This window comes from Talpa europaea, assembly GCF_964194135.1.
Source record: "Talpa europaea genome assembly, chromosome: 5".
In the NCBI taxonomy this organism is placed as follows: domain Eukaryota; kingdom Metazoa; phylum Chordata; class Mammalia; order Eulipotyphla; family Talpidae; genus Talpa; species Talpa europaea.
The window spans coordinates 89810581-89882669 of NC_140071.1; the positions used below are offsets into that span (position 1 = coordinate 89810581).

A 72089-nucleotide genomic window follows, 5' to 3' on the forward strand; every position below is an offset into this window, starting at 1 on the left:
TAGATGCTTGGAGATTGGTTAATTGTTCTCTAGCCCTTCACCTGAGTCAGGGGCTCTCAAGCCCCATAGAATGCCTAAGTAGGAGAAGTTACAGATGGACTTCAGGAACTTGCCCACATTTTCATCAGAGTCTCAGAGGGAATCCCAAACTAAAAGATTTTTAAAAATACTTCCACTTTGATGTTGGCTTTTGTTAGACCCTTCTAACCAGTACTTGTGGGTCAATTCATGCGTAGTAACGAAATAGCCTCTTTATTTGCCAAAGTGCTCCCATCACACTTAAACTTTGGATTCTTTTTTTAATTTGATCTACAGCTCCATCTGTTACATGTTTTTTGTATGTTTATTGTCCTCAGCTTCATAAGTATAAACCATTTTTAAAATGACAGTTTCAGAAACAATGAGTTTGGATGTTTGCCAATGAACAGTCTCAGAATAAAGCCATACGTTAAAATATTTTAGATTCCTTTTAACTTGAAACACTTTTTTCCCCTTTGATCTAGTATAAGAAATATAAATGATCTTTTTAATAATGCCATAGATTAAAAAGACCTAGAGAAAATATCCAGTATAACTGAGTGTCAAAATTCTCAAGCTTTGCCATCTACAGATGAAGTAAGTGTTCACATGTAAGTGCTGAATTCAGTTTACTCTAATTTTTGTTTACTCCATTCTAATTCAGTTTACTCCATTTTTTGAATATCAGCATAGGTTTCTATAATAAATTTTATTTTAGTCAAATGTAGAAACATAAAATGTTAAATGTTAATTTCAGTATTAGGACGTAAAATGTTAATTTCAGTATTAGAAAAAATATTTTGTTGGTCAAATCACTTTTCCTCTAGCTAAAACTTTGTCAACATACTCATTAAATTGACAAAATATCTGAAGTCAGTCTTATAAAGCTAACTCAAATGAAAAAGGAATGCTTGTTAGAACACATTAACATTTTGGGTTTCCAAGAAAATCTTTTTTTACTAACCCTGATAAAAACTTTAGAAATTCTTGCCCTATTTATCCTGCAGTGGTCTACCGAGCCCAAAGATCTCAGGAGCTGTTAGAGAATCAGGACGTGTGTCTCACACATCTCAGATAACCATGTGTCTTTGCACACAGAGACAGAGGCAAGGCAAAGTCAAAGATAGCACACGCCTTTGATCGTGCATCTCAGGAGACTGCTCACACTTTAGACCTTGGCTAAGGAAAACATCTCATTGTCTGGGGCAAAGGATGTCACGTCATCTCATCCTGTGCCTGGAAAGGCGATTTGGAACAAGTACTCCTGATTCTAGAGATGTGAGACAGCTCCCAGCTGCACCGTGACTTGTTTTCGGTTCCCAGGCAAAGTGCCCAGTTTCCTCTGCTCCCAAATTTCCCCAACTGCAAAATAGAGATAATTCTCATTACCTTTCTCTTGGTATTCTAAAGAATAAATAGGGAAAATGCTTTTAACATGTTTGGAGAAAATAGTCTAAGGGCATATTTCCCTAGAACTGTAGGTGGGCTTTTTGTTCATTTTTGTGATTGTTGATTTTGTGGCTCACTTGCTTTGGACCTGCTTTGGCATAAATGTAGAAATGTGAATTAAATTATATCAAAACCATTCCTCTAATGTTAATGGAGTATTTCCAGCACACAAAGAATTGTGCCAGGCACATGGATAATATGGGTGGGGAGAGTATCTCCCTACCCTCTAGGAGTTGACAGCTTGTCAGAACCAGGTATTAGAGCCTAGAGGTGGAGAATCAGAAGCAATACTGTTTGCCAAGGTAGCTGGGTTGGAATCCTACTCTGCAAATTTCAAGCTAGAGACTCCAGAAGAATCCCTCAGCTTTACTGAGCTTTCATCTCCTCATTTGCCACCACAGTAACTAACATTTCTTGAGTATATGCTGCGTGGCTGACAGTGTTCTAGCATTTGCATTGACTTACTGAAAACTCAGAACAACTCTAAAACTCAGAACAAATACCTGAGATGGGCACCATCATCAAACCCGTATTTAGATCCTCAGTAGAGTAGGTCCTTGGTGCTTTGACGGGTTATATAACCTGCACCAGGTCAGAGAGTTAGGGAGGGGTGAAGCCAGGCTGCAAACGCAAGCTGTGCAGCAGACAACTGCTACATTATGCCACTTTCAAATGAGAAATGCTAATACTTACCTCATCTAGACTTGCGAAGATCAACTGAAATAATGCATAGAAACTGTGAACACAGCGTCTGGCACATAATAAATGTGCAATAAATGCAGAAGTAGCAGTAGAAGAGATTAGACACTTATATAAATAATCAGGATGCCAAGACAAATATAAATACCTACCTCCAGTCTACTTCACTGGAAAATACAATCCTTGTTGTAGACCAATCATTGTATGGGGGTTCCAGAGGGGAATTGCGTGGGGGCTACAACAGTCTATGAACCACTACCTGTCTTAATCTGCGTACAAATGATCTCATATAAAAGGATAATACTTCCCATATCTGTAAATTTTTGAAGGTCATTCAAAGAACGACTAAAGTACCCTGCTCTTATTAACATTCAGACTGTATTCATGAGAACAGTTCCCAGTTAAGCAATGTAAAAGTGCATCTGCGGCAATGCATCTTCTCCCTTGCCTTAACACGCACCCCCACCAGCAATTTCCTTAAGGAACAAACAGCAGCATGAAATTTCTTTTCAACATCTTAAAATTAAAAAAAAAAAAAAAGGATCCTGCTTGTAAAACCTTTTAGAGTTGTTTGAAAAAGAAAAAAAAAAAATGCATGAAGAGCCAAGTGCTTATATTCAGGCCAAGTTATGAGGCTCCGAGAACAAGAGCTTGAGGGAAGGATTGTTAACCCCATCTGATCCAGCAGCATCAGCTCCCTCCCAGTGGGTTAGCGCTGCCTGTAAGCTTCTAGAGCCCTCGGAGGATAGGGACGGTGGGAGGGACGGAGGGAGGGACGGAGGGAGGGACGGAGAAGCCTGCCTGCTGGGGAGCTGCAGGAATCTGCGACAAAAAAAAAAAAAAAAAAACGATGACAATCTAAAATCCTCCCCTGCGCCAACCTCTAAATTCGTCTGTCACTTCAGACCCCAAAGAGTTGACAGAGAAGCAGAATTTCAACTCCAGATTACTTAAATGTGTTTTGGGGCAAAGAAGCAAGCTAACGAGGAAAGAGATTTAAAGAGTTTCTCTCGGTATTTGTCAAACTTTTATTTCCTGGCTGTGTGTGAAGAGGGGATTCAACTTGAATTTTCTACCAAGGACCTGTGTACAGCCACCCACCCAAAGGTAAGTTTTAATTAATTTAATGTGTTATCTAATTTCCTTTGTTAAACTTATTTGCATGATCTGATAAAGCTAATATTTTGCCTAGATAATAGAAAGTCACTTATTTACCAAAAAAAAAAAAAAAGCCTTTTGTATGCTATATAGAAAAATTCACTAATAGGGGATTTTAACCTTTGTATTTATGTTTCCTTTTCTTGGGCAAGATTAAATTATAAAGATTAATAAAAGAAGGTTTTAGGAGAAACCAAGAGCACATGTAGAACTGTTGTTAGTCGGATTAGCATTCATATCCTGGTGAAATCTGGATCCTGAAATGTGTTTTGTAGAACTGTTCTACTAAATACATTAAAAATCATAAGGACAGTGGTTTTTGAAAATGCTTTCAAATCAAATAACTTGTGTTTTTTCGATGTTTAAATTATCTGAAGTTATTCAGTTATCACCATTTTGGTACCTAACAGCAATGCAAAAATGGAACATTTTGTTTTTACCAAAAGGTAGGACAATTCCAAGATATTATATTGTCCTTGATTATTTTTTTGGTTATTGTGACTATTATCACTTTTCTGGCTCCCTTGAATATTTTTATGACTCATTGTTTTTTTGTCTTCTATCATTTTTAAATGCACACCCACATACATAAATAACTATAATTCCTAATGACGCCTTAGTTAAGTAGGCAAAAAGGCAGGAGATGAATTGAAGAGCTAATGAGATTATGATAACTCACAAGATACTACCATATCTGGCTCTGTCTTCTAACATTAAACAATAATGCAATCCTCCTAGGTCTTTATTAGAGGTTACCCTGCAATGAAAACCTTGCTTGCCACTGCAGATCAATACCACTGATACATAACCAAGAGGTACTGCAGAAAGACTATCTCTTTTGCACTGCCTTTAATCTGCAAAGAGGTTAAATATGTCACCTTGGCATTGTAGCTTAGCCCTCTTCTGGCACAAAGCCTAAGTACCCTGAATAGAAACGTTCACTGAGTTCAACTCAGCAGAAATCTTTCTTTTAATTCTCTCCTTTCTCATGTATTACAGGCTGTTTTCACATCACAGGTTATTCAGCTAAATCTCGATGGTTATGATGATTGCAAGTTATTTTTTTTTAATACACCCATCTTAGGAAAGAATTAAGTTTATATTTCTGTTCATTCAAACAGATCTAGCAAAACAGAGCTATCTATTTCATCTACTTATCACCCAGTCAACGGAAGATGCTTTCTGCATTTTAGGAAAGAATATGTACATGTTATTAATGAATTTTTTTCTTACAGGGAATTTTTATATAGCCATTTAGCAGAGTTCTGGTCTTTTCTTCCCAGGAGGTCCTTTGGTATTTGACCCCCAATAGTCTCACATGAACAGTTTCACTTATCAATTAAATAAAAATAATAGTGATGATAGAAATGAATAATGATGTATCTAGACAACTGAAAAAAAAATTCATCGCATTTCCTCTTCACTATTTCTTATTTTTACTTAGTTGATATTTAACAGTACACAAACTGTTAAGGTTAGCACAATGTACAGGAGATATTGGGAATCCTTTTCCACCAAGAACATAAACAATTATTTTTAAAGACTCAGGTGCCCTCACATATCAACACTGGAACAACTGAGTGTAGAAAGGTATGGGACCCCATAATTCTAGGACAATTTCCATGGTAGGCCTGGGTATCCACAAGATGCCCAATTAGATTGATACCTACGTAACAGGGGGTACCTGGGGTATCTTCCACCATTGATGAGTCTGCAATGCTGGCACCACATGTAACAGGTAGCCCTGCTTTTGCTTTAGACATCAAAAGATGGATAGTGGACAGAAGCTCTTTAATTTGATGTAGTCCTAGCTATTTATCTTTGCCTTCACTATCACTGCTTTGGGTGATGAGTCTTTAAAGATGTTACCGCGGTGTATGTCATGTAGTGTTACGCCTATATTTCCTTCTATATATGTTATGGCTTCGGGTCTTATGTCTAGTTCTTTAATCCATTTTGAGTTGGTTTTTGTGTATGGTGTGAGGTATAGTCAAGCTTCATTCTTTTGCATGTAGCGACCCAGTTTTCCCAGCACCATTTATTGAACAAACTTTCTTTGTTCCATTGTATATTCTTTGCTCCTTTGTCAAAGATTAGTAGCCAGAAAGAAAAAGAAAAATACCGGATGGTCTCACTCATAGCAGGAATTTAGAAAACCTAAATAAGGGACCAGGAGAAAGTCTAGTCATAATAAAGTAAAATCAAAATCAACAAGCAACTATAAGCCAGAGACACACTAAGGGCGGAGGGGGTGGGCATGGGAGTAGAGATTATGGTCAAAATAAAGGCGGTGGGAATTGTATGGGGACTATAACCAAGATGAAAAAGCATACATTGTGCAAAAATGAAAAATAATATAAAAATATATATTATTTATATATATATATATATATATATATAAAGATGGACAGAACTCATAGAAACAGTGTGTGGTCTTGACTAGTTGTTGGGAGACAGTGTAATAAAGTGAGTAAGAGTGGATTCTGGACACAGTCCTAGTTTACATCTAGGCTTGAGCAACTTCCATGACTTTGGGCAAATGACTCTTTGACTGGCAGTCCCCTCACTTGTGAAAGTGTTGGTCATAAAATTAGTTGCTATCGCAGAGATTTGTTCTAAAAACTGAGTGAAGAAACAGCTAAGTCTGGTGCACAGGAAGCAATCAATGATCACAGCTCATTTTAAAGCATTAGTGACCTAAATGTCCCAATTGATACTCTGATACTCTGTTGAAAGGGAGTTGACTCTAGGTTACTCCTCATGGTATCCTTCCTTGTACTGACAAATTTTGCTGGGGTGTGTGTGTGTGTGTGTTTGTGTGTGTCTATGTCAGATCTATGCCTCAAATCAACACAGTAGTGTGAACAGAGTATGGATTTGAGAATCTAACACACCTGGCTTTGAATCCTAGTTCTGTCTCACAAACTGAGAACTTGGGCAGTCATGTCAAGCCTCCTAGACTCAGTTTACTCACCTATTATGGGAATAGTGATAAAAATACCCTCAAATGGGATTGATAGAGAATTAAATGAGATGTTGATTAAATGCCTTGCCTAATACCTTGCTTAATACCTGGAAATTTCCTGATTACTTACAAGAAGTCTCATGTATTACTGAGAAAGTGTTCAGTTATGCAATTGGAATGATCTTTCTGGTAGTAAAATTGGGGATCAAGAAGAAAATATTCTTTAAATTCCTTGTCCTTGTTTATCCAATGAAATGGAAAAATAAATCTGATACTACTGGGTTCCCCTAGAGGGTTTCAACATGATGTATAGTATTCTTTATGCTTCATCAATTAGTTGCTTCTTAATGGCCAAGTCAAATGAAACCAAAGGGAGTTTTCTGTTTCAGATTGCCATTAAGAAGAGAGACAAAATGCTGCTTCGCAGTCAATTCTGTTTAACTGGCCTACTTGGACCAGGGAGAGGGCCTCCAACATTTCTCTTTTCTTATCTTTTCTAAAAGCAAGAATAGGGGTTTTGACTTGCACTAGGGGGTATTTTTTACTCTCAACTGAAATTCGAATGAAAGGGCTCAGTTTTTGTTTTTTGTTTTTGTAAACCTCTACCCTGTGTTCCTAGCATTGAAATGTCAGCTGCTTTTTCTGGCCACATGTAGCAGGAGCAGCTTGTCGTCATGGCAATGAAAGGGTATAGAGAAGAGTTTCATGACCCACTCTGTGAAATAACTCTTAGTCTGCTTCAAAATCCTTCCTTAGAAATGGAGTCTCCACTCCTGGCTTGTTTCCTTTCTATTATGCAACCACTTTAATTACACCGATTGCAGTAGCTAAATGTTTCCTTTAAAGATTCAATGAATGGACATTTAAAAAATGAACAAGAAAGCAGCTAAAAGGGTGACTGGTTTACTGTGGCACCAGGAGGAAAATGAGTGTGAAGGCCCTTAAAAGAAGAGAAAGAGAAACGACCTTACACTATAGCACATACTGCACATCCCGCCATAAATTCATTTTCCTTTTGGTGGGTGTGGTGTGGTAATTACACTCGCAGGGTGTGATCCTATAGCTCTGAATCATATACAGTGTTGTAAATCAATGCTGCCTCATTAAAAAGAAAAGCCAAATAAATCCATTTTTCTGAGTGTTCCACTGCCTCCTCACAACTTCATAATGGACTGCAGAGAGTACAGTGGTTAATCCAGGGATGGGGCAAGCTGCCTGGACTCGAATCCTCATGCTCATGCTTTCTGTTTTATTTGTTTTTTAATCTTATCCACTTTTCACCTTCACCTTCTCATCTGTAAAACAGAAATAATCAAATCACAAAACTGTTGTGAGAACTGAATTGGACAGTGTGTGTAAGACTCTTATTACTCTTTCTGACCATGGTAAAGGTTGATTATGAAGTTTCCCCTGCTTGTTAAATACGGATTCATAAGATTGGTATAGGGTTAACTGAAATTAAGTGCTCGATAAGAAGAGGTTCTTTCAATAAATTTCATCACCAGGTCTAACTGTTAAGAATGACTTTTTGAACTTGGAATTGCTCATTGAATATTTATTGCAATAAATATACGCATCAGGATTAGCATCATAAAGGTAAACCATTGAGTTTCTAAACAGAAAAAAATAATTAATGAGAAGTTCTTACATTTATAAAGAGTAAGGAAGACTCTTCTTATCTTGATTAACACTAAGGCAAAAGGTATTAAAACATCTTAAGTTTCATTAAAATGCTTTTTATTAAAGTTTCTCTTTTGGTTTCTCCAGTGTTTTCCAGGTCATACAATTATGTAAGTAATATTTTCATCTAACATAACAAACAGCTAATGTATTCAGTGTTTTAGACCATGTCAAAAGATGATAGAGAAGCAAAAACAGAGAGGGCCTGTGCTCTTGTGAAGCTGCTATGGAGCCAGGAGACCATCATTAATCAAATCATCATATTAATTAAAAGTGCATGTGCTCAAGCTGAAATGACCTTGAACCAAACCCTTCTTCATTTTTCTGCTTAAAACCAAACCTTGGGAGCCTCCCTGGTGGCACAGCAGGTTGAGCGCAGCACTGTGAAGCTGTCCACAGCCTCTGCAGCTCAGGTTCGTCCTGGCCAGCCAGGGAGATAACCACATGGCATGGCAGACCTCTCCTGTCTCGACTGTTACTCCCCTCAGCTGTGTATTTCAGTCAGTCTGCGTGTTCTGTTCCCTACTCTGTTTCTGATGAATCCTCTCACCAACCCCACACCTCTGGCCTGTACCCCAGCTCTTGTATAAATATATAAAATCTTAAAAAAAAAAAAAAAAACCTTGAAAACTGACCATAGATCTGAAGCATCCAGGCAGGGAGAGGAGGGGATAATGAGGGAAGAGAAGAGCACAATGAACTCTGATGAAGGACTATGGGTGCAGTGGTATTGAGAGAACTAGAATAACCATGCCTGGGGCGGGGGGCGGGGGGAATCTTATGCTGTCAAAATAGTAACAAGGATATAAAACAATGATACGTCCTTAAAGTAAACCAATAAATATTAAAAAAGAAGAAAGATTCTCAGCCAAAATCTGTGGTCAATCTAAATGCATAAAGAGGTAATATCTTGGGCCTCCCCGGTGGCGCAGCGGTTGAGCGCTAGGTTGCGAAGCTGCCCGCGGCCTCTGCGGCGCCGGTTCGATCCCCTGCTGCTCCCCGGCCACCGGAGGAGGGTCCCACATGGCGTGCAGACCTCTCCTGCCGCCCGCTGCTCCCCTCAGCAGTGTACTTCGGTCCTTCTGCCTGCTCTGCTCCCTGCTCTGGCTCTGGTGAATTCTCTCACCCTCCCGCATTTCTGACTGTACCCAGTACATGTATAAACAAAACAAACAAACCAGCAAACAAATAAATAAAGCATGCCTCTATAAAAAAAAAAAAAAGAGGTAATATCTTGTGATAATATACACCTATTCACAATAGGACACTATTGTTATACTTAGAACTTTTTGTTTTCAATATTTTCTAGTGGTGGGCATGATGTATTTAGAGCATAATTGGGAAAGAGGAGTAAATGTTCTCATTATATTTGAATATACATTGCAAATAATTATATGGCAAAATAAGCATTGAGGGGGAAGCACCTTTGTTTTAAGAAAGAAGGTAAGGAGGCTGATCTCTGTTAAACATACATTTGAAGAGGTATGAACCTATACCCCTAATATATGTACAGTGTTGTAAACCTATGTCACCTCAGTAAACATACTTTTTTTAATTAATAAATAAGTAAATAGAAAGACAAAAGAAAAATTTTTTTAAAGATTTATTTTTATTTATACAAGACCTGGGGTACAGGCCAGAGGTGCGGGAGGATGAGAGAATTCACCAGAGACAGAGCGGGGAGCAGAACAGGCAGACAGACCAAAGGCACTGCTAAAGGGAGCAGTAGGCGCAGCAGGAGAGATCTGCCACGTCATGTGGGTATCTCCCCGGCTGGCAGGGAATAGAACCCACCATGCAGTGGCTGCGGACAGCTTCACAGCACTAAGCTCAACCCGCTGCATCACCAGGGAGGCCTAAGAAAATATTTAAATATACAAAATACCTAGAATAATAGTTCTGTCTACATTTTATTGTGTATCAATAAATTAATAAACAGTGAAATAGAATTGTTTAGAAAGTAATTTATAACCTTGATATTTGCATATTAATAATATGCATATTTACAAAAATATTGACATAAACATTTGACACCCAGTAATGATTTTATAGTGAGTTTTAAAAGAAATGTTTTTTCATTTCCATAATCAATTTGAAGGCAAAAGTTACAAAAAAATCTTGTGAAATATCACATTTATATGACCTCATTTTGGCTCTGTCATTTCTTCTCTCAGCATGGAATAACATGGCAGATGTGTGATTGAATAACATTTATCTTTTCATAAAGTATTAAGTTTGCTCTCTACTTTAACATTACCACCACAAAAGTGGAATTTTTTATTCTCATACTTTATAAAACAATTTGGATGAAACTCTATCTGTGACATTAGTGTCTTGTTTCCTAGATCCACTCTACAAGCTATCTAATACAGAGCATATCATCAATCCTTAACATTGTTTATAACACAGTTCTTAAATCCTGCAAACGCTGCAAATTTGATCCCCATGCATAAATTTTCATTCCATGGTGATTATCTCCACATCTTACTTACTCCACTGTATTGCTTTCTTCAGTGCTCTTTTAAGGGCTTATATAAAACCACTTGAGTCTAAATTTGTGTAATTCCAACACTTGCAATAATGAAGTCATACCTCAAGAATAATTCTTAACCAAAAATAAGCAAACAAAAATAAGCATTGCTTGTGATCCTTTCACACAGTTTTCCTGAAATGGTAAATTATTATTCAAGATGAAGTAACTGAGACAATGGCCTTTAATAAGAGAGACCTCAGAAGCACTAACACATAAGTCAAATCCCTTTTTTTAATAGCATGACTAGGGGAAGGTGGTAAAACTTCACATTATATTTGAGCGTAAATATGCCAAAATAAGTGTGGAGGGGGAAGCACCTTTGTTCTAAGAAAGAAAGTAAGGAGCCTGATCTCAGTGCGAGGTTAGAGATGGTATCCTTAATCTGAAAGCTGCATCAAGGTTAACTCCATTGTGTGTGTGTGTGTGTGAGAGAGAGAGAGAGAGAGAGAGAGAGAGAGAGAGAGAGAGAGATATGTATGGGGCAATGATGGTTATGGTGAGAGAATGCTGACAAGGAAATCCTGAGAGTGTGAATTCTCTGTGCAAAGACCATGGAGCAGAAGGGATTGTGGCCTATTTGAGACACAGAAAGAAGGCCAGCAACTCTGAAAACCGGGGCAGAACAGTAAGTGTGTAATCCTAACCAGCTCCTCCAAATGCCCTCTTTCTTGAGAACCTAATGTGTTTATTTTCTACTAGATTCATGTTTCATGCATGTCTTTAACATCTCTGCCTGAATTCTGGGTGGCCTCAAATCTCTGATAGGCATGAACCATTTCTACCCGTGCTTAGACCCACATAGCAAAAAGGCTCAATTAGACATGACAAGAGGCAGTCAAGATCAGAGCCCCAACTAGACCTGCTCTTTAGGCATCAGATCTTATCTAAATAGCAGTGGACAAAATATGAGAAGGATAAATTCTACCTTAAACGATATCTGAAAGAGGTTATTGAGGAAAGAAAAGAGGAAGTATGAACAAAGAAATGATCGTGTAGTTGAAATCTATGGATGTAGTTATCCTCAAAGTAATTTTATGAAGTTGGTTAAATCTGCAATGTGCAGGTATTTACCCAAAGGACACAGAACCTTAATTCAGAAGGGCACCTGCACGCCTATGTTTATAGCAGCACTATTTACAATAGCTAAGCTATGGAAACAACCCAAATGCCCAAAAATGGATGACTGGATCAAGAAGATGTGGTACATATACACAATGGAATTTACTCAGCAATCAAAAAAGATAAACTCATGCAATTTGCAGCAACATGGATGGAGCTGGAAGGGATCACACCCAGTGAAATACGCCAGAAAGAAAAAGAAAAATACCGGATGGTCTCACTCATAGCAGGAATTTAGAAAACCTAAATAAGGGACCAGGAAAAAGACTAATCATAATAAAGAAAAAATCAAAATCAACAAGCAACTATAAACCAGAGACACACTATGGGGGGTGGGGGAGGAGAAGAGGGATTAGAGTCAAAATGGGGGGGGTGGGAATTGTATGGGGAATATAACCAAGATGAAAATGCATACATTGTGCAAAAATGAAAAATATATAAAATAAAATTAAAAAATCTGAAATGAACAATTTAGAACTTATTTAGACTCAAAATATGTGGTCTTAAATACCTACTATAGTTATTATTGTTGAGTGGGGTGGGGAGAGGTCAGAGCCCCAGAAAAGTCTGTATCATTGGTGAGTATATTATATACACTGCAGGGCAAGAACACCTTGATGTTGATGACTTAGCAAAGAACTTGAAATAGAACTTATTTTTTAATCCTTCAGATGACTTTAACCTCAAGCTGTAGAGCTCTCCCAAGAGCCTCATTAATACTTAAAAAGTCCTGAAGTGTCAGTGTTACTCTGGATCAGGTAACCACACATATGGGTCAGCCAAAACATGACTGATAACAAAGGCGTTGGCTGTCCTGTAAAGACAGGGTGAAGGACAATTTTTGTTTTGGTCTGATTATGAAGTACCTATAACAATCATTTTGATTACTGCATTTCCCTGAAAGGAAATTTTCCCATAGTTATAACATTTTCTAAAAATAGTGACCTTCAGGCTTCCTCTGACATAAACAAATTCAACACAAGATACCTGGCCTTATTTGGAAGCATGGATGTACATACTCCAAGAAACATTATGCCAGTAGTAAGAAGAAAAATAAAATAACAGGGAAAACAGTCAATGCTGTCCTTTATCCAGGGTATTCAGAACATCTTTCTCAATTTGTTTGATGTTAGACAAGGTAAAATGAACAGATCAAGTAGTCACATCTGTCTGGAAACCAAACATTTTGAAGCAAGTTCTCTGGCCTAGAAGGAAGGAGGAGGATGTGTAAATCTGGCAGAGGCTGTTAATAAAGGATACAACAACTGGATAAGAGCCAAATCCTGTGGGGAGAGGGATTGGATCCCTGGTAATGCAAGGAAATTTCAATTAGAAAGATAGAAAGACTTGACGCACTAACTATGAACACTAAAATTTCCTAAGAACAAAAATAAGTCTACCCAACAGAAGGGATGGAAGAAACCCAAGCTCGCACCCTTAAAGGTATGGAGTCATGTTTACACTGCAGTGAGGTGGTCAGACAGCTTATTAATCCTTAACAGAAAAAGAAAGAAAGAGAAAGAAGTTAAAAAGAGAGCAGGGGTATGGCAAGACAAGAAATGCCCAGTGGAATTAATTAGGTGGTTACTATAAGTAGATTGAAGTGGAAGGCAAATGAACAACTTCCAAATAAAATTTACCATTTTAAATATAATTTTAAATCAATCTTCAACATTAATTAAGTGCTCACTAAGCCAATTAGATTAATTTAAACATTAAGTTCATTCAATTAATGGTCTAAAAATCTATAAACTGAAAGGAAATATATACACACATCCACTTCACCTAACCTTATTTTAATTTGCACTTCAAGAACTATTATAGAAACTGAAATAGAAACAATTACAAATAAGAACATAAAATGAACCAGAGAACCTAAAATATATTGATTGTGTAAGTTCACTCTGGGCTGTGCCAAAGTGTAGGTGCTCTCTCTTAACCAGGAGAGGAAACTTCAGAATTTCAAAGGAGAGAGACCAAGAATAAGAGAATTGTGTTCAGAGGAATGTTCCATGTTCATTACCAAATGCAATGTCCACCAAAAGCTATTACATGCACCGCTGTCCACCCTCCACCCTCCACCCAAAGGACCATGTACTGAGCCTTGGATGCCAGAGCTAATGTTGCTGCACCAGAGACCAGGGGCTCACATAGGCTGGGCCCATCCGGCCAGCCAGTGCCTTTTAGGCCTTTCCCTGCAAGCTGGACTAGGCTACTTTCCAGCTAGAGAAAAGGATAGTCAGGCCCTTTTCCTTGTTTTTCCGGGGACAGAACTTGTAGACCTGCTGAGAAATCTAATTACAATCTCCTTTCAGGGTGAAATCCAATTACAACCTCTCCCATGGTGAAAGCCAATCCTTTTGGTACAAAAGCTTAAGAAGGCATTTCAAGCAGGGGATGTGCCTGTGTTCTGCCTCCTCTCCTAGGCAACCCCGCAGAAAGGTTGCAGTGACCTTGGCTTCATTTGCTTGGGAACAATGGTCATAAGGTATTATGGACCTTATTCCTATAAGGAAAAACATTTTAATATCTGATGCCAGGAGTCTCTAGGCATTTTCTCAAGGATCTGTTAGTTGAGCAAAGTAAATTTTGAGCCATTCTCCCACAGACATTTTTGATTCAGCAAGGTGACTTCTCTTATTGAACTTGGGGTGGCATGATAAACTGCGGAAAAAATAGTGTGTGTGTTTAAGTCAATTCCTCCTGTAATCTACACCCAACATCTTCAATATTCTGTGCCAACCTCTTTGCTTAAAGATAATGAGAAATTGCAGGACTGCTTAAAGGTCACCCAAACTCCTAAAATCTAATTGAGATAAATAGAAATGGTTCTCAAAATTGTCATTTATGGAAATACATATTTTATAATATCAGGTATAAGTCGGATACTTATGCCAGTAGTTTAAGCAATACATTGCTAGACAATATTCTAATGAAATCTTTATATATAATCCTCTGAATATGTATAAAATCGAGGTATATGGTTTGTCAAAAAAAATAGGCAAAATTTTGGAAGGAGCATCCATTCAATTAATAGATTTCCAATTGAAGATGAATGGAATGGAGAACAGTAAATGGTTGTTTTAAGGGTTTTTTTTTAATAAGATAAACTTTAGTTCTCAAATGTTAATAAAAGTAATGAATATAAAAATTCACCACTCACAGTGACCCTCCATTAACTCTAAAAGCAAAGCATTTTTACTATACCTGATTCAACTTGAGCTACCTGATTGTCTGTTGATAGGGACCCAGTAGGAAGGTGGGCTGACATCTACAACAATCAGAATTTCCCTGATTTTGATCAATGGAAACCTTTTGTTTTTTTCCAGACAATATGTTTGGACAGAGGATCATACTCTCATAGCGTGATTATTTTTCAACTCTCAAGCCATTGGCTCAGAGGATTCACTTAACATTTTATTGAGGATGAAACAACTCATTTCAAGTTGACCCAGTATTCTGTTAGAATTCAGAAGAAACAAAACACAAATACTGAACCTCAAATGTCTTCTTTCCTTCTCTTTTTCTTTTATGATTAACAATAACAGTAGACCTTAAGAACCCTATAGTGGGATTGAAGTACACTCTTTCTAGGAGAATTTTCGATTATTTCCTAAAATACAGAGGAAGATACTAGAGGCTTTTGTTTTAAACTGGGATGACTTTTGGTTCAACCGTGGTACCTCTGGTGATCTTGCTTTCAGTAACTTCTTAGTCAGCATAGTGGGGTGGGAAGAGTACCAGCATCAGCTCACAGATAAAAACAGCTAATTGATGTCTTTTTTGTGATCTGAAAACAATTGTTATTGATTTCAAAAGCAGATGTTTTCTTATAATTTTAAAGCTACTCCATAAAGGAATGTAGGGGTTTCCTATAACCTGAGATCTAAAGATGATTAAGATGATGATCTCAGATGGTGACCCTCAAAAATCTAGTCCATGCGTATACTATGTTTGTTTCTTTGTTGTTTTATTTTTATCAAATCCTATGTGTTTGGATGTTGGTCATTGTAAGATCTGAGGTTTTAGCCATGGTTGGAGGTGAATTTACACACATCTGCTTCTCAGAATCTTGATAACAGGGCTCATATCTCTAGGTATCCACAGCCTAAGTATTATGGGTGGTGAGTACATTTTCATACCATGAAGCCAAAAATATTCATTGTACAAAATGAGTTAATAACAGATTTTCTTGGACAGTATTGTTCACCCATTAAACAACTTTGTTTCAATTTATTTAATTAGATACTCTGGATTGGGCAAATTTCAACATGTTTGGAACTAACCACCCAAAAACATTGTTTTTAGAACATTGTTTAAAATGTTCACTTTGAGCTAATGAGTTTGGTTTCCTTGGGTGTGCATAGGGACTGTAATAAAAAAGGAAAAAATAAAAGAATTGACTTTCCAAGCTTCTAGATTAATCATGGTGTCATAATATCCCAGGGATCACATGAAAGGAAAAATGGAAAGTAACATATAGTTAGAAATGCCTTATCAACACAAAATGCTTCCAGATCCAGTTGTACATATTTCTTTCTAAAGCTCTTTAATTCCACAACACCTTCAAATCTTCTGATTTTATCAACACAACCTTTTTTATTAAGTGTTATTCATGTTTGAGTACTTCATAGCTTTTGACTCTCCAAAGATGAGGAACACAATGCTCCATTTAAGAAAAAAAATGCATACCTGTTAAGGCAATGTCTGGAGGAAAACTTTTCCTCTACCCTTTTAGGTTCAGTGAGGGGGCCTGAAAATTAAACTAACATGGGGCCTCACCAGTGGCGCAGCAGTTGAACGCTGGGCTGCAATTCTGTCCACAGATTCTGCTTGTTTGATCCCCGGGCGGCCAACGAGGATCCCACATGGCACACAGACCTCTGCTGCCGCTCCTGCTGCTCCCCTCAGCAGTGTATTTCGTCAGTCTGCCTGTTCTGTTCCCTGCTCTGGCTTTGGTGGATTCTCTCTCTCTCCTGCACCAGTGCTTGGATAAAATAAATAAATATTAAAAAAAAAAAAACTAACAAAAGACAATTTAACAAGAGAAAATGTTTATTGATATGCAGATGGAACCAACAAAAATAGCTGACTCTTTAAATGGTTAAAGTTAAAAGTTTTTGTACATATTTGGGAAAGGGGGGTGGGGAGAAACAGCTTCTATGGAAAGAGCAAAATAAATTATTTAGGAAAGCCAAGCAGACATTTAGAATAAACTGGAGATTAGAAAGTTTATAATAAGGGGTGTTTATAATAAGGGCACCCAGGTTAAAGTGCCTTTCCAAATTCCTCAAGATCTCAAAACTCCCCTGGAGAGGTATTTATATTAGATTTTCTCTTGTGTTGTGCACTCTCCTGGGAGTAGGAGCTGCCTCCCCAAAAGGAATTTTTGGCAGCTCTCATTTCCCAGAAGTTTCTTCACTTAGTTAGATAAAGGAAGCTCCAAAAAGACTTCTTTCTGCATCTGTTGAATCTCAAATTCTTCAGTTTAAAATATTAACTCGGGGCCTCCCTGGTGGCACAAGGGGTTAAAACACAACCTATGAAGCTGTCTACAGCCACTGCAGCTTGAGTTTGATCCCCAGCCGGTGAGGGAGCTACCCACATGGTGCAGCAGACCTCTCCTGGCTTGCCTGCTGCTCTCCTCAGCAGTTTACTTCAGTCATTCTGCCTGATCTGTGCCCCACTCTGTTTCTGGTGAATCTTCTCACCCACACACCTCTGGCCTGTACCCCAGTTCTTGTATGAATAAATAAGTCTTTTAAAAATTAAAAAAAAAATAATATTAACTCTAGGGTTCCAAGTGAGTCTGAAAGCACCTATAGAAACTCTTGAAATAGGTGGCACTAGGAATAGGAGGCAGCTTTGTTCACAGGGGATCTGAAAATATTCAAACCCATAAATCCTAAATTTTGAATCAAAAGTTGTATCAGTTAATGTCCCAGCAAGAAAACAATCAAAGCAGGAAAATGGATTTGAGGAGCATAATTAAGGGACTATTGACCAAGGTTTGGGCAGAATGTAGAGACATCACCGAAGGGTTGTAGGAACAGATGGAAAAGCTATACTGATACATACCAAATATTTTCTGAACCCAGCAAGAAAACACTGCATAGAGTAGGTCACTGAGGCCTGTGGTCTTCAGGAGAGGGACAGTTACTGAGAAAATATATACACTGATTTTACTGTCCTCCTTCCCTGAAATCTCTTCTGCCAGTGCACTTCTCACCCACCCCAACACCACCTCACACTGAACCCAACAGAAACGAATGGGCAAAAAAAATTGTTGATGCAATTCACACAGGTCAAAGGATAATTCATAGTTGAGACTGGTAGAGAATGTGGGACTATGGTTCAGAGAGTAGGGAGTTGATCTGAAAGAGCAAATGGAAGATATTTAAGGAAGAAACTCTCTTCCCAATGTGGGAGAGCCAGTTTAACAGCTGTGAGCCAGCTGTGCCCTCTCCTTGCTTAAATAAACCATTTAACTCTTCTCCTCTGAAGGCATAAATCAACAGCTTTGTTGCCCTATTTTCAAAGAATTACTTCAAAAACCCCAGCCACCATCCCCTAGGGTTCATTGTATCAGTTTCTCCCAAAGAATGCAGGTAATGAGTATGATGACGGCACAGGTGGAAGCAATTGTTTCCCCTATTCACTGTATTGATCTCCCTGAGGCACATGAGAAGTTTCAACCATGTGCTGAATCCTGGAGGGACCTCAGCTTGGAGGAATGCTTTCATTAGTAGTTTTCACAGAATCTAAATACTCATCAAAGCTCACCATTATTCTTTAGCAGTTCCCAACACCATGAGAATGAGCCTGCTTGGAACTGCTCTTAGGTATGATTTGCTTGTTTTTCTGAATCCTGGAATAGAACTACCACACTGAATAATACCTAGTACATTCACAGAAAGGAAAGCACTTGAAATTCCTCTCCCAACTAGCAAAACCAAAGAACAGACTTACTCAAAAGAAGAGAGAGCATTTCCATTGAATCTAAAGAGGTTTTATCTTGTGCTGGTAGAGTTTAAATAAATAAGTTTAAATAAGGGAAATTCAAATAGAAGTAATCAGAAAGGAAAGCTAAAAAGCTGGCATTCAGGAGAAAGGAATTCCAAGGTGTAAAGTCAGGAATAGACACTGTGCAGGTTTTCTAGGATCCAGCAAACCGGGTTAAGGAGGAGTTCTGGAGCCCTCAGGGGTTTTGCAGGTCTTTTATTGGGGTTCACCAGGCATATGGCAGGCAGGGGTGCTGGGGGGCCGGGAGGCTGGCAGGCCTCCCAGCCCCCAGCAAATCCTCACTATCTGGGCTCTCCGGCCTTCTCTCGGCTTCTGCTTGGCTTCTACTGGTGTCCCCGTGACGCCGCCCTTAAAAGCCCAGTCTCAGCCCAGGTGAATCCCATCTACCTATGCCCACACCCTACTCCAGGTGCCCGCCATCAGGCATGCGTTCAGGACCACAAGGATCCATCATCTATCCTGATGGCGGGAGGGCAGAAAAGCCTGACATTTTTCCTTACCCTACAGTCCACCCCCTCAGGGTTTTCTGCCATATATAGTCTTCATATATACAATTTTCTTAGCAAGCAAACAATGCAGTCATGGCCACGAAAGCAAATACATCACAATATAACAACAAAATACAACAGAACACAAATAAGTCCAGGCAGGGCCCCAACCTAGTGGCACAAGACAATTATTGGTACCAGCAGATGAGCCACTGTAGGGTAAAGAAAATGTCAGGCTTTTCTGCCCTTCCGCCATCAGGATAGATGATGGATCCTTGTCCTGAATGCATGCCTGATGGCGGGCACCTGGACTAGGGTATGGGCATAGGTAGATGGGATTCAGCTGAGCTAAGACTGTGCTTTTAAGGGCGGTGTCACGGCGACGCCAGTAGCAGCAGTAGAAGCCGAAGCAGAAGCCGAAAGAGAAGGTGAGAGGCAGCAGAACAAACTCTAGAGAGCCCAGATAGAGTGAAGACTTGCTGGGGGCTGGGAGGCCTGCCAGCCTCCCAGCCCCCCAGCCAGCACCCCTGCCTGCCATATGCCTGGTGAACCCCAAATAAAAAATCTGCAAAACTACTGAGGACTCTGACTCCTCCTTTACCCGGTCTGCATGGGATCAGAAAACCTGCACTATGGCCAGTCCTGCCCCTTACAGCCACCAAATCTGCTGCCGAAGGCACTACTCATACGAGGGAGGGGAACCACTCATGGCATCTACTGTAACATGCCAGGAGCCGTCAGGCTTCCTGGCCTTCTCTGGCTATAGTGTCAGCTACAAGCCACACACCACATCCACCCCCAGGATGCACTTGCTCTGGGATTGGTGATTCTATTCTGTCGGGGGTAATCGCCAACCCTCAGGGTTTCTGTCTGCAGTCGCTCCAACACTCGGCTTTCATAGCCACCAATGCGACACACAGACTCCTGCACTCAGGCCAACCCACTGCACAAGCACATGGGTCGGGGATCCAAACTCTACATTCGGCTTGGGCTCCACCCCAAGCCACGTCCCCCACCCGTCCCCCAAGGACAGGTTCCTCAGCTCCTCACCCTCACTCTACAACAAGCAGGGCATCACCCACAGGTGATTTTACGAGACTCACAAGTCTTCAGCATACTCAGGCTGCTTAACAGCCGCTCAGGGCTTCCCAAACTTAGCATCAGCATCAGCTTTTGCCTTCTCAGTTGGATTTTCTCCTCTGCCTGGCTGCTGGGCATGCACAGGCTGCTTTTGGCCATCAAGGCCCACTGGCTACCCCCAGATTCTCAAAAAAAAAAAAAAAAAAACATAACCTGCCAAGGTCCTGCACCTTCTGGCGGGATTGTCAGTCTAGGTTCATCAGTCCAAGTCCATTAGGCCTTTCCATCAGCACTGGCGAGCTCCAAATCGCAGTCCTCTCTTCCCCAACGATTCTTGCTGCCTTGGGGGTTGTTGCCTGATCCTCTCGGGCGTCTCCTTCACACCAGGTCTCATCCTGTAGCTCCTGGACCTTGTCCATCTCCTGTGCTGCCATGATGCCTCCTGCGTCGTCACAGGCAAACAGTCTTACTCCTTAGTCCCTCCAGGTCTTCGGAGGGCTCCATACCCATCTGCATGGATCATCCTGCCGACTATGCCAATTGTAAAGTCAGGAATAGAGACGGTGCAGGTTTTCTAGGATCCAGCAGACGGGGTAAAGGAGGAGTTCTGGAGCCCTCAGGGGTTTTGCAGGTCTTTTATTGGGGTTCACCAGGGCACATGGCAGGCAGGGGTGCTGGGGGGCCGGGAGGCTGGCAGTCCTCCCAGCCCCCAGCAAATCCTCACTATCTGGGCTCTCCAGCCTTCTCTTGGCTTCTGCTTCTTTTGCTTCTCTCTCGGTTTCTGCTCGGCTTTTACTGGTGTCCCCGTGACGCCGCCCTTAAAAGCCCAGTCTCAGCCCAGGTGAATCCCATCTACCTATGCCCACACCCTACTCCAGGTGCCCGCCATCAGGCATGCGTTCAGGACCACAAGGATCCATCATCTATCCTGATGGTGGGAGGGCAGAAAAGCCTGACATTTTTCTTACCCTACACAAGGAGTCAGAGAATAAAATAAATTAGAGGGTAAAGAGAACTAAAGGCAAAAGATAGATAGAACTCATGTATCTGATCATTTCAGGGCCTGGCCTAGACTTCACAAAGTGCGTTGTCATGTTATTCATAACCTGAAGCAAATCATTCAGATGTTATTAAGTCCTACAGCATGACAAATGCCACAGGCCTTCAGCTAAGCCGCACTTAGGAGTGGATTCAGAATTTGTGAGCCAGAAGTTTATACTGTGCACGAGACCTCCTTTCTTAAAAGTGGAAAACTCAATTTTAGTTGCAGGATTTTGTAAAGATCCTGTACAGGTGAGAAATGAAACTTTAGCTCCTTAGCTTCACGATACATCCACCTCTGGCCATATTAGCAGGCAGACTGAGGGGCACCCAGGGACCCCCAAACCTGCTTGCTCTTGATGAATTCTGCCATCTGCCAAAAGTCTTAGTGTGTAAGGCCACCAATAGAAAAGAACTTTAATGCAATTAGTGTGGAGTAGAGAGAAGAGAAAGAATATAGTTAAAATAGTTTCCCCATGAAACACCCACCTCCAAGTGGGTAAATGCTCAAACAGGGTTGGCCCAAAGCAGGTCCACTGAGACCCAAAGGCCACCACAAGTCTAAGGTAACTTCTTGTGGGGAACCATAGGAAAGGGGACGAAGGAGCTGGGCAAGTCTAGGAGGAAAAGAGCAAAATCAAAATAGAAGTCAAAATAAAAGCTGTGGGGCCTACCCGGTGGCGCAGCGGTTGAGCGCTGGGCCGCAAGGCTGCCCGCAGCCTCTGCAGCGCCGGTTCGATTCCCAGCCGCAGGCGAGGGTCCCACATGGCGCGACAGACCTCTCCTGCCGCCCGCTGCTCCCCTCAGCAGTGTATTTCTGCCTGTTCTGCTCTTTGCTCTGGCTCTGGTGAATTCTCTCACCCTCCCACGCTTCTGACTGAACCCAGTGCTTGTATAAATAAATAAATAAATCTTAAAAAAAAAAAAGATAAAAACTGTCATTGTCCACCTCCCCACAGGTCTTTCACCCACACCTCTGTTTCTTTCATGTGTCTCCTTCTATGTACCCCAAGTCCTTGGTACAAGTCCAAGGTCTAGAAGCAAGCGCTGCTGCTTCTTCACATGTCTCTGCTCCATTTGCGTTCTCAAATCTTCTCCCTGTCTTCTTCCTTCCTCACCCCCAGTGTTTTTCTAGCTTCTCTTAGCTGCTCAGCTCCACCCTTCCTTAGGTGGGGCAGAGAATATGGAACCTCCCATTTATATGGGGATTATAGTCACAGCCATAAACAAATATCTGTGCCAATAAAATAAGAGGGAGGAGTAAATAAATGTAAATATGAGAGAACCCTGCATTATAGAGAAAAAGGAAATAAAGGAACAGTTACCATAATATAATTTGAACAAAAGAAAATAAATATAACCAAAATAATTTTCTCACTCTTTCATACTCCATGAGAAAGGGAGTAGTGGAGACTTTCTGAAGGACTAACAAATGCCTGAGGAAGAGAACAGAGCACTGCTTCCATGGATTCATCCCTAATGGTGTTCTGAAATGAGGCCCAGTGGGATTAGTGAGAGGTTAGTGTCTCACCACAATGAGGAACTCTGAAAGAATGATGAAGAAATGTGGAGATGTGGCTATCACAGTCCTTGCCTAAGATAATCCTGTGGGGACTCTATGTATAATTATGTACAATCCTTAATGACATATTATAGAAAAAGGAGAATATAGTCATTTCTCCTGAGCTCAAGAGAGCTAGGTCTTTGAGAACATCCCTGAAAAGCATCCCTTTTGAAATTCCATGCTCCTCATCATGATAGAGCACAATGGCACAGAGGGATGCTCTGGAAGTTCTCATTAGACGGGTCGTCTATGAGGTGGAGTCAGGAACAGGTTAGAATGTGTGAGGGTTATGTAGGTAAACTGCTTTGCATGGTACCCAATATAGAGTAAAAAATAAAATAAACTCAAAAAGGCTTTACATTAGCTATTACATTAAGCAGTCAGTGATAAAAACCTATTTTTCCAATAAAGCAATACTTTAATGATCCTAAGTAATTCTACTACTAATGAGCATATTTGAGGACTATTTCAATCAAGATATTTTGTATTTATTCCTATTATTTGTGGCTGCTTAAAGACTTATTGACTTAAACAACAACGACTTCATTAAGTTTCAAGATTTTGTTGTCAGGAATTTGGGCTGGTCACTCAAAGGTACTGAGCTGACAGATGAGTGCTCTGGGGTGTCTGAGGAGGCTCTGTTCATGTGTTCTGTGCGTTTGCAAGGACAGGAGGAAAGGTGGGACTTGTAGGAGCTGTTATACAGAGTCCTCTGTGACATGGCATTCTCTTAAAAAGTGACTCCCAAAACAAGTGTTCCAAGAGATCTAGGTGAAAACTCCACGGCTTATGAGCTATCCTCCAAGTTCCAGAACTTCAATTCTGCCTCAAACATTTGGTCAAGGAGGTCACTAAGGTCAGTCCAGTTCAAGGGAACAATTCATTGCCACCTCTCAATGGGAGGAGCAACAACAAAATTACAGCCACTTTTACTAAACCACAATGTTCACAAATATTAAATGAGAAAGGTTAGAAATAAATTGTTCCAAGACAGTTCCTCCACGAGTGAGAACAGAGTTGACATTCATAGTGGTTTGGTTCTTAATAGGTTCTTAGTAGGCTGGCCTATTTCTACCATGCCAATTGTTTCATCTGGTTATCTGTTTTGAAGGTACATGGGGCAGTCAGTAGAAGAACTCTAGGCAGTTGAATTCCAAATCTCAGGTTTCTCCAGAAAGACCATACCTATAAAATAAAGCCTAGCTACTGTCTTTTAAAATTGCCAATGAGGTTCTGAAAGTTTGATAATGAGACACTATGGTCCTAACCCAATGGAAAGATCCCCCAAAGTTCACCACCATTTCTCCTCTTTAATCATTACATTCATGAAAAGAAATAGTGAAATAAGGAAAGAAAAATAACTTAAGAACTCTAAGTAAAGGGATGAATTAAATTCTCTATGAAACATTAAATTTGGGGTTATTAAGCCATTTTTGCCTTTTGTATGGTTCAAAGAATTAACAGTATCTTTCATGACATTTTTATTATTGAGGTAACATTGTTTTACAGCATTGTATGTGATTTAGAGCTATAGGATCACACCCTTCCCATATATGTTTTTACAGTTGGTGAAATTGCCAAATGACTATATGATCACATTTGAGTTTCAGAACAGCCTTAAAAGGCCAGCAGGAAGGCACTGTAAATTTTCCTGATTTTTTCCTTGACCAAAGTCATTGAATTAGTAAAACATAGTTCACGCTTGAAATTAGATTTTTCTATTCCACACCAGGAGTCCCTTCAGCTATGCCACTGCCTTTGATTAATCTCATCTACTAGGGCAAAATAACACTAATCTAATTTCACATAAGATTTAAATACATACTTAAATCTGCAGGAATAGTAACTTTGTATTCAAAATTTGTCTCATTTCTACCTCTTTCACCTAGAGTTTTATTTATTCTTTCTGCAAAAAAAAAAAAAAAAAAAATCTGCATTTTGTAGAAAATGCACACAAAATTCAAATGCCTCAAAATATATGACTTTTTACTTACCTGAGGGTAAATAGTGTTCATCATACTTACAAGGACATCATGGATTCATTTTCAAAGTACTTCACAAGCATAAGCTAATTAGGCCTCTGTAGTCTTCAGTCTGACAGTTGTTTTCAAAGTCTCTCTCATTTCCCAGGAAAACTCTCCAGCCTGTTTTATTTATACAAGTCAGCACAAGTATTCAGTTCTTAAAATAAGAAGCGAAAGCTGTGAAATTATTTTGATCAAAGTGTGACAAATATAATTAGCTCAGTGAGAGAAAAATAATTGTGACTGGTCTGAAGGACAGAATAAAACACAGCAAAACTCATGGCCTAGGTACTTGATTCTAGATTCTGGATTGTTCTATAAGTTCCTACCTTTATTTTTTATTTTATTTTTTTGAAGATTTTATTTATTTATACAAGCACTGGGGTACAGGCCAGAGGCTCAGGAGGGCGAGAGAATTCACCCGAGACAGAGCAGGGAGCAGAACAGGCAGACGGACCAAAATACACTGCTGAGGGGAGCAGCAAGCATGACAGGAGAGGTCTGCTGTGCCATGTGGGAATCGCCCTGGCCTGCTGGAAATCAAACCAGCACCGCAGAGGTTGCAGACAGCTCCACAGAGCAGCGCTCAACCAGCTGCGCCACCAGGGAGACCCAAGTTCCTACCTTTAAAATCACAACACAGGGACCCGCTTTCTAACTGAAAACTTGAAATAATTTCCCACTTGGATCATTCTTTCATTTAGATTTTGTTTTTTATTTCAGGATGAAAATATACATGAAAACCCTGAAAAATTATTTCCAAAATATTTCCATCTGGGATGTAATAATTAATCAGGGACCATGCAGAAAATGTTGGGGTTGACTCTAAAAACCTGTACAACAGTCGCCTAGAGTCATAAGACAAACCCGATATTTGTTCTGTGTCACAGCAATGCTGGGGCTCTCAACATTCCAGTAGTTTCTTTGAGTTGATGAAACTGAACAATGCCTCTCATCTGAAACTAGAAAGACATTAATTCAAAAAATTCTTATTTAAGTATGGATTTGATATATGTAGAAAACATGAACATAAATGTGTGGAGTATAGGACAAGTGGGTCTGTTTTTAGTAAATGATATAAATGTAAAAATGTTCTGGAACTAGGAATCCTGGGAAGCTGAAATCATGCAGGGAACAAAGATGTAGAAGAAGGAAGAAATAAAAAGCAAGGGGACACTAAAATTCATTTCCTTTCTATACTTAATATAAAATGTAAATGGCTGTAATAACATTGATGGTATCAGGCAGAGCAATGAAAATAATAATCACTAAGATGTGTTTTATACTTCAGAGTTTGAAAAGAGCTTTGTCACCTCGGTGGCTCCCTTTGACATTGGAAGAAATTGTTCTTTTCATTGTTAGATGAAGTTTGGAGTAAGGAACTTGCTCCAGGAAGCATTTAGTGCTTGGGAGAGCCAGGCCCAAAGCCAAGATCTCAGACTTCTCTTCGCAGCCTGTTCTAGACAATGGGAAAACTCTGAACGCTGAGTCCAAAGTGCAGTTTTCTAGTCCTTGTGTTATAGAGCAACCTCGATATTAAACGGGTTCCTGGCTGTGGGTCCTCACCCGCGCGCTTTAAAGGGACTTATGAATACTCTACTACAGACACACACAAAAGGTTAATAAAAGGTTTATTTACAAGAGGAAAGGAAATAAGGAAAATGTACAACTCAGGGAGAAAATAGGGAAATAAAGTCTTCAATGCGTCCTACCTGATCCGATGACCTGGAAACCCAAAGTCACTCTCAGAGCTGGCCGGATGCTGCGAGCTGGTGGATAGCCAAAATGGGGTCCCCCAAAGCCCACGTGTCTGCCTTTTCTATCCACCTGGCTGCTTAACCCCACCCTCAGGTCCCAGCCACCTTCCCTTTGGTGGTGATGGGATTTGGAGTTCCCAGTGTCTTTGGCTTTGACCTGGGGTGGGAGTGGAGTCCACAAAACCTATATGGAATTAGCTTTGGGACATCCTTTTCCCCCTAACACTTGCTCACCTCTCAAGCTTGCACATTTGGCCAAATAATTTATATCCCTAAAGGTTTGTTTTTTCTCTTTATAGTTAAATGTCATGTACCTTATTTTCCTTACAGGATCAAATAAGACAATATAGAGGAAACCTTTTTATAAACTGTTAAATGCTATATAAATATCAGGAAGTTGTAGCTAAGCCTATCTTGATGAGCTGATATTCCTAGGGCCTTCCTCAACACACCCCTATGGTTCTATTGTCTTCCCTTTTATGTTAAACAATAAAGAATCCCTCCTTCCCTTCAAAGTTAAGCCAACTTATAAGAGTGGTCTGTAAACACTCTTCACTTCATTGCTGTCTGTCTATTCCCCAGTAACTGTAGCTGGCTTCTTCCAATACTATTACTGGAAGCATAATAGTATTCTCTGTATTTCCTAAGGCAATTGAAATTTCCTGGCCTTGTTTACTCTGATCTCTGTGTGATGTTTAACACATTCTTTTCCTCTTTTTTTTTTCTTAGTTTTTTTTTTTTTTCCTAACATTATTGCTCATTTTTGTATAGTATTTGGTTTCTCCCCTCAGGTGTAGTTCCTGTAGTTCTCCCACCACCATAGCATGATCCATCACCATAGTCCCTTGAGCTCTTTCCTCCCCTGTTGTGACCCCTCTCCCTCCCTTTCCCTTGCTGTATGCCCCTGATCTATGGTCAGCTTGCAAGTTTTTTGTGTTTTTTTTTTTAACATTTTGCTCGGTTTCTTTGTATTCCAAATATTAGTGAAACTATTCCATATTTATCTTTTTCTTTTCTGACTTATTTCTGCTAGCATAATTCCTTCTGGCTCCATCCATGTTGCTGCAAATGACATGAGTTTATCTTTTTTGATCACTGAGTAGTATTCCATAGTGTGTGCGTGTGTGTGTGTGTGTGTGTGTGTACTACAACTTTTTGATCCATTCAAAACACTTTCTTTTTCTTATGTAACTCTCTTTTGTATCTTTACCTCTCCCCATCCTCTTATGGCACCTAGTGATCGTCACTCACAGAATTCTGGCTCTTGCATTCTGCTCTGTCACTGTAAAGGTTCTCATCCTAAAATGCCCTAATTGTATCTGTACCCCCAAACTCTATGCTTATCTCCAGACACATTTGTCTAAGTATATCTCTATTCAAATTCAATAAGTCCAAAGCTAATTCATCATCTTTTTTTCTAAAATCAGATTCTCTTCTAACACCCCTTATCTTGGTGATTAATATCACCATTTACCCTATTTTCCAGGATAATGTGAAAACCCAAGATTCTTCCTTATCTTTTTCTCATAATATGCAACTGGTCTTTAAGTCTTATCTATCTATTCCTCCTTTAAATACTTCTCAGAACAATCTAGTGGTGTGCACGAAAATATAATGGAGAATGGGAAAGAAGAATAGCATTTAATGAGTTTCGTAATGTAAATCCTCCCTTCATAGCTGATATCAAAATACCAAGATGACATCACGAACAGAATTGGAATGGATGCACTGTGCACACGTCATATAGTATTTCTATGTACAGATACAACGGTATCTGTAGGCAGTCCAATAATCATGAAATGATGAGTTTTGAGTATTTTCTTTGTTATTAATATAATTATATTATATAGTTTAGTTATATATTAATATTATTAGTTTAGTATAGTACAGTATAGTTGTATATTAATAATTTCAGTTATATAATTAATATTAAATATTAATAGTAACAATTATATTTAAGATTTGATTTCTAATGATAACTTTATTGAACAACAAATTCACAAAATTCCTAGAAATTTACCAATCTGCTCTCATAAAGCAGTAAAAGATGGATATATCCCTCTCATCTCCATTTCTAAAACCATAGTCAAAATTTAAGGCTCCAGGGCCTCCCCTGGTGGTACAGCGGTTGAGTGCTGGGCTGCGAAGCTACCCGCAGCCTCTGAAGCACAGGTTCAATCCCCGGCCCCCAGTGAGGGTCCCACATGGCGCGACAGACCTCTCCTGCCACCCACTGCTCCCCTCAGCAGTGTATTTCATCAGTCTGCCTGTTCTGTTCCCCGCTCTGGCTCTGGTGAATTCTCTCACCCTCCTGTGCTTCTGACTATACCCAGTGCTTGTACAAATAAATAAATCTTTAAAAAAAAAAAAATTAAGGCTCTGATGGCCTCTCACCTTAATATTGCAATTTTCTCCTATTCAGTCTTTCAGCTGGGCCTCCCCGATGGCCCAGTGGTTGAGTGCTGGGTTGCCAAGCTGCCGGCAGCCTCTGCAGCGCCGGTTCGATCCCCGGCTGCTCCCCGGCCACTGGACGAGGGTCCCGCATGGTGCGCAGACCTCTCCTGCCGCCTGCTGCTCCCTTCAGCAGTGTACTTCGGTCCTTCTGCCTGCTCTGCTCCCCGCTCTGGCTCTGGTGAATTCTCTCACCCTCCCACGCTTCTGACTGTACCCAGTGCTTGTATAAATAAAATAAATCTTTAAAAAATAAATAATAAATAATAAATAAATCTTTCAGCTGGTCTGTTTTTCACACAACTGTCCCAAGAATCCTTTTTAACATACAAATCTGATTATATCACTCTCCCACTGACAATCATTCATTGAATGCCCAGAGCTTTTTTGCTGGAATTTAAAATTCCTTGTTTAATGCACAAGGACTTGCCTTGTTTTTGATATTTATCTCCCTCTATTTCCTCTACGAGCACCCTAGTGACTCAAACATATGCTCTCTTGTCTCTGGATTGTTTCTGATGCTGCTTCCTCCCTCCAGATTGTCCTTTCCACCTTTCATACAGTTACTTATTACTGTTTGATTTTCAAATACCAAATCAAGAATGACTTTCTCTAAAGTCTCTTCCATATGGGGACAGTATTGCACACTGATTAAGAGCACAGACATAAAAACAAAACAAAAAAGCCAGGTCTCAATTATCAGCTCTGCTACTTAGCTGTGTAATTTTGGACATATTACTTAACCATATTTTCCATGCTAGTTAAATAATAATAACAATGTGCTTACCTTATATGCTTGTTGGGAAAACTGAGAATTTGTATATGCAAAACCTTCAGAACAGTGCCTACAAATCAAGCACTTAGGACTTCGTAAATATTAACAATATTAATTACCAATGTTAAATGCTTCTAACTTCTATTTCCATTGCATTATGTACATATCATCACTTCACACTAACTTGATTTACATAACTTTATCTTCTGTATCTTGTCAGACAGGAACTGTGTCTAGAAAGGCAGTGTCTAGCAGGCACTCAAAGAATAAAAGCTTGAATAAATGATACAAGCTTTGGCTAACTAAACACATTTCTTTGTTTCATTCAGCTGCATTCAGATTTAAGAAAATGTGGAGGGTTTGTGAAATCCTATGACCAAATTAAAGGGAACTATTTTCTCACATTAAATAGCTATGCACATTGTTTTAAGAAATAAACTCAAAAAGAAATCAGACATAAAACCCACAACACTTTTGATGTCTCAATGTCTGGAGACAATTTTTGGTTGTCATAACTACTTGGGAGTGGGGGTAGAGAGCTTCTTCCTTCCCCTTTATGTTGCTACCATTTAAAAGAAATGTGGCAAGAGTTTTTAACCTAATTCCATTGTCATTTGTGATGAATATTGAAAAGGCTCCTGGAGTTAAAAGGAACTTTTGTAAATATGTGGGCAAGAGACTTTAAAACTTCTGCTGGGAAATTATTCTGACCTTAGAGCAAAACCTCCATTATATTATTTTCTTAAACTCTAAGTTGCTTATTCAAAAGTCACAATTTGACTTCTATGGAAGATGACAGCAAAAAGGATAAACATTTATTGAATATCAGACATTTTTACAAATGCTATTGCTCCTAATCTTCACAAAACTGAATTAGATATTGTATGAGACCAATTTCTTCAGAGAAACAGAACCAATAGGACATATAAATATAAATTATATTATATATATAATTATATATATGCACATATATGTATATGTACATGGAAGAAGAGAGTTTCATTGTGAGAAATTGGTTCTTATAATTATAGTGACTAATAGTTCTATGATCTGCAGTCTGCAAGTTGGAGGCTCTGAAGAGCTGATAGTTCAAGATAGTCCTAGGCTACCCATGAGGAGCACTGATGGTACGACCCAGTGCAAGGGCAGGAGAAGGCTCATCTCCAACTCGAGGCTAAGAGAGCACATTCTCCCTTAGTCCATATTTTCCTTTTATTCAGTACCTAGATAGACAGGATGAAACCCATCCACACAGGGGAGGGCAATCTCTTTTACATAATCTATTGATTCAAATGCTAATCTCTTCTGGAACCACCCTTAAAGGTACAGCCAGAAATGAGGTTTAACAGGGGCATCCCTGATGGTGCAGGGGTTAAAGTCAGCCCAATCAAACTACTCGCAGCCACTATGGCATGAGTTCCATCCCCAGCCAAGAAGCTAACCCACATGGCAAGGCAGACCTCTCCTGTCTCAGCAGTGTATTTCAGTATATCTGCTTATTCTGCTCCCCACTCTATCTCTGGTGAATCTTCTCTCACACACACTCCTCTCCCCTGCATCTCTGACTGCACTCTAGTTCTCGTATGCATAAATCTTTTCAAAAAAAAAAAAGAAATGAAGTTCAAACAGATAGCTAAGCATCTCACACCCAAGTCAAGTTGTCGCATAAAATTAACCTTCACAAACATTATCCCACTTTTAGATGAGGAATCTGAGGTTCAGGGGTTAAATAACTTGCCAAAGATTACATGCATCATAAGTGTTGTTCTGAGTTACATGCTTTTCTAACCCCACGCAGCAAAATGTTCTTCTACTGACCCAGCAGTTCTCAAGCAGTGATTTTGCCTTTCAGGGGTCACTTGGCAATGTCTAGAGATATTTTTCATTGCCATAACTAGTTAGAGAGGAATGAGGCTTGCTACTGACCTCTAGCAGGGAGAACTCAGGGGTGCTGCTAAATATTCTACAGTGCACAGGATGCCTTCCCTCCTCCAGAAAGATTTATCCTGACCCAAATGTAGCAGTACCAAGACAAAGAAAGTATGTATTAAACAATACTATTTGTGTTCCAAAATAGTAGAAAAGCAATAATATGCTGATCTAAAACATAATTGACTGTAGTTCCATAAATCTAATAAATGCTGGTGGTATGAATGAATGTTAGAATAATGAATGATTGGAAGCTAGAGGAAAGAAATTGTATTTTTCATTAGTCTTTACAATTAGCATCTACTAAGAGAATAAATACTCTAAATTACCACCAGTAATAAAAAGGAAATACCTTGTACTCATTTACTCCTAGTGTTAAATACCATAGATAAAATATTTCGGTTTGATACAGTAAAATTATATTCTATAATTTTATATAGTGGGTTTGTTATAGGACAGGGAGAGGGGCAGCCCAAACCCCGCAAACCTGCCTATTCTAAATGGGTTCTGCCATCCGCCGCATCAACACAAAACATATGACACTTTAATGGGAAGGAACTTTAATAAAAACTAGGAAACAATACAGGTAAGGCAAAGAGTCTAGTTTCTAAATGAAGCACCCAAAGTTACCCGTCCCCTCGTGGGTAAAACTCCATCCATATGGGATCGGCCCAGAGCAAGGCCCCAAAGCCTGCCACAAGTCTAAAGCATCTTCCAGTGGGGACCCACAGAAAAGAGTCACAAACAACCAAACAAGCCCGGAAGGAAAAGAGCAAAATCAACATCAAGATAAAAGCTGCCATTGTCACCTCCCCACGGGTCTCACCCACATCTGTGTCACCCCGTCCACGACCAAAAGACAAGCGCAGCTTCTTCACATGTTGCTTCTCTTACACACATTGTAACCCTAAAAAAAAACTGTCTCCTAAGACTACACCCTAACATTTGTGCCACCATAGATATGGTGGAATAAAAATTAAAAGGGGGGATTGCAACAGGGTGGTCCCCAGGAAAGGGGGAGGTTCCCTGCCCCACCCAAGGGAGGGTGGAGCTGAGCAGGAAGGGGAGAAGCTGAAGAAGAGACTGAGGAAAGAAGCAGGATGGAGCCAGGAGACCTGGAGGAGGCGCATGGAGCCTAGAGACACGTGAAGAAGCTGCGCTTGTCTTTTGGTCGTGGACGGGGTGACACAGATGTGGGTGAGACCCGTGGGGAGGTGACAATGGCAGCTTTTATCTTGATGTTGATTTTGCTCTTTTCCTTCCGGGCTTGTTTGGTTGTTTCTGACTCTTTTCTGTGGGTCCCCACTGGAAGATGCTTTAGACTTGTAGCCGGCTTTGGGGCCTTGTTCTGGGCCGATCCCATTTGGATGGAGTTTTACCCACGAGGGGACGGGTAACTTTGGGTGCTTCATTTAGAAACTAGACTCTTTGCCTTACCTGTATTGTTTCCTAGTTTTTATTAAAGTTCCTTCCCATTAAAGTGTCATATGTTTTGTGTTGATGCGGCGGATGGCAGAACCCATTTAGAATAGGCAGGTTTGCGGGGTTTGGGCTGCCCCTCTCCCTGTCCTATAACAGGTTTAGTAGGTTAAGGGAAAAAGATAGCAGCAGTTTTTGGTTCATGAGTTCATAGAGTTATTTTCAATGTTAGAATCATAAAGCATTAAGTTTAAATGATCATCTAAGTCACCCTCTAAATTTTTCATTACTTAAAAAACTGTGTCTGACAGGCCACCCTGGTGGTGCAAGGGGCTAAGTAGCAGCACTATGAAGCTATCTGCAGCCACTGCAGCATGAGTTCGATCCTCGGCCAGGGAGCTAACTCACATGGTGCAGCAGACCTCTCCTGTCTCACCCACTGCTCCCCTCAGCAGTGTATTTCAGTAGATTCACCTATTCTGTTCCCCACTCTGTCTCTGGTGAATCCTCTCAACCCCAGCCACGCACCTCTGGCCTGTACCCCAGGTCTTGTATGCATAAATAAATAAATCTTTAAAGAAAAAAAGCTGTGTCTCAAAGAATAAGTGACTTGCCCATGTCTCTTAACTAGTTAAGGACAGTGCTGAAGACTGAGTCCAGCTCTCCCTATTGCTTGATGTTGAACTTTTTCAGTGTAAGATGTTTTTCAATATAACTGAATTATTAGATTCTGGGGGGAAAAGGAATGCTAAGTGTTTTTATTTAAATATGTTCTACATTCAAGGGATACTGAATTTCTATGCTTTTACCCCACTTAAACTGTAAAAGGCATCACTGAAAGGGACTTTTGATATCCAATAACCCAACCAAACTTCTCTAATAAGTCTTTATTTTCCAGCACAGAAAAATATTTGCCAAGTGTGAAAAACCCTTAAACTTAAAAATGTTGGAGCCTTTAATTAAAAACTGAGGTAAATTCTGTATTTTTTCAATACTTGTTTTGTTTTTTTGTTTTTTCCCCTTGGGAACATATTTGTGTAAGAGGCAAATATAAACCTTTTTTCACAAAAGAACTGGAAAAGAGTCAGAAGAGGAGCCAAGAAAACTGGGTTCGATTCCAGTTTCCTTTCTTAACAAACTGTGACCTGGAGCATGTGCTTCTCAGCCTTTCTAGGCCTGTTCATCTGTCACATAATGAGGTTGCTGCAATGATAAAATAATACTCCATTTGTAAATCTGTTTGGTAAACCTGAAGTACTTGGATAGCATAACCTTCCACCATCTTTTATATATCACTATCAATTCTAAATAAACTTAATTTAAATTTTATAATTGATGCAAGTACACTTTCCACTGTGAGAACTCTGAATTTCTGCTTAAGTAATATAGTCATTTTCTGAGAAATCCCATAGTAAAATTATACTTAAGTCTACAAGTTGAGAATGTGTTATTTTCATTAAAAGTTGGAATTGTTTAGTTCATTTAAGGTCACTGAATGTTTCCCCTACATGCAATTCTAAATCACCTTCTATGTAAAGCTTAACTCTCCATCCTTCCAACACACTCTTCTCTAGTCTAGGTGGCCCACACTGTGGGTGAATTTGAATAGCTGGGTGTGTGAAATGTATTCTTATTTTCTTCTAATATTGAAGAAATTCTTAAAGCCTCCTCTTCTACAACAACAGCAAAAAAATTTCATTTGCTGTTAGAACCAACACTCCATAGTAATTCCTATGTGCTTTAATAACAATAATAATGAGAATATAAGTCAATGAAGAATAGAAATCAGGGCCTCCCTGGTGGCGCAGGGATTAAAGACAGCGCTATCAAGCTATCGGCAGCCACAGCAGAATGAGTTCAATCCCTGGCTGGCCAGGGAGCAACCCACATGGTGCAGCAGACCTCTCCTGTCTTGCCCGCTGCTTCCCTCAGCAGTGTATTTCAGTAGATCTTTCTGTTCTGTTCCCCACTCTGTCTCTGGTGAATCCTCTCACCCCCCCCCCCACATACACCTCTGGCCACACATCTGGCCTGTACCCCAGTTCTTGTATGCATAAATAAATAAATCTTTTTTAAAAAGACATAGAAATCATCTGTTTATTAAATGAGGCATACAAAAAGTATGCATAGATTGCCATTCCACAGTAAAAATCCAGGACCATGACAGGTAAAATATGATAATATAAGCTCATACAGACAAGATATGAGGAGACAAAATGAACAGAAGAGATCAACATTCTTTTAGAAAACAGAAAGCAGTTGGAAGGACAGGAAAAGCTTAAACTTGAAGGTTTCAGAGGAGGGTACCATAAGCAAAAAAAGTTCTTGAGTGTAGAAAACCAAAAATAGAAAAACACACGGGGCTCAGGAAGTAAGAACCCAACACAAGAAAAAGACAAAGGCAGCACTAAGGGAGTGCACAAGAGATCCTGGGAAAAGCTCCACAGGGCCCTGGACTTTCAGTCAAAAGGAGCAGAGAAAGGACCCTGGAAAGGACATCACCACCAGGGGAAACATTACTTGGGGATTTGCTGATATTTTGTTGTAGTTTTCTTGTTCTTGTGATTGTTACCACACTGATAACGAATGCCAGCCTGTCTCAGTTCCCTTAGCCAATAAAAGGAAACAGAGTTTGAGGAGAAGGAAAGTGGTTTAATCTATCGACAAATTGAGAAGGGCAGCAGACTTGTGTCTAAAAGATCACCGTCCCAGGCCTCCCTGGTGGTGCAGGGGGTTAAGCACCGCACTATGGAGTGGTCCACAGCCTCTGTGGCAAGAGTTTGATCCTGGCTGGCCTGGAAGCAACCCATGTGGCGAAGCAGACCTCTCCTGCCTTGCCCGCTACTCCCCTCAGCAGTGTATTTCCTGTCTGCCTGTTCTGCTCCCCACTCTGGCTCTGGTGAATCCTCTAACCCTCCCTCCCCCCACCTCCACATCTCTGGCCTGTGCCCCACCTCTTGTATGCATAATTAAATCTTTGGGGGGGAAAAAAAATAAAGACCACCATCCTGCCCTTGTAACTTAAATTTCGTTTCTTGAACAACATTTTGTTTTTGACTGAATATTGAGGTTTCTTCCCTTCTCAGGCTTCCTTACAACAACAACAAAAATTTCCTTTAGTATTGATACAATAACTTTAGATAAGTTGCAAGGGAGTAGAAGGTGGAGTGGGCAAGTGTCAGCATGTCCATCCTCGAACATAAGCATCTGGAGGATTTGCTTGACATCAGCTTTCTTTCAACCATGACATTGTGGCCAGCAGTTCAGATGTTATCTTCCTAGTGGTGGACTTGATCCTCTAAGTGTAAGATAACAAAGTTGGTAAACCTACAGGGTAAATAAAGAAGATAAAAATGCTTATCTGGTCAGACAGAAAGAGACATGTCCTTTGTTACTGTATCAATACTAAAAGAAGTATTTGTTATTGTTGGAAGGAAGAGTAAGTGATGCATCCACAGACCAATACATAAAAACCAGGAAGGGAAGCAACTTCAATATTCAGGTAAAAACAAAATGTTGTTCAAGAAAAGAAATTTCAGTATGATTAAACACATAAAATGACTACTCGGGGCAGCTATGAGGAATAATTACATTGTCATAAATGTTGAATAATGATTTTTTTTAGGTTTATGAAAAAACATTTTTTTAAAGATTTATTTATTTATGCATATAAGAGCTAGGGTACAGGCCAGAGGTGTGGGGGGTGAGAGGTTTCACCAGAGACAGAGTGGGGAACAGAACAGACAGATCTGCTGAAATACACTGCTGAGGGGAGCAGTGGGCGAGTCAGGAGAGGTCTGCTGCACTATGTAGGTTGCTCCTTGGCTGACCAGGGATTGAACTCATTCTGCTGTGGCTGTCGATAGCTTGTAGCACTGTCTTTAACCCCTGTGCCGCCAGGGAGGCCCTGAAAAAATATATTTAAATCAATGTACCTTCTATCCCATGAGCATCTGTCCATACAATTCTCTGCAACAAAGAAGTCATGTTTTGGGCCTCCCCGGTGGCGCAGCGGTTGAGCACTGGGTTGCGAAGCTGCCCGCGGCCTCTGCGGCGCTGGTTCGATCCCCGGCTGCTCCCCGGCCACCGGAGGAGGGTCCCACATGGTGCGCAGACCTCTCCTGCCGCCCGCTGCTCCCCTCAGCAGTGTACTTCAGTCCTTCTGCCTGCTCTGCTCCCCGCTCTGGCTCTGGTGAATTCTCTCACCCTCCCGCGCTCCTGACTGTACCCAGTGCATGTATAAATAAATAAATAAATAAATCTTTTAAAAAAATAGAATTTAAAAAAAAAAAGTCATGTTTTAAGCACACTTTCATTATTTCAACTCTTAAGGGTTAATTTTGAATACATAGAATATTAAGCAGTGACTTAAACAAGAATTATGATATTATTGTTTTAGGAAGACAGGGGAGGGGAAGGAGGGGGAGGAGTACGTGTGTGTACGCCAGTGTGTTCTGTATCTGCATGTGTGTTGTATGTGAAGTGTTAAATCAGTAATGTTCTAAATGAGTACAATTATGGTAAGCACTAATATACTTTTTAAATATTCATTTAAGCACATTATTTAGAAATATTGATGTAAGTTGCAGAAGAAACTGCTCAATTTTTTTTTTTTTTACAAACCAGAAAGTATTATTTAAAGTTCTGTGCATGTATTCATGTATAAAACTAAGACTGTCCAAAAAAATGTAATTCTACTATTTCTGGGAGACCCAGAACATCTCTATTAAGACTAAACGCTGTCTCCATAATCCCAGGCAATTTGGGTTCCCAGATTTAGGGATACTGTACAAGAAAATATAGATAGCCCACAATTTTTTAAGAGTTCATCTGGAGGACAATTTACTTGGTCTCTTTGAGTCTCTCTGTCTCTTATCTGAAAACTAAATTAGAAAAAAAATTAGTTTGGAACTTTCTAAACTCAAATGCAAGGCAAAGAACCAAAGTGACACAGACCAAGTACAAAGCCAGCGTCCCTTAGAGAGAGCCCTTACTCAGGTCCAATCTGGATTTTGATGTGAAACCTCAAATTTTAAAGTGTTAATTTAATCGCACAATGATGACCAGACCAACCTATCTGCAGACTACCACCAATTCACAGATTGTCAATGTCACATCACTAGATCAGATGATCACTGGTAACCTCCCAAGGACATTGCAGTTGCATTCTGAAAAATAGTCATTGAGTGTGTACCTTTCTCCATCACCAGAGAGGCAGTTGGTTTTATCCAAACCTGACATACAATATTCATTCCCTTACTATCTTCACCATGGACACACATGAATTAAGCCCCAAGATCAGCATAGAGAGAGCCTTTATGGAAGGAGGAACAATCATAAGCAGATCCTGTCAAACACAGCTGGGCCAAAAAAATCAAGGAGTTTTTGTTTGTTTGTTTTTTACAGAGCCACAATTGGGTAAAAACTGTCATTAATCCCTGCTTTGAGATGTGTCCTTCCAACAACAATTGCCTTTAAATACAAAGGACAGTAAAAAGCTTACTATTTGTGGGCCTCCCTGGTGGCGCAAGGGATTTAGCACTGCACTATGAAGCTGTCCGCAGCCTCTGCAGCATGAGTACGATCCCCAGCCAGAGAGAAACCCACATGGCACAGCAGACCTCTCCTGCCACGCCCGCTGCCCCCCTCAGCAGTGTATTTCAGTCAATCTGCCTGTTCTATTCTCCACTCTGTCTCTGGTGAATCCTCTCTCCCACCCCCCACAACTTCCCTCTCCCGGGTCTCTGGCCTGTACCCCAGCTCTTGTATGCATAAGTAAATAAATCTTTAAAAAAAAAGCTTACTATTTGCTAGGAAAATTACCTTCTTAATCTGTAAATTACCTGCTAATTGTCCTCTTGGTTCACAGGCCTAGCAAGCATGAAGACTGTGCTTTTTTTCCTCTACATTTTGGGAACAGCAGCTGCAATCCCGGTAAATAAACTTTCTTCTTTTATTACATCTCTGACATTTACTTTAGGAAATTCCACTTAAAATAAACTGTTTTTACCTAGTGGTTTGAAATTCTCTTTTTTATTTTTGCCATATTATCTTAATTGTCCAAGCAAGGAATGAATAGATTAAAAAATTGAGATTAAAAAAATGGCTTAAGCCAGATGGAGAAGGACAAACACATGCCTGACTTAACTCCTATGTGGTATAGAGAGAAAATAAATAGATGAATTAAATAAAACAAAAATAAACATTTGGACTAAAAGACAAACTAGTAGTTACTAGAAGGAAAGAGGCAGAGTGGTGGGTCAGTCGGGCTTAAGGATACAATTACATGATGCAGGATAAACTTGGACTTGTAATGGTGAACTTAATATAGTATATACCCGTATTGATTGTCAATGATATACACCTGAAACTTAGAGGGTACAATGCAATGTTACAGCAATAAAAAAAAACTTACGTAAGTTATAATACAATGTTACATAATAATGTTTCTTTCAGAACTTTCAGTTTCTATGGGATAAAATAATAAATCTGCAGTTAAAAGTGTTGAATAATGGTTTGTTAGACAGAGAATGTGCCCAAACACCAAAATGAATAGGAAGAAATATATTTTCCTATGAAAACTCATTACTGTGGTATGATAAAGCTAAGAAATTAGTATGAAAAACTTTACCTTTTCTGCCACATCAAATACTAAGAAATTATGAGTCTTAAATAAAAACAGGAAGCAATGGGTTAAAAGGCAGATGCAGTGAGCATAAATCAGCTCCTAACTCATCTTTGGGGATCTGTCCAAGCAAGTATGCTGAAAGCAGACTGAGCTAGAACATTTTTTCCTTCATGATCAGATATACTGGTCCACATTCACACATGAAATCAGATCATTTGAGACTAAGTCAGTAGCCTCAAAATAACAGCAAAGTTAAAATATAAAAATAAAATGGAACTCTGGCTGGCATGATCATTTGGTTGTTCCCCCAAGTGATCCATATCATCCCTCACCAAATTAAAGAACTTGTGCTGTCCTTTCTTTTTCACCAAATGGTGAAAATAGTCAAAGCTGGTATCTCTTGAAATAGACAAAGCTGTTATCTCTTGTCTCGCTCCCTCTCCACATAGAAGATTCTGTCCTTGCTCTTTGGAGAGCGGGTAGCCAACTTCTGGTTGACAGATGTCAGCAAAGACAAATGCCATGCCACCTACACCAAGCAGATCTTAGAAGACAGAACCGGTGGCCACCGCTGAGGAACATACTTAAGTGGTGTGGCACTGCTCCAGCTGAAGTCATACAATGTCTTCTGAAATTGCAAAAGCAGGGAAAATTATAGTCAGCACAGAAAGGAACTCCCACAGAACCATTGTTTTCTCTCGAAATGTGTTTTTCCCTTGCAGCTGTGCTGCTATGTAAACAGGCGTCAAATGTGGTATTGAACCAAATGTTTGAACGACATGCCTGAATATAAATATATAGCAGCTGTTTCCTTTTTAGGAAAATTTGTTATTAGAAACCCAACCAAATGCTAAAAAGCTTAATATTAATGTCGTCTCATAAGATTTATCTTTTAAAAATCTCATCCCACTTCTCCCTTCTGCCTGAATTCTCCAAATGTAAATGAATTCTGTGTGATTAGAAGATTCCACAGATTTCCAGAAGGTATGTTGTTATAAGTGTGGGTATAATGATAAAGTAGAATCTTTGTTTCAGAAAATTTCAGAAAGAAAATGAACTGCTATTTTTTGTGTACTTCTCCAATTTGGAGGTGGGGGGGAGGAGCAGAGAAGAAGGGGTGCAGAGAGGAAGAGCAATTTTCAGTCTAACAAATCCAAATCTCCGGCATCCATTGCTTTCCATGATACCCCTGCAACAAACCAAGGTGATCGCCATTATTTCTCCTTTCTCTTGTCAAAAATGGCATCTCTGGAAATTTTTTTCAACTATAATGACTCTCCTCAGTTGAAAAGGTAATAAGCAGCAAGAGAACAAACCATATCTAAAGTAAATCTTGGGCCTCCCTGATGGTGCAAGGGGTTAAGACACAGCACTATGAAGCTGTCCACAGCCACTGAAGCACGAGTTCGATCCCCGGCCAGGGATGAGACCCACATGGCACAGCAAGTCTCGCCCTCTGCTCCCCTCAGCAGTGTATTTCAATCTGCCTACTCTATTCCCTACTCTGTCTCTAGTGAATCCTCTCCCTGCCCCCACACCTTTGGCCTGTACCCAGTTCTTGTATGCATAAATATATAAATCTTAAAAAAAAAAAAAGTAAATCCTACACTCTATGGCTTTTTTCACATTACACAATCAGCACTACAGGGCCTATTAAAGGAGTAAAGATGAATTATTCCATATAGAACCTAAGCTTTATATTTCTCCAAGTCTGCCTGACTAGCCAGATCTATCTGAGTATCCAAGTCTCTTTCTAATAAAAGTCCCATCTGATACCTCCCTAAGAGAACAGATAGTTCATATTATTACCAAACTACCAAATATTACTCATTATGAGTAATAGTAATTTTTTCACTTGGATAATTCCTTAATATTTATAAAACATTTTATTTATTTAATTTTAAAGTAACCATATTTTTAAGTTACATTTATTAGGGTAATATTCATTTACATCACAGTATGTCTTAGGGGTATACTAAGGTTTACACCTCTAAAGTTGTATATTATTTCACCACATCAACCACCAAAGCTCCAGTAATATTCCAATGGACCCCATTCCCCCCTGTTCCCCACCACACCACCTCCCCCTTTTAGAAACCTTAGTCACTGTCCAATGTGCTCTTCTCCCACCTGATTTTACTCCTCCTCCTCCTTCTTTATCTCCCCCTTTTCTCCTGGATGTCTCAGATCTATAGTCAGCTTTCAAGGTTTATCTTTGTCTCTCCTTTTGTTTGGTTTCTCTATATTCCACAAATAAATGGCACCATTAGGTATTTATTTGTATCCTTCTGACATATTTCAGTTAGTATAATCCCTTCTAGTTCCATCCATGTTGCCACAAATGACATGCATCAATCTTTTTGATAGCTGAGTAGTATTTCATTGTGTGTATATACCACATCTTTTTTTTTTTTTTTCAAAAGATTTATTTATTTATATAAGCACTGGGTACAGTCAGAAGCGCTGGAGGGTGAGAGAATTCACCAGAGCCAGAGCAGGGAGCAGAATATGCAGAAGGACCGAAGAACACTGCTGAGGGGAGCAGCGGGCGGCCAGTGAGGTCTGCACAGGGGAGGTCTGCGCACCATGTGGGACCCTCCCCAGGTGGCCGGGGAGCAGCCGGGGATCGAACCGGCACTGCAGAAGCTGCGGGCAGCTTCGCAACCCAGCGCTCAACCGCTGCGCCACTGGGGAGACCCTATACCACATCTTTTTGATCCGTTCATCTGTTTGAGGGTATTTAGGTTGTTTCCATATCCTGGCTATTAAAATAGTGCTGCAATAAACATAGGAGTGCATATTTTCTTTCCAATTAATGCTTTGTATTCTTTGGATAGATTCCTAAGAGTGGAATTAAGGGTCATAGGGCAGATCCATTTGTAGTGTTTTTGAGGATCTCTACATAGCTTTCCACAGCAAAAGAGACAGTAAAACAAAATGAAGAGACACACTGCTGAATGGAAAAAAATGTTTGCACATCACACATCTGACAAAGGACTGATATCAAAGATGTACGAAGAGTTTTTACAACTTAACGAAAGCAAAACAAACAATATAATTTAAAAAATGGCAGAAAAGCTAAATAGGCATTTCTCCAAAGAAGACATGCAGATGGCCAACAGGCGTATGAAACAATATTCATGCATTCACATTGCATCATCTCAGCCTCCATATATGTCTCCAGTCTTGCTAGGAATAGCAGAGCCAATGTCCTTGTGGAAATAATACTCTATCGTGGCTCTTCCGATTAAACTTGGTGATGTTTCACAGTTTTTAAAATTATATTTTTATTAGAAGATTTGTTGGTGGCTGTAAGTTTGATAATGTTAAAAAAGTAACAAATCTTAAATAAAAGGTTTGTAATCTTTTCTGATAATTATCAGAGTACTTAAAAGTTAACTTAAGAAATGCACAATGCTATCCCTTATTGTTAATTTGATTTCAACTCTCTGCTAAACATTATTCTATAAAGCATGAATACTTTCAAAAAGTCTGAAAAACAAAAAAAAATATAAAACTCAAAGATTACTATTATTGAAATCATTTTTGCTCTACTTTCAGCTAGTCTCTGAACAAATAACTTTTTTCTTAAATATATCCGGATCCTGTTTTCACTTAAAATAATATTCAGGTCATTTGTGTATATCCTTATAAATTTTAGAGAATGTCTTTTAATTGATGTTATGAATACAGTATGTTGCTACTAAAAATAATGACAATAAAAGAGTAATAGCAATTTTAAATATTAGCATCTAAACATGAATGACACAAACTGGTTTTTAATTTTTTCAGACAAATGCAAGGTTCCTATCTGAGGATTCCAAACCAACTGCTGATTCCTTGAGTTCCACCCAACAGGCTGAAGTGTTGGTAACACCTGACAACACTGCGATCCCCATTTTAAGTGCTGAAGATGCAGAAAATGAAAAGGAAACTGCAGAATCTGTAGAAGACCATGCCAACGATAAGGTAAAAGTAACCTGAGTACACTAATACAATTTTTTAATTACCCAAAGTTCTCAATTTCAAGGCACAATCAAAGATATTATCTCTGTCTCAGTTTAGTTTTTTTTAAAGATTTATTTATTTATGCATAGAAGAACTGGGGTACAGGCTAGAAATATGGGGGGTGAGATGCTTCACCAGAGACAGAGTGAGGTGCAGACAGGCAGATCTACTGAAACACACTGCTGAGGGGAGCAGTGGGCTAAACGAGAGATCTGCTGCGCCATGTGGTTCACCTCCCTGGCAGGGGATTGAACTTGTGCTGCAGTAGCTGCGGATAGCTTCATAGTGCTGATGCTTAACCCCTTGTGCCACCAGGGAGGCCCCAGCTTAGTTTTTTTTAAAAGAGGATGATCATGTCAAATGTCTTCAATATTAGAAAAGTTGTGTGTTTTGAGTTACACTCCTTTTGCTAAGATATCATTGTTTCATTTCACAAAATTCAGATTCAGGTTAAACGTGTAGTTGCAGAATGTGAAGAAATCAGTTCACATGATATTATATGAATAAAAATAAAAATGAATATTAAATGTTGACATGTGAATTGTAAGTATGATATAGACATTATATTATCATGTGTTTTCAAAACTAAACTTTTTTGTTTTAAGGCTGAAAATTCTTCAGTACTAAAATCAGAAGAGAAAAGCAATGACCAGTCAGCAGATCAGGATCAGAGTTACAACCAAGAGCTGGGACTAAAGAATCAAGAGGAAAGTGGCAGTGATATCAGTGAGAATTTGGAGGATGCACCAACTGAAGCAACATTAGACCTAAAAGATGATATGATTGAGCCTAAAAAGAAAACACTCCCAGAGGGCACTGACTTCCCTGCTCCTGGTATTAGTTCCATTGTAGATTCTAACCAACAAGAAAGTATCACAGAGAAAAACCAAGAACTATCTATAAGTGATTCAAATCCTCAGTTGAACAGAAGCAGCAAAAGTAGCCAAGACCTAAGTGATCAAGGAAACCAAGAACAGGATCCAAATATTCCCAGTGGAGAAAAGGAGGAGGAAAAAGAGTCAGATGAGGTTGGTACACACAGTGATAACCCAGAAAGTGAGAGCGAATTTCCCCAGGAACATTCTAACAGCAAGCAAGAAGAAGATAGTACCCAATCTGATGATATTTTAGAAGAGTATACTCAACCAACTCAAGTAAGCAAGATGCAGAAGGATGAACTTGAACAGGATGATCAAGAACAAGAAGATGATAATGCCAATGCAGAGATGGAAGAGGAAACTACATCACAAATCAATAAACACAATCAAGGTATTGAATGGCAGAGCCAAGAGGAGAAATCTGGCCTGGAAGTAACCAGTAGCCATGAAGAGAAGGATAGGAAGACTGTTTCTGAGGCTTTGCTCATTGAGCCTGACACCAAAGGTGACATCTTGCCCAGAAATCATGGAGCTGATGATGAAAGCGATGATAGCCCCAGGCACAGTGCCAGTGATGACTACTCCTTTCCAAGCCATACTTCCCTGGAGCATGAAGGAGCTCAAGCCAATGACCATCACATCAAAAATGAGGAGCAAGGAGAAAGAGCACATGAAAATGAGAATGTAGACGCCAGTGAACCTGGAAAACACCAAGAGGTGAGATTTTTTACAGTGGTGCTTGTCCAATTAAGCAGTTAGCTTTGTCAAAAAAGAACAAGAAAGAAAAACAGCCATAATAGGATGTAAGGCACAGCATGGCGACTATAGTTAATAATACTGTAATACATATTTGAAAGTTGCTAAGAGTGGATCTTAAAATTCCTCATCATAAGAAAAAATATGTAAAAATGGGTGGGGGGGTGGAAGTTAACTAGACTTATTGTGGTGATCATTTCACAATATATACCAATATTAAATCATTATGAAATCAATATATGTCAATTCTACCTCAATTTTTAAAAATGAAAAAATACTAAGAGAAAAAACTAGCCATGACCTTTCTCTGCGTTCTCAGTCTTCTGTATGTACCTCTATGGTTCACTACTGAAATATATAATAATTATTTATTTTTCTCTCCATCTCCATCATTAGTCTGAGAATGCCTGTTTTATTTAGATTCTGCTAGAAGCAGACCCTGGATTTTAGCGCAGTCTATTTAAGAATAATTCAGGGAACAAAGAGGAGCGAAGACGTGGTACGGGACATTAATACAAAGAAAATCAACACAAGTTGTATCATTAAAGTCATTCCTCTGAATTATCCCATTTGGAGAGTGAGGAGCAAGGGCATTTACACAGGCTGAGAATTGCTAAGATGAGTCTAAGTTCCCAGCACTTCCCAGTCTCTCCTTTGAGTGATCAAGTAGATTTCCATGATTTTCCAGGCAGACATGCCTAGTAAATTCAGACATACCGGAACAGTGGGAGACAATGGTCACTGCAGCTCTGATTCATTAAGAGCAGACACCATGTTATACTCAAGTTGAACCACCAGCTCTAGAAAATGCCTCTAACATGAGATCCTGAAATGTTTACTGGGTTAGCTATAAAGATTAAAAACAACTTCATGTACAACTTCATTAAGCAAACACAAACCCAAATGATAATAATCAGAAAACTGTAGCAGATGAGAGTAAAGTTGGTTGTTCAATTAATAATTTAGAGGTTTCATGCAAAATCCTGGCAGCCACACACCAAAAACTTGAAGGTCAATATTAACCTCAGTTACTGAGATCTCTGGTACCATTTTAAAGTAGGAGGTTTCTTATACTGTAGAAGCTTGCTATGAAAACCTTGCCAACAGCTCCTTAAGAGATGAGTAGAATAACCATGCATTAGTTACAGTATTATATGATAATACATCATTTCTACCATTTCCCAAAATCCACAAGGGAGATTCCAATTTTGCTCTTGACATTAGTTCTAATTTTTACCCAGCAATCCCCAGAGATACAACACTGAATTCATCTTTTATGTATTTATGGAGATAGAAATAGCTCCTGTTTTTGGAGAGTTACTATTTCCACAGCTGTAACTGGTGTCTGTCTTTTGAGATCTGGAAAAATGTGGGTATGAAAAGCTCTCTGAAGGTATGCCTAGTGGAAATGTAAATTATGTAATGGCTTCCCCTTAAACAGACTTTAACTTCTGCTCTTATTATTATAAAGGCCAAGAAAGCAGAAGGCTCACCTCATGAAGAAGGAGGTTCAAGTGAAGGCAACATGAGGGTGCCCATTGCTGGTAAGTGTGGGCTCAGAAAGCTTTCTGGGACTACATCAAGACAGGGAAGGAATTAAAGATCAACAATATGGTTAACCCAGTCCCTTCCTTGCTACACCATGACTACTAAGAGGCTTTCCTCTCCCCAGTTCCCCCCCAGGAAATAGTCCCATAAATCACTGATATTTTTTGTTCCCACGTCTGATACACAAATACAGTTGAATGTGTTCACAAACTAAAACTCTTGTTGCGATAGGACTGTGGAAGCTGGACATCTTTTTCTCTAAACCCTTTTGCTTCTAACAACTAGTTCTACCTTATTTATTCTCAAGTTTATTACTTACTAGTGAATTTAGATCCCATTCAGAAGTAACACTGAATTTCCCATCACATACTGCAATCACAAACCTTTTGAATTTCAATACAATAAATTTCTCCTGGTTTATTTAACGTCTGACCAATGAGCACAGCATTGCACCAGACACTTCACACTGACCACCACGGGCATGCTGAGAAGAACTGTTTGTTGTTTTAAATCTCCAATTCAAACTGCACAGAAAATTTGAACTATTGTACCAAGCAGTCTGATGCCAGAGGGTCCACCTGAAAATGAACACATCCATCAAAATGGTTTCTGCTGTTTTCCCAAATGTTCTCTCTTATTAATGGAGAATGGAGCTAATTATCTCAATGATTTTGAGTTTATATACTCCATTAGCTTTCTCTCACTTTTATCCATTTTTTTCTGTTAGATTCTTGCATGAACTTCCAGTGTAAAAGAGGACACATGTGTAAGGCTGACCAACAGGGAAAACCCCACTGTGTTTGCCAAGATCCAGTGACTTGTCCTCCTACAAAACTCCTTGACCAAGTAGGTTTTCTGCAAACTGGTCTTACAGGGCCACAAATCCTTGGTAATTTGAATGAATGTAGTTTGCAATCAAAAATTTTTGTTTAAAATAAATAAATAAATACATAAATGTACAGGTTATCATCTAATATTTAAAGTGATACTGAATAGAACCAAATGCCAGCAAAATCAAAGTTCAACTGTTCCCTGAAAAGGTAATGATGGTTTCAATCTGTAGAATATCTGCAGCTTTAATGATACTGAACATAAAGAGAGCTAAATTGTCATCACCATTTTTATAATATAACTTATTCTTTGTGCCAAGAATTATGATTTTAATGACCTCACCTCCCTGACTACATCTTTGGCACAGCACGGTTTATCAGCCAGACTATCAGCTTCAAAGAGAAGAGTGTTTTCCCAATTACCATTCAAAAAAAAGTGGGATTTTTAAAAAAGATTTATTTATTTATGCATACAAGAACTGGGGCATAGGCCAGATATGTGAGGGGTGAGAAGATTCACCAGAGACAGAGTGTGGGGAACAGAACAGGCAGACAGACTGAAATACACTGCTGAGGGGAGCACTGGGCAAGACAAGAGAGGTCTGCCTGCACCATGTGGGTAGCTCCCTACCCGGGGATCGAACTCATGCAGCAGTGGCTGCGGCTAGCTTCAGAGGTTATGTCTTAACCCCTTGTGCCACCAGGGAGGCCCCAAAAGTGGTTTTCTTTTTTTCATGATTGTCTTTCTTAGGTTTGTGGCACTGACAACCAGACCTATGCTAGCTCCTGTCATCTGTTTGCCACTAAATGCAGACTGGAGGGGACCAAAAAGGGTCACCAACTGCAGCTGGATTATTTTGGAGCCTGTAAATGTAAGAATTAATCATTACTGCCAATCATGTTTGGTGAGAGCGTTTTGGGTTAATTTATGCATATGTGAGTTGTGTGTGTGTGTGTGTCTGTGTGTGTATACACTCATATATGCGAACAGGACAAAGTTAGTGTAGTTCTGAACTTTGGCTACACATTAACATCAACTGGGGAGACAAAATAAGAAGATTGCCCAGACTTTAAAGCTAAAAGATTTTTATTTAACTGAAACAGGTTAAACTTTGGCATTGTTTTTTCATCTAGACAACCTAATATGTAGTTAGGGCTCAGAACCACTATAATAATTAATAAATGAGATGAGTCACTGGAATTTTGCTGAATTATTTTGCTCTCTTTCCAATTTAAGTTAAGCCTCAGCCAGGTAGTTTCATGACAACACATTCTTCCAGAAGCTTTTTTTTTTAATTGTCTTCCTTCCCCAGTATATTCTCAAAATTTCTGGTTCTCTCCTTCTGATACACAAGTGGATTAAACCGTTCAACACCCTTGACATTAGGTGTGGTTGCAAGTGTTGCTTTGTCCAGTGAAATTTGAGCAAAAATCACTCATGTGGTATCTGGGGGATGCATTTAAAAACTTAAGGATGTGGTTCTCCATGTCCCCTTCCCCTAGTGTTGAGATAGTTGAGTGTTTGTCATCTTGAGCCCCAGAAAGACAGAGATGAACAGAACTCTCCTGCTGACTGGTATTAAGCTTCTATCAGGACCAAAACTAAACTCTCATTTCTTTAAACCACTGAGATTCAACATTATTTGTTACCACAGTATAAGCTAACTTCCCCTTTTCCTCTTCTCCCCCAGCAAGTAACTCTTGTGTCCTTCTCCTCCAAATTCCAACTCTCTGATTCCACAGCAGTGTTTCTCAGTCCTGGCTGCTCATCAAATTTTTTTGGGAGTTTTTAAAACTCCCTGATGGCCAGACTCCGCCCCAGGCCAATCAAATCACAATTTCTTTGAATGGCAGCTGGCCTCTGGTATGTTTTTAAAACACCTTAGGCAATTCTGATGTGCTACTAGGGTTAAGGACCACTGTTGTTATAATGGGACATCGAGGGTCTCAGTCACTGCAAGCTGTTGAGCCTGCTGTTATGAGGACTTGCCATAGGACAGGAGTAACACCCAATGGTTGAAATCTATTTACTTTCTGCTTGGAACAGCTATTCCTGCTTGTACGGACTTTGAAGTGACTCAGTTTCCTCTAAGGATGAGGGACTGGCTCAAGAATATCCTCATGCAGCTCTATGAACCTAACCCTGAACACACTGGATACCTAAATGAGAAGCAGAGAAATAAAGTAAGTTATCCATGGGTCAGCTGCCTTTGTGTCTATGGGGCCTGAGAAAACAATGTGTGGGGTGGGGTGCGGGGTCTACCTTTCCTACATATCAGCTTGCCTCCCTAAGCCTGGTTAGCCCAAGGGATTGACAGAAAGCAGTGGTCACCATTTATGCCACAGGTTTGGGACACTACAAAACCACTCCATCCCAGTGCAAAGGGCAGTGGGCAAGCTCTGGCTAGGCAATGTGAACCTCAATTGGCACTTACATATTCAGGCCCAATCATAAAATTTAAATCTCAACATCTCATAGTCCAAACATAGATTTATGGCATCAGGTAAGTTCGTTACTCACAATGTCAGTAATACTGTATGATTAAAATTTTCAGAATATTGATTCCAGAAGTTTGCAGAGAAAATGCATTTATTAGATAACAATTGAGTGCCTTTTAGGTCACTAGAATTGATTTACATACTGGAGCCACAACAATAATCGAACAAAAATCTCTGCTTTCATGAGCTTACATTCTAGGCAAAGAGACAGATGCTAAGAAAAAAGTGTATATATACACACACACACATAAATATGTAATATGAACATACAAGCAAACATATAAATATATGCAGATAAACGTTTAGGTAAATATATGTGTCAGAAACATGCTGTGAAACAAAAATGAAAGAAGGAGGGTAGGCATTAACTGTGTCAAAAGTTACTTACAGGTTGAGAGATGAGGACTAAGAGTTGGCCACTGATTTGGCCTGTGGGTATCATAGTTGAGTCTAACTGGAGCTGTTTCTAGAGTGGGAAGGAGAAAGATCTGAGTGGACAAGGTTCAAGAGAGAATAGAAGCAAGCACCAAGTATAAACAAAATATTCAAGGTGTTTTGTTATAAACTCGGAAGTGCAATGGGAAGGGAATGTGAGTACAAGCGACCCTCTATCCATGGGAGATTGTAGAGGTGGTTTCTATGCTTCTGGAAAGAACCATCTACTGAAGTGCCCAGCTGCCACAGGGTGTTCTTGGGTAGATGAGAAGAGTTGGACTTAGGTTAGGAGACAGGAAGTGCATCCAAACAAAGAGGAAAGAGTAGAAATTCTGTTTCCTTGCTTGCAGTTAGTTAATGGGTAATGTTCCAAATGGATACTTTCATATGCATTACACAAAAATAATTTCTGTCCTCTCTCTTTAATACATCATCACAGAGAGCCTTGAGAACAATAGTTACAAAACGTAAATTTCAGTAGGGTGACCAAAGTAATGTCCCATCAGAGCTAAACTGAAACTGAATGGACACTGGATAGAAATACCTGGAGGATTAAGGATAGAGCAGACCAGTGGGGAAAGGGTAGGGGGAAAGCTGAACTTTCCACAAACTGTTCAACAACTTTGCTGAGGTCAGTTCAGTTGTTTTCATTAAAAGCATTCCATAGTTTTAAGGAATTGGATGAACATTACTTGATTAAAGATCAAGGGACTTAAATGTTTTTAATATACAGCCTTTTTTAAAATGTTAGCTGTTATTTTATGCGGGAATAAGAAAGACTGTAGTGTTAAATTGAAGGCATTTAAGTTGATCTCAAAGGAGGGCTTATTTTCCAATTCTGTTACTCATCAAGTAAAGCTTAACAAGTGACATTTCCATTATACTTGTCTGATTTTGATGATCCCTCTTTCTAATCCTAGGTCAAGAAAATTTACCTGGATGAAAAAAGACTCTTGGCTGGGGACCATTCCATCGACCTTCTCTTAAGGGACTTTAAGAAAAACTACCACATGTATGTGTACCCTGTGCACTGGCAATTCAGCGAACTTGACCAGCACCCTGTGGACAGGTAGAAACCCTACCTTTCACATAACTGCATCATCTAGCTAATAGAATGTCTAGTTATCTATACAAAGAAAGTCTAAGCAGGGACCTCCCTGGTGGCACAAGGCATTAAGTCTCACCACTATCAAGCTATCTGCAGCCACTGTAGCACAAGTTCGATTCCCAGTGAGGGAGCTACGCACATGGCTCAGCAAAACTTTCCTGTCTCTCCTTCTGCTCCCCTCGGCAGTGTATTTCAGTAGATCTGCCTGTTCTGTTCCCCACCCTGTCTCTGGTGAATCCTCTCACCCCCTGAATCTCTGGCCTAAATCCCAGCTCTTATATGCACAGATAAATAAATAAATCTTTTTTTTGTTAGAAAAGTAGTTGTTTCAAAAAAAAAGTCTAAGCAAATTGAAGAAATTTCCCGTTTCCACTTTAGAATGCTGAAAAGGCAAGTGTGATTAGTCCAAACACAAAACTCCCTTTAAAGTCATAGAATATGGTCACGCCACAGTGCCCATATGTACATGGTAGGGCCCAGCCTCCAGCAGAAAATCCTTCAAATCTCTCATTCTTTTTTTTTGCAAAAACCTTCATTAGTAAAAAACTTTAATAGGAATCATATGCAATAGAGAGAAGAGAAAGAATATAGTTAAAATAGTTTCCCCATGAAACACCCATTACCCATTTGGGAAATGCTCAGCCAAATGGGGTTACCCAAAGCAGGGGCCCTGAGGCCTTATCTTGCCACAGTCTAAAGCAAGTCTAGAAGGAAAAGAGCAAAATCAAAACACAAGCCAGGATACAAGCTGCCATTGTCATCCTCCCAACAGGTACTTCGCCCACATCTTTCAGGTATTTCCTTCCATGTCTCCCAAGTCCCTGGTGCAAATCTTTGCTCATTCTTGGCACTAAATTTCCAAGATAAACTGATTGGCCCAACTTGGGTCAAGTACCTACATACGGAACAATCAGGTATGGCCAGTAGGTTAAGAACCAGGTTGCACAAATATGACTCTGGGGTATACTCCTATAAAGTTAGGGTGAAGTGAGGGCAGTTCCCAGTGAAAAAGGAAGGCTAGTGAATTGACATTGCAAAAGGTGTCTCTGTACCCATAAACACTTTATTTCATTCTCAACTTTCCATGTGTGCACTATCCATTTGGCTTGCTCCACAAACTTGTGGAAGGAAATGTCTTTGGTGATCCAGAGTTAATTTCCTACGTGGCTCATTGGCTGTCACTTCTTTCATTGCAGAGTCTTGACACACTCGGAGCTGGCCCCTCTCCGAGCTTCTCTGGTCCCCATGGAGCACTGCATAACCCGTTTCTTTGAAGAGTGTGATCCCAACAAGGATAAACATATCACCCTGAAGGAGTGGGGACACTGCTTTGGAATTAAAGAAGGTAAATGAATCATCGGCCAGGAGAAAGGGGTGACCTCTTCTCCAGATAAGACCTGAGTCCCGAGCCCTCGTCAAGAGGTCTGCTGTGGTCTCACCTTGAACCTAGAGGCAGAAAGGGGGCAGCATCCCAGTGGGATCCTTGGTCCTGTCCCTGCAAAGTTATTTCTTATTATCTTTATGATAATCTCTCTTCAAAAGTAACAAGGGTGAATATTTAGGGGGTAACTGCATTGAGGTCTTAGCATTCGGCTAAGACTAAGAAAATGATGTGAATCGAGAGAGCAGTGCCAGATCCCAAATGGCTACTCCTCTAAAGAGGGAATTTATAAAAAGGATTGTATACCCTTTTTTAATATGGGTATTAGGCCAGAACTTTTTTTTTAAATGAGTTAATTTTTTTATTGAGGTAACATTGGTTTACAACACTGTGTTCTAGAAGTATAATATTTCCCCCTTCAAATGTTACCACACTGCACCCTCCACCGAGACCCTGCCATCCCCACCATAGTCCACTGTGCTCCCTCCTCACTTTGTTCTTGCCTCACCTCTCTCCCCGATGGAAGCTTTAGCTTTACTGTCTTTTGTTGTTGGATAGGAATCCACAAAGATATCACTGAAGTTTATGCCATGAAGTGTTTTGCTTATGTTTTCTCTACGTATTTTATGGTTTCAGGTCTTACAACGAAGTCTTTTTTTTTTTTTTTTTAATACAACCAAGTCTTTTATCCATTTTGAGTTAGTTTTTGGGTATGGTGAGCCAAACACTTAAAAATCATATGTGAAGAGTAAGACAGCAAGCCTGATTCTGACAATGGGAGATGTCAAAAGAATCTTTGAATTTATTGCCAACACAAAAAGAAGACCAATACTTACATGCGAATTTGCGCCCAGACATTCTTTCTTTCATCCAAAAGTGACCCATACCTATATCTTCAGTGACAACACAAAAAAATCAAGTTTCTTTCTTTACTCTCATAGTAAAGGAATTTAAATTTAGACATTTGTCTTATTAAGTTGTGTCTTAATGTACTTCCTTTTCTTAGCCTAAGTGAGAGTCAATAGTAAATTTTTGAAAACTGTTCAAAAATTGACCAATCAAAACTGCTTGCAGAATGTGCATCAACAGTAAACATCAAATCTCTAAAGCAGAGAGTCCCTGTTTATATGTTCACGCTATACATGCAACATGAATATGCAGCCAAGCAATAAAGAAAAGTAAGTTCATCAAGCGTCAGAATTCCCCCAAGAGAGGGCCCCTCTTGTGGCATAGGGGTTAAATCTCAGTGCTATCACGCTATTACATCACTGCTGTGGCCTGAGTTTGACCTCTGGCCAGGGAACTAATGCACATATGTCACAGCAGACCCCTCCTGTCTCACCCACTGCTCCCCTCAGCAGTGTATTTCAGTAGATCTGCCTGTTCTGCTCCCCACTCTCTCTAGTGAATCCTCTCACCCTCCCGCACCTCTGGCCCACACCCCAGTTCTTATATGCATAAGTAAATAAAAATAAATCTTAAAAAAATAATAATAATAATTCCCCCTAAAATGGTAATTTACCGAAAAGGACTTCACATTAAAAAAAGATTCTTCACGTGTATGTGTAACTCTTTCAAAATAGATAGAAAGAGTTGAGAGTGTGATCAGATTGTTATTGACAAAGGAAAGCAGAAAAGAGTAGTCCTTTACTTCTATAATATTATTCTGTGAAATAAGCACAACCATAATGACCAAATTTTCCACATTTTCCAAGGATCAAGAATCTGGGCGTAACATAGCTGGACGATTCTCCTTTAGAGTCTACTCTAAGGTCACTCATGTGGCAGTAGGCAGGAGACTTCAGTTCCTCACCATTGAGTCCTCTCTATAGGGTTGAATGAATTTCCTCCAGAGGAGGTGATGAGAGAGCGGGAGACTGAAGCCTCAATATCTTTTATAACTCAACCTCAGACGTGACATACCATTACTCCTGCCGTATGCCATTGATGACATAGACTGACCCTGCTACAGTGTGGAAGGAAAGTACAGGAGGAGTGATCATTAGGGGCCATCTTGAAGCTGGCAACTGTATACTATTTATACTCACTTAAATTTGATAGGAAATGTCATCCCCAAATAAATGAGACCTAGTTGAAGCAAAATATAAGTTTTTATATGGGATTTTATTAGGACTGTAGTTCAGGAGACACAAATTCAAGAAGCCCCTGAATCATGTTCTGAATTGCCTGGATGGAGTAGAGCTTATATTTACCTAGAAAAGGTGGTTCTCAGGTCAGCTATGCAAATGAGGGTTAGAAGGCTACTGAATTCTGATGTTAACCTATTATGCAAATTAAGCTACAGGTCATTCAAGTTCCTACTGGTGCAATAACATGCAAGTCAGGTGAAAAGTTTGTTGAGCTTTGTTGAGCAACGATTGGTCAAGTTACCATGCTGGGCTGGCTATGATGGACATACCTGGGTATACCTGAGGCCGGACCTCCAGTAATCTCCCAACTCTGTCTTAGTTTTACCCAGTCTTGCATAGCTCTATCTTGTTTTCTTTCTTCTTTTCTTTTTTCTTGTATTTTTTAAATCAGAATTTAAAAAGCCACTAAGTTCCAGACCCATACAAATAATGACCACTTCCTTTCTAACATCTGTTCTAAAAGCATAGTACTTATAAATTCAAATAGATCCCTTAAAATGGTTAAAACTGTCCTTTCCAATTCCCATGTTAAAAAAGACAAAATGTGCTCAAGTACAGCTGCTCCACCCCTTCAATTCCACCATTATCAAGAGGGGAAAAGTTAGCTGGAATGGGACATATTTATGTATGCCTTTTTATATGGCATGAGATTTTTGAAAGCATGATCAAGGGGCAAATTTGAGCAAAGGTCATTTATTTAAGGAAAATAGTTGACTTTCTTGTTCCTTCTAAAACTCTTGGCTGCTCTTCAGCTTGTAGGCTCACTCTGGCTCTGTGCTGGGTGGTTGTCTGTGAACAGTTACTGGTAAAGCTTCTAATGATTTTGTTTGTTCACTGTGGTTTGGCCATGATTATGTATTTTGAAGAAGGAAAAGTATTATCACATAGTAAGCCAATAAAGGTGATATTAAATACTTGCTCAGAATAAGTAAACAGTTTTGCTTTGGGATAGAGCTAGAAGAACAAAAACAATCTCTAATTGTAAATATACCCTTCCTTCTTTCAGGACTCAGTATGCCACAGGACAAGATAAAGTATAGTCAGTGTTTTGCTGAATTTTAACTGCCTTTGATCTAAATTAAATGTAGTCAAATATTCCAGCTTTGTCATTAATCATGTGAATTAGGGCATAATACTTATCCTCAGTGAGTCTCATTTTCCTTGTGTGTAAAAATGGGGTTCAATTAAGAGATGGAAGAGTCTTTTATGTACTTAGTGCCCATGTCATACCAAGTACTGACATATACCCACGTTGATCTTTAGAAAATCCTTTAAGCCCAATAGTGAAAACAAGTCAGATCACGCAGGTCCCACTAAGTCCGTTCAAGACATTATCCTAAGATGCTGAGTGATCACTAAAGTGCTTTTAACAAGGGAGTGACTTCACTGCACTTGTATGTAAGAAAGATTCTTTTGGTTACATTGTGGAGAAGCCAGAGAATAGTTGAGATGCTGTTGTGGTAAATCCAGGCAAGAGTTGATGAGAATTTGAACTTAGGGAGTTACAGTGGGTAAAAACAAAAGTGAAAACATATCCAAGATATAACTTAAAATACAAACATATTAAAGATATATTCAAGAATATAAACATATTCATGATGTATAACATATAGAAATAATAAAACAGTGCTTGACAGGAAATAATGGGAGTGGGGTGGGGTGGTTACTAAGAAATAGACTGTTGAGTAACTGAAAGAGAAATACAACCTGGGTTCCAGACTCAGGCCAGGCAGGGTAAATAGAGGTATCCTCTATTTACAAGAGGATACAAGAAGTATCCTCTTGTTCCACAAGAACAAAAGCAGATTTGGGGGCCATAACAAATTCCATTTTGGACATGTTGAATGTTTAAGTACTAGGGAGACAATATATAGTTGATAGATGAATATATGGGTCGGTAGTTAAGGACTGTTTTAGCATTATTTTGGGGAATGATGAACATGCCGAAAGTAATTGACTCCAGAAAAGGGAATTAATTCCCCAGGGAAAATGTGTTAAGTTACATGGAAAAAGGCATAGGGGTGAGTGCTAAGGAGCAACACACCAGAAGATGGATAAAGGAAAGAGTTCACGAAGGAAAATCCAAAGTCTCCTGAAAAGGAAGGAAGGAAGAAAACAGGGTAGTGCCATTTCAAAGAGAGTGTTTCAAGGAGAAGGAGGTAGACAAGTGCTGAGATGTCAAGTAAGATAAAGACCGAGAATAAGGATATCTTGGTGCCTTAGTAAGAAATCTGGTGGAAGTGAGAATGGCACATATTAAAAAAACTAGCAACAACAAATGTTGGCGAGGGTGTGGAGAAAAAGGAACTCTCCTGCACTGCTGGTGGGAGTGCAAACTGGTCCAACCACTATGGAGAGCTGTGTGGAGATTTCTTGACCTACTAAACGTAGAACTTCCATATGATCCAGCAATTCCACAACTAGGTATTTACCCAAAGGACACAGAAACATCAATTCCAAAGAGCACCTGCACCCCTATGTTTATAGCAGCACTATTTACAATAGCTAAGCTTTGGAAACAGCCCAAATGCCCAAAAATAGATGACTGGATCAAGAAGATGTGGTACATATACACCATGGAATATTACTCAGCAATCAAAAAAGATAAACACATGCAATTTGCAGCAACATGGATGGAGCTGGAAGGGATCATGCTCAGCGAAATAAGCCAGAAGGAAAAAGAAAAATACCGGATGGTCTCACTCATAACAGGAATCTAAAAAACTTAAATAAGGGACCAGGAAAAAGAATAACTATAAGAAATAAAATGTCAAAATCAGCAAACAACTGTGAACCAGAGACACTCTGTGGGGGTTGGGGGCAGGGAAAGGAGGGATTGGGGTCAAAATAAGGGGGTTGCAATTGTATGGGGAATATAAAAATAAATAAATAAATAAAAGAAATCTGGTGGAATGATAGAGATGGAAGCCAGAGTTATAGCTTGAGAAAGAATAGAAGATGAGAAATAGTGAAAAGTAAATGTTTGAATACAGGAAAGGGAGAGGGATATAAAGTTGAGAAAAGCTTTTTTGATATTAAAGAAGCTTAAGAACTTGGTCATCATTCATTCATTCATTAAATCTTTGCTCAAAGGTCAATACAGTACTAGGCAGGTCGAAGGCTAGATATAAAGCATATTTAGACACTGATGGCAAGGGCCCAGTAAGAAAGGAAAAGAAGTGTATATAACAATTTTAAAAATGAAAATAAGGGGAGAAATTTGAAATCAGAAGAGATCCAGGTCCAGGGCAAAGACAGGTGGTTAGCTTTAAGTTCAGAAGTACAGACAACTTTCTGAAACAACAGAGAGAATACAAAAAGTATGAGAGCAAATATAAATAAATTTCTAAGTAATGAGGCTATTATTCCCATTTTACAAATGAAGCCCATATGCAAAATAAACATACTAAAGCCCATGGGGTGAAATGAAGCTTTATATTGAGCAGGAAAAGTACTTGGTGTCCCAGACAAGGTAGTAGTTCAGGGTTCAAATGAACCTGCTTTAAGTATTTGTCCAATAAGTTACTGAGATTGGCCCATACCATTAAAGAATGGTCTTATATTTTCCAAAGGACACTGTCTTCTTCCATAGGGGCGGCAACAGTTTCTTTTACTATTACTTGTTTGGAAGCTTCATTTAACTGCTACTATTATTTATTTCTATTGTAATTTAGCAACCCTTAGAACCTAGTGACATGGCACTTCCCCTCAACCTCCTCTATCAGTGGTTCTCAATCCCTACTTCAGAACTACCTAATAGAACTTTCTAAAGGGATACAAACCATTGACCCCCTCATTAGGATTCTGATGTAGAAGGCCAAGGCCTGAAGATATATATTTCAAAAATTTTCACAGTGATGTTGACGCCCTTCCAGGGTTGAGAATCACCATGTCCAGTCTTCTAAGATGGGTTCTCTAATCCCCCAACTCTAACATTGTTTGCTTATATTACCACTCTGCTTCCCGCTAAAAGTGTTTTGTTTTGTCTTTTACAGAAGACATAGATGAAAATCTCCTGTTTTGAATTAAGATTTGAAAGAACTCACCATTCATCATCTTCCTGACTACTTCTGAAATATATGCAGCCATGATACCTTATAGATTTATATTTAGCAAAATGTTTGCATGTCTCAGAAGACAACGAGAGTAAATTGCTTGACAACAGTATATGCACCAAGCATTTAACATTAACTCTGGAAATAAAACTTTTAAATTAAGGTAAATATAGGCAAAATACTGTACACTATTTGTAAACAGGAGTTTAACTTACAACTCTCTGCATCCACTTATGAGATACTAATTATAAAACTTGAAAAACTGATATGTTCATTCTATCAATAAAATCATATATACACCAAGAACTTGGCCCAATGCTTTCGTTGTTAATGTATGTTATTTTCAATATCTTAATAAACAACCATAAAATTCATGTTTATTCAACTTATTCGATGTTTATTTCAACAATTATATGTGAAAGCTCACTCAAGACTCACACTACGTATCAAATAATAATTGTGCTTCCTAGATCCTACTACTTAACAACAACAACAAAAAAAGTGACTTGGTTCAGGAAACATTTCCAGTGGGAAACAAATATTCAGTTATTCAAGTATTTGTGAATGTCCTTTGTCATAAGTTTAAACAGAAAAAAACTGAACTCAAGTGCTCTTTCCAAAATTCAATTAACATGAGGATGACTATGCCATGCTTGTTACAAGGATTCCAGTTTTTGCGTAGCTATGCATATGTGTGTGTATCAGAGAAGAAGGAAGTCTCCAAAATATCTACATTTTTCATATCCTCAAAATAAAGGCAATATAGAGATAAAACAGATGGTAAAGAGTCTCAAAGTGTCTCGATACCAATATAGGCAGAGATAAATATTACTTTGTAAGATAATAGCAAGAAAATGTGTCATAAGAAAAAATATGCACTTTCAATTGAGTTCTTTCATGATTATTGTTATAGTAAAAGTTAGGTAGCAAAATATGTGACACCATGATAGAATTGACAACTTCTAAATCAAGGCAATAAAAGAACCTTTCACCAACTTTATTCTACTTACAATAATTTGAAGGAAAATTAAATGGTTTTATACATAATTTTTTTCTTATATGAAATAAAAGCTATACATGCAATTGTCTTTATTTTTTTCAAGTAATCAAAAATCTGTTGTTATCATTGTTTAGAGCCTTGTATGTAATGGTCACTTAAAGAATGTGTCCCTTGGAATTTTACCTAAAAGATTCTTACAAAAGAATTTGGTTTTGTATCAGAATAATTTCTGATTAACTTTTACGTTTTACTCATTACATCTTTCCTTAGCATAATGAGTCCCTTGTTCCTAACCACCATGTAACACAATGTAATTTTTAAATACATAAGTTCAATTTGGTTAACCAAATTTGATTACTATAATTTTTTTAACTATGGAAGTAATTTTAGAAATAGTTCCAATCTCAGATTTTTTTTTACGTGTAGCTGCAAGAAAATATGAAAGTCTTAACTAATAAAAACCAAATTTCTAATTTTAAATTTGTTAGGGACAGTAAAATTGTGTTTGAAAATATTAGATTTAAATTACCATTTTAAATATTTTAAATGTTTTGGAAAAGTGAAAGGTGATTTTAATGCTAAAGACACTGACATAGTGTTTGCTAAAAATGCTTCACTCAAAAATAATTTTCACTTTGAAATAAAAATATTTAATGAACAATATCAAATTTTAATTAAATTTCAGAGCCTTATATTTCCAATCAGTTAAGGTTCCATGTATATAGCTGCCCTGGATGACCTGTAGAAACACGGTAATATTTTTCCTGGTCACAATTTTTAATTATGAGTTGTTTGTGATATATACATTCTCTAATCCCAGTCCAAGAGACAAAATTATTTTCTCAGTATTTCTGTAAGCCTATCTCTGTGTAATTAAATATAAGTTGGAGCTTCTAGTCTGCAATCAGCTATTCAGTGTAGCCTGAATTTGGTGACTCATAGTGCCCCTGACCACAAAGGCATTAGCAACATGGCTTAAATACTAGATGGGCAGAGGCGTTCTAGGTGATCACACAACTACTTGAATCCATTGCTCCGAGGGTCACTGGAAGCAAAGGTAATTGAAAAGATACAGTACAATTTGGACTGATTCTATAACACGCAGTAAAAGAATATAAAATATTCTTGTGTTGGATACTTTAATGCTTTCTAGTAGGTCCACTTGTAAAAAGGGGGAAAAAATTCAAGGGTTTGAATCCAGAAGATTGAATCTAGAAGGAAAAACATGGAAAAGAAAGATAAGTGTGAAAACTGTCTAAATTCAAGCAAAGTAAAATGGTTATGAAGATAAATCAGTTGAGTTTCAAATGCATGTAAAATAGCTGAAATGTTATATATATGATATGTCTTGCTTCCAGTGCTGGGGATGAGTATTAGTAAGAATGTGATCATGTTGATTTTTCTTCCAAAATTCAATGCCAGAATAGTGATCTGGTTTGAAATTCACAAGGTAAGTTAATTTGAATGATATATGATTTAGAACCATAAAAAGATTTGTTTCTGGAATCAGCTGGCCACATTGATTTACTTTATCAAATTTGTTCAGACTGTGTTTATTCTCTGCCTACCATTATACCTTACAAGATTATCCTGTATCATTTCCTTTTGAGAAATTATAATTGTCAATAGTAGCATCCAAATCATATCAAACCTTGGTAAGTCTCATGGCAGTAAAAGCTAAAAATGTATTTATTGGTATATTACATGAGAAATCTCACTTAAATCTGTGGTGCTACATCCCCTATAGAAAACATAGTATGACCCTGGTGTTTGAATATATGTGGGTAGAGATCACAATTCAAATAACTTCAGGGAGCACACAGGTAATAGTTTGAACTACGAGATGATAAGAAGAGTATGACCAAAAAAAAGACATGTTTTGTTAAAGGCATTCAAAATTTCAAAAGCATTTGTTCTAGGCTTACAAAACCTGAAATCTAGAGCAGAATTTAGCTTTAAGATTTTAACTATGGAAATGAGATGTTGGACACTTTCAAAACTCTCGCCGGTCAGTTTACAATGGGAATAGTACTTAGGAAAAAACTAAAACTGATCTCCTAACCCTTCAATGCAGCAGGCTGCGCCTCCCATGCTGTCTCTTGACAAGGTCCAGGCATTGGGGTAGACTCCCAAGAAGCGGGGAGTTCCTGTGCTCCCCCTAAGAGGGAAAGTTGTACTTCCCAGAAGAAGGAAGTTCTTGCACTTCCCAAAGAAGATCTGAACTAGGGAGTCTCCATGGCAACGCCTGCTAATGCTCTCCTCTTTGTTCTTGGTTAATGCTGAAGTAAGTTAGTTATAAATTGGCCTGTGAAAACCTAATTTGGACCCAGGTGACAGTTAGCTTATTGTTCTTATGCATGAACTATCACAAAAGAAGTAAAAATTGCTAACGGTACAGTTAGGAAAGAAATGTTTTGGCCCTGAGAACTATGCAGAACAAGCTGCCCTGAACCAACTGTGCTTGGAAGCCATAGCATGTTTGCACCAGCAATACATTTCCTGGTGTTTGCAAGAGGTCAATTGTTCTCAGGCCATGTGGAGGTTAGGAATTTCTAGTTAGGAGTTAGACTTCAGTAGAACTTCCATAGATTTGATGAGTTGTTTTAGACCACTTTGAAGTAATCAATATATTAACCAAGTTAATTGAGTACTAGGAGATAGATTGACTTTAGTAATTGTATATAGAATAGGAATTTTACACCCACTTTGTAATTGGGAAAGTTTAATTGTTGCCAAATGTTGTGCTGTCTTGTATGATTGATCATGCTAGTAAATGAGCTGTACCTAGGAAACTAATTGTTCTTAGGTTACCAAAGAAATGGCCTCTGTAGGCCTCTGTAGGTGTAAGGCCAAGGGAGTCTTTACATGATCATGAGAAAATATGTATTGATTGTCTTTGCTCTGCTTCAATGTTTACGCTGATGTAATCCCACCGTTCTCATTAAGGTATAAATAAAGACCCGCTGAGACCCTCAGCAGGAGATACTTGCACGAAATAAGGTGTCTGTGTCTTCCTCACTTCTACCTCGCTCCACTTCCCTTCAGCCCTCCGAGAAAGAGAAAAGACTTCACCGACTCCGTCCTCTCCTTTCTGAGATCCCTGACACGACTTCTAGCTGGAGCAGGTCTCCATCACTTCACTTCCAGACTGTTCCTTCAGAATGATCCTCCTCATATTGGCTGGCCTTCTGAGTACTGCCATTGCCTTGCCCATCCCCGTGAGTACTCCGCCTCTGGCGTGGACTCCACTTATGTCTTATAGACGTTGTTTCTGGGTTAGATAACTTACCTCTTCTCATTTCCACAAAGGGGGATAGTATTGTCCAGGAAAGTCACAAAACTAGGAATTTACTACTTTCCCTCAGCCAAGAGTTTTCCCAAACCAAAATAAGAACTACCTAAGAGGATAAAAATGTATCAAAAGCACCCAGGAGCCCCAGTTGAAACCTAAGCTCTCAAATAAACCTAGTAACATAGTACAAGTATTCCACAGTGACCCAGGTCTTAATTATGCAGTTTGAGTTGAGTTCCAGTTCCAGTTCCTTCATCCCAAGCTATTTCATTTGACTATTGACTACAGCCAGGCCTCCACATCTATGCAAATGAAACTGAGTCTAATCTGTTCATTACAGTCTAAATATCCAGGGCACCAAGGAGGGAGCAAGCTTGTAACAGAGGAGCTTTTCAAAGACGTGAGAGAGCTTTCAAAACCTGTGTTTGCAGAAACAAAAATTAAATTTACTCTTTCACACTCACTTCACTTCGAACTTAATAATGCTAAGCTCTAAACAGGGACATTGCTCCAACAAAGGAAAAGAGATGCAATATATAACTAAAGAAATATAAATATAAATTCTTTGGAAATAAGTTTTAAGACAAAAAGTTTGTGACTAATTCACTAGACAAAATTAAGTCAATTTTTATTAGATACTCAACTTTTATTTCAGAAGTGAAGCTACACTGCTGATGGATATAATGCGCAATAATGACTTGTTAACTATTCTCATTTAGAATACAGTTACCGAGAGTTAGTTGTTAATTACAGAGAGTTACTTGTTACTGTCTGTAACAAGTAACATATTGCCTTGTCTTGATTTACCTTGTTACCTGTTGTTGCTGTTATTGTTTTACAAGTTTCAGCAATCTGGAGGGAGTTCCAGTGAACAGGTAAACTTCTAATTGTATTTTCAAATGACGTGTTTATCATTTTAAAAGTTTGCAATTATCTAAAAGGACTAACATCATCTTTCTTTTATCAGAGATTTAACTTTTACCCACTACAAGGACCACCGTTTTTTCCTCCGATCCCATTTCTTCCACCACCACCACGGCCCCCAGTAAGCATGGGCTTGGGGAATTTCAAATTGCAAAAGTATGTATTATTTGAAAAGTGGTTGTGAAAGTTTCCAAATTTTGATACAGAAATATGAGGTTTTTAGAGGTGGTTAGGTTCATCTATTCATCAGTAATGGTGGAGTGTAATGGGAGCTAGCAAATTTCCCTCCAAATCTCAATAACTCATTTCAATGTCTCTCTATACTTACCTTCAACTAGGTGTCCATACTGAGTTACTATCACTGCAAGCCTACTTACTCATCATGAGAGTATTCATATAATATTCATTCATTTTATTTTCCTAAATCGCCTTACTGCTTTTTCTAAAAAGATTTTTTTCAGCTCTCATAGCTTTTCCTCACAGGCCATTTATTGTACTGTTCTTGTTGCACTCTCTCCTAATATCTGTATTCTTCTAACACTGTTTAGTAAGGGCCAGAATAATGCTAAACATCTAATAGAATTGCCCTCATTCTACATCTAGCACTTTTGCTGGTACAGATAACATTCATTCAGTTAACAGTTACTGAGTGTCTACTATATAATATACATATAGATATAGAAAAAGTGTAAGTTCACAACCTGATGAGATTCATAAATGGAAAAAAAACACATAATTTGATCAGTGCTTCTAAATGCAAATACAAAGCCAACATGTGCTGTGGATTACAGATTTCATTCACAGAAAGGATAGTATCTGAATGAGAGGATGAAAGATGAGGGGGGAATAGGGCACTCCAGCCAGAGGGAACAGCAAGTGCATGGGTATGAACCTGAGGACAAGGTGATTCAGGCAAAGAATGATCAGGATAAGGTTGCATTACAAGTTGAAGACACAATCAATTTGGACTGTATTTAAGCAATGTTTTAGAAAGCTCACACACATCTTAAATTAGTGTCTTGCTTAACTCCTTGTGGGATCATCTAAATATTTTTAAAATATAAACACAATTTTGAATAGTTTATTTATAACTAAACATAATCTCCTTCATTTATTTCAAACTGTTTATGTCAACTTTAAGTTGGCTTTTAGAAATTTGTCACTAAAATTACAGTCCTCAATGGAACATTCTTTCCCTTTAATGTTTTTACATGTCCCATTGAATCCTAGCCGATTAATTTCTAAGTACTTACATTTATAATTAGTTGTTATTCTTTGGTTCTAGTGAGTGTAAAGTACATTGTTTTCCCACTTTTGGGCTGAAATCAGTAAGATTTTTTTAATTAATGTAAACCTCTCCTTTCATACAACACAAAATCCTGATGTTTTCCTTTATAATTAAAATTTGGGAACCAAATAAATAAATAAATAATAAAATTTGGGAACCTCTGTTAATATCTTGTTTAAAATTATGTAAATCTATATAGATAAAAAGAACCATTAACTTTGAACTGGAAAGATTTCCTTCCACCAGATGGCAAAATAGTATTAAAAATCAGGCAATCAATGAAACCGTGCTATAGAGAAACATTGATTTGCAAGAACTGTCAACATATAAGACAAATTCCTGGACTGTGATTTAATAAATTAGCAAAATAAGCACCATGAATGAAAAGAAATTATTTAAAATACACCAGAATCTGGGCCTCCCGGGTGGCGCAGCCGTTGAGTGCTGGGTTGCGAAGCTGCCCGCAGCCTCTGCAGTGCCGGTTCGATCCCCGGCTGCTCCCGGCCACCGGAGGAGGGTCCCACATGACGCGCAGACCTCTCCTGCCGCCCGCTGCTCCCCTCAGCAGTGTGCTTCGGTCCTTCTGCCTGCTCTGCTCCCCGCTCTGGCTCTGGTGAATTCTCTCACCCTCACGTGCTTCTGACTGTACCCAGTGCATGTATAAACAAAAAACAAACAAACAAATAAATAAAAATGCCTCTATTAAAAAAAAATAATAAAAATAATAATAAAAAAAATACACCAGAATCTAATCTCCACCATATAAAAGATAGACTCCCTGCGAGCACAAACTGCTCAATAAATCCTGGCTGGGTGAGTGGGTGGATGGATGGATGGATAAGCAAATGATTAAATGAGGAAAAAAGTCAAAATAAAACATTCAAATTTTGTTTTCTCACAATTCACTTTTTCCCTTCCTTGTAGATTCCAATTCCTATTCCTTTTCCTATTCCTTTTGATCCAAATCAGGTAATTATACTTATGCTTCCCTCAAAAATGTTATTTTAATTATCACAAAACAAAAATTTGAAAATTCTTTAGACTTAATTGGAGAGGACTTAATAGTTAACATTCTCTATGAAGGATTTAGTTATTAATATTTTGACAGATCTCAGTCATTTAATGTGCAGGTTTTAGAAGTACTAAACTATCTAAGATCTGAAATTTTTCCTTAATCATGTGGAGGAAACCTTGCAGAGCAGTAGGGAAAAGTAATTAAATAATCTGCAAGCTCCTGCTCTGCCATTTACCTTGAAGTAACCTTTGTTTCTTACTTTCTTCTAAAATATAAAATGATGAAAACAGATGATTGATAAAGTCCATTTCAGCCCTAAGACTGTATGCTCACATCTGCCATTAATGGGGGAAATTCATCCTTATTAAAATGCAACCTTTCCTAAAATTTCAAAACTAAACTTAAGGATATGGTTATGGTATAAAAAGGTTATTTCAGTTTTACTTTTGACAGGATTTTACTGAATGACTGATAATTACATGTGATAAAACTGACTTAGTCACAAAGAGTTATGTATTATAACTTCAAATTTTTAAATAATACTCCTATTACAACTATAGGAAATATCATTAAAGTTTCTTCATAAAAAAGTGATGCCAAAATAAAGTCTTTTATCCAAGCTAGTAAGTATACATTTAATGATCTTTCCAAGAAACATTTGGAGCTCACATAAGAAAATGTGGATTGTTTCTGGAGATAGTCAAGGTTGAAAAGGGTGGGGTGAGGAGTACATGGGGGGAAGTGGGGTACTTAAAGTATTAGTTAATAGTGGATCTTAATGACATAATTTTAGAAACACTAGGAATTCTGAAAAGCATGTTTTTATTAACCAAGCTAATCTAAAGTGTGCAACATGAAAAGAGATAAAATGTTGAATTACAATTCCTTGATTGTGTTTCTTTTTGTTCTAGGTCCTGACAATTAATGATCTCATAGCGGTAAGTACATTGGAGACTGTTAAAATCTACAAAATTTATAAAAAATATCATATGCAACAACCTATATAAGAGCCAGATCATATGAAAATTACTGGCTTTTTTAGTCCAAAAAATTTAGAAACAAAGCACAGTTAAATTCAAAGCCAAAAATAATCATGTGAACAGTTCGGCACTTATTTACTCAATTCATCCAAATTATAAATCAACAAAACAACTTCTATCATTGATGAGGGTAAAAGTAACAAGTCAGAAGACTTAAGGTTACAGAATAATTTCCTTTATGAGATGAAATAGGTTTGGTTATTCCTTCACTAATGAAGCATTAACATAAACGCCTAATACAATAAAGACAATCAGATCTAAATCCCAACAAATTTTTTTTACCAAAATGCACATAATTCAACATTTTAATGAAGCCCTTTATTGATGTTAGAATCTGTTTATGAAAACACTGAAATGTACTTGGAGTTTCAAAGGATAACACTAAAAAAAGAAATTAAAGAAATTCCATTTCTTTAAAAACACACTTCTCATAACTTTTCTGAAATCAAAGGCACATCTCACAAAAGATACATTTAATCGAGAATTTCATTTATCTTTACAATGCTTAACCTAGGGAGCTTCATGATGGCTCAAGGGGTTAAGTCTCAGCACCATGAAGCTTTCGGCAGCCACTGCAGCACATCCCTGGCCAAGCAGCTGGCCCACATGGCACAGCAGACCTCTCTTGTCTTGCCTGCTGCTCCCCTCCACAGTGTATTTCAGTACATCTGCCTGTTCTGCTCCCCACTCTGTCTCTGGTGAATCCTCTCACCACCCCGTACCTCTGGCCTACACCCCAGCTCTTGTACACATAAATAAATATTTTTAAAAAATGCTTAACCCAAATGGTCTATTTTAATGGTAGTATTTTGGAATTGGGGACATACAGTATTTCCTAAAAATGTCAGTTACAAAATTTGCGTGCCTGAGACAAAATTTTTCAAGATTCTTCAATAAGGTCTATTTAAAATTAAGGATAGCCTCTGAACAAAACTAAGTACCTAAATCTTTTATGTTGAAATAGCTAGTGTTCTCCCCACAATCCACTCTATTCAAGTGGTATTCTAGTTCATTTCCAAATGGCAAGACTTAAAATTCCAGCATACCGCCAACTAAAATTGTTTTAGGAAACTACCTTCAATGATTAACTACTGATGATCACAAAATTAGCAAGTTCATCTTTGAATCAACATATGGTCAAGAGTGTTGGCCTATGTCTGGAAAGCCTAGATTCTTATCTCTTTACAATTATTTATTTTTTAATTTTTTTTTAATAGAGGCATGTTTTCTTTGTTTGTTTGTTTGTTTGTTTTGTTTATACATGCACTGGGTACAGTCAGAAGCGCGGGAGGGTGAGAGAATTCACCAGAGCCAGAGCGGGGAGCAGAACAGGCAGAAGGACTGAAGCACACTGCTGAGGGGAGCAGCGGGCGGCAGGAGAGGTCTGCGCGCCATGCGGGACCCTCCTCCGGTGGCTGGGAAGCAGCCGGGGATCGAACCGGCGCCACAGAGCCGCGGGCAGCTTCGCAACCCAGTGCTCAACCACTGCGCCACCGGGGAGGCCCTCTCTTTACAATTAAAATAACCACATGAAGTTGGGTAAAATGTATGAACTTCCCTCTAAATTAATCTCCAAGTCATCTCCAAGTGACTCCATAGATCCATGTGATTCATTCAAATTACCAGATCTGAACATTTAATTTCATACCTATTTAATTTATACCTATTTGTACTTTTTCTTTTTTTGAGAAAAATTGGGGTACAGGCCAGAGGCATGGAGGTAAGAGAGTTCACCAGAGACAGAGTGGGGAGCAGAACAGGAGGAATTACTGAAATACACTGCTGAGGGGAACAGCAGAGGAGACAGGAGGGGTCTGCTGTGCCATGTGTGGCTTAGGTCCCCGACTGGGGATCAGTATCAGGCCCAGCAGTGACAGCACTGAGACTTAATCCCTAGGCCACCAGGGAGGCCCGTACTTTATTTTTCTGAACTTTTCAAAGTGTTATTGCCCATATCCATCTTGGACAAGAAACTGACATAATAATTTATAGAACTGTCTTATCTACATGATGATGTTTTTTTTTCTCTTAGTGATTATGGTAAAGGAGCAGGAAAAGGGATCCTAAGAGAATAAACATGACATCAGGGCATTTCTCTTGCCTAAGAACTGCCTATGGGACGGGGTTTTGCTTACATAGTCTTAAATATACTCCGGAATGGACAACTCTACAAATAAATGGTTGGCCTTCTTGATAGAGAGGTCAATTTCTTGGGCAAGCTTCCAGTCTCTTAAATCAGGAGGACCAAGAAACTGCAGTGTAAGCAAACCCTCCAAGTAAAGTATTCATAGTAGCACTAAAATTTTGGTTCAAGTATCATTCACAATGGAATTTGTATCATTTAATAAAGAGAGCACTTCTAAGGAAGTATACAGTGAGTTTCTTAACCATTCACATCAATTTCCTATCTTTTGGATAAACTGAATAGTTATAGGAAAATATTTCTGTGAATTAAGGGATTTAAATCTAGATATTATGTATTCATTTTAAAATCTTGAATCACATAAATAAAACACCAAGCAGTAAAATGGAATTAACTTTTCAATAAAAACAAAGATTTTCATGTATATTTTTATTACTAACTTAAAAGTAAGAAGTAACACATTGATAGCACTAATAATTGATATTTTTTCTTCTTTCCCAGTTAATCACTTTTATTTTGAACCAACTAGGGGTAAGTCCATATTTATTTTTAATCTATCATAAACTACACATCTGTTTTATGTATTTAAGATAATCTTTGTTTGTTTTTAGGACTTATTTGGGGTAAGACTTTATTTCTATGATTATATTAATAAAAGCAAGTGACATTTAACCTCAGGAAAGATAAGAATGTTTCTTCTAAATTATAAAAACATATGGCAGAATCAAATTCAACTAACCTACAAAAATTAGAGCTCATGAGCCATAAACTCAGTTTCTTTCACGTTATTTACATCAGAATTTCTGTAGCTCTAAAAAGGTATTCTTTCCTAATGTTCATGGTATTTAATATAACTTCCGTTTATATAAATACATGTAATAAGGGATTAAGAAATTTCAAACAGTAAATTTTACCTCTAGTTTATTTCTGTCTTACGAACAATTCAGAGTAAACAGCGATGTAAGCATGCTGTGAAACTACCAAACCTAGAAATGGCTTCATCTCAAAGGTGCACATCTCCTTAACATACAAGCCAGCAGCTTGGATAGAAAAGTTACAAAACTTGATTTTCTATTTTGATTCTCACCCAAAACTGATTTCACTTAAAATTATACCCATAATAGAGACCCAAAAGGTATACTCCTTTTTAAAATATCTGAATGAATGCCAATTAAAATTATATAGTTTGTATTTATTTCAATCTACATTGAGAAAAGTTGATAAATCATAATATCCTCAATCCCAATTTTGAGATACTGAATTTCGTTAAGTTTTGCTTCTGAATAGTAATTTCTTTGTTCTGAAGTGCTTATTTAGTATCTCTTTTATCATTTCAAATACTTGAAATCAGATCAAATGGGAAAAATTTAAATCTATGTTGCAGAAAAAAGTTTTACCTTCTAAAACACGATTATACCAAATCTAACCCATTACTAATGAAATAAAACAGGGGATGTGGGTAAAGTCGAAAAATGTAGGGGAAGTCAAAAAAGAAATTATAGCAAAAATACCTTTGTATAGTAACTATAATCTGTATGTTTATTTTGACAGAACTAATTCTCTCACTGTCAGAAGCTATATGAGGTTAGTAAAATCTCCAGAAATCTTTCAAGCATTATTACACATTTTTAAATATTTTTGCCTTCAGAGTATGAGTTTCAGACTGTATCCATATTGGTAATTAATTTAATAAAATGATGAAAGTGTTATTGATGATCAAATTAATTAGAAACATTTTCTACAGAGAATTTATTTTTAAATCAGTTTATTTACCAAAATTTAACCAATATTTTTGAAAACAATACTAACTGCCAGAAATCCTGATACCATAAGAAAGAGTAGCATTTAACCTGTAAAGTGGTTGAGGTTTTCAAGTGCCATCTTTAGTTACTCCCTGAATTCTTAGCTTTTTAGATAGTTATCATCTCATGTAAGTTTA

The 72089-nt window shown here is 38.6% G+C and overlaps 1 protein-coding gene across 1 annotated transcript; it reads left to right on the top strand.

Moving 5' to 3' along the window:
- Positions 1-2442: 2442 nt before the first annotated feature.
- SPARCL1 (SPARC like 1) lies at positions 2443-59417 on the top strand (the record flags this gene model as incomplete). The annotated part of the gene is made up of 11 exons (XM_084233582.1): positions 2443-3273; positions 39042-39106; positions 43593-43769; positions 44414-45403; positions 46914-46986; positions 47718-47836; positions 48572-48692; positions 49868-50004; positions 51675-51823; positions 53059-53207; positions 59389-59417. Exons 2-11 carry the CDS (start codon positions 39053-39055, stop codon positions 59415-59417), a joined length of 1998 nt encoding a protein of 665 aa, XP_084089708.1. The 5' UTR covers positions 2443-3273; positions 39042-39052.
- Between the last annotated feature and the right edge of the window lie 12672 nt (positions 59418-72089).